The sequence below is a fragment of the Entelurus aequoreus genome, linkage group LG18, assembly GCF_033978785.1.
Source record: "Entelurus aequoreus isolate RoL-2023_Sb linkage group LG18, RoL_Eaeq_v1.1, whole genome shotgun sequence".
Classification (NCBI taxonomy): Eukaryota; Metazoa; Chordata; class Actinopteri; order Syngnathiformes; family Syngnathidae; genus Entelurus; species Entelurus aequoreus.
The window spans coordinates 18,400,501-18,472,589 of NC_084748.1; the positions used below are offsets into that span (position 1 = coordinate 18,400,501).

Genomic DNA, 72,089 nt, shown 5'->3' on the forward strand with positions numbered 1-72,089 from the left:
CTGAAGGAAACACAACTCTACTTTTTATTTTTATTTTTAATTTTTTAATTTTTTTATTGAACAACAAACATACATTTATAATTCACACAAAAGTCAAGGCACTTTCAACATCAAGGAAATAAAACAAAAGAAAATACATATATAGTAATAATACTAAAAAATATGAAGAAAAAAAAGACAAAAAGGGCTACCTAAATCACTTTAAATGTTTTTAACAAAGATATAAATTTAAGGGCTTTTGTACTCTTAATCTTTCTCCAAGATCCATCCATCCATCCATCTTCTTCCGCTTATCCGTGGTCGGGTCGCGGGGGCAGCAGCCTAAGCAGGGAAGCCCAGACTTTCCTCTCCCCAGCCACTTCGTCCAGCTCTTCCCGGGGGATCCCGAGGCGTTCCCAGGCAAGCGGGGAGACATAGTCCTCCCAACGTGTCCTGGGTCTTCCCCGTGGCCTCTTACCGGTCGGACGTGCTCTAAACACCTCCCTAGGGAGGCGTTCGGGTGGTATCCTGTCTAGATGCCCGAACCACCTCATCTGGCTCCAAGATTTGATTGATAATTGTAACCCATTAAGCCAATTAGAAAATGTAGGCCTTACTTTCATAAATCGACATTTATGTAGAAAAATGTTTTGCCTGAAGCATAATAATGTTGACAAACATTTCCTCTTTTTTTGATGTTGTCCTGTCCAGCTCCTCAGGCAAATCATATTGTTGATGTAGATGCCCATATCGGCTGTACAAATTTACTTTACAAAAAGAGAAGTGTTGGATACTTCTCTTGTTGCCTTATTTGTATTTGACTTTATTAAAAGATTTATATTATCATTTTGGTGCAGCCGTAGCAGGAGGGGATAGAAAGAGATAAAAAAGGAAAAAGAGGGCGAAATTGTAGGGACAAGATGGGGATTAGACAGAGAGACAAAAACAACAACATCAAACACAACAATAGCAACAACACAACAATAAACCGACATCAGCAAATACGATATGTACAAGTATGATAGTAAATGTGATAGCAAAGAAGCAGTTAGTGAAATAAATAATAATACAGAAATGACTATGAACATTATTACACTACAAATGGAGCAATACAAATATCAATAGAAATAGCACTAATGATAATGAATAATAACAATAATTTACCTCTATTATCAACAATACAATTGTTCAAATGCGGCAACACATATATGGGACGGCGTGGCGAAGTTGGTAGAGTGGCCGTGCCAGCAATCGGAGGGTTGCTGTTTACTGGGGTTCAATCCCCACCTTCCACCATCCTAGTCACGTCCGTTGTGTCCTTGGGCAAGACACTTCACCCTTGCTCCTGATGGCTGCTGGTTAGCGCCTTGCATGGCAGCTCCCGCCATCAGTGTGTGAATGGGTGAATGTGGAAATACTGTCAAAGCGCTTTGAGTACCTTGAAGGTAGAAAAGCACTATACAAGTATAACCCATTTATTTATTATATGTAATGATAACTTGAAATACAAAAGAAAGCAGATCAATGGAGGGGAAGAAAGAGAAGCCAGCTATATTAACCTTATAGATTGTTATAGCAACAATAGGTTAAGCTTTGTCAGTGTGCCATGTGTTACCCAGTTTCCCCTGGGGTAACAACATTAATATATGTTTGATGAAATGTGATTATATGCATGAGTGTATGTATGTATATGTACTTGTATATGTACAGTATGTGTATATGTATGTTAGTACAGTGAATGTATATGTACTGTATGTGTATATGTACGTTTGTACAGTGACTGTATATGTACATGTATGTGTATATGTATGTTTGTACAGTGAATGTGTGTGTGGATGTACGAACAGTATGTCTCTATATACAGTACATATTTTATTTTTATTTTTTATTAATTTTGGCCAAAGGGGGTGCCTTTCAATTTCTTACACACACTTGTTATTACATATGTTGGCCAGAGGGGGAGCACTTTTAAAACCGACACACAGTCAATTTGAAAAATCCCTCCTTTTTGGGACCACCCTAATTTTGAAAGATTTCACCACCAGGGGTGCAAATGAGACATTTTTCGTATTGGGACCATGATTTCGGTCCTAACTTGTTCACCGGTCCTCAAGAAGGGTATTAATACAAGAACACACGCACACACACACACGCACACACACACACACACACACACAATACAAAGTGTTTATTTGGTTCCTAATAGGGTTCCTAATCATTTCTGAAGGAAAACATCATTAAAGTACCAATGATTGTCACACACACACTAGGTGTGGTGAAATGTGTCCTCTGCATTCGACCCATCCCCTTGATCACCCCCTGGGAGGTGAGGGGAGCAGTGGGCATACAGCTTCTGAAGAAGAACCCGCGTTTTCACAACAAAGGGCCACATAGCGATAGCATAGACTAGAGCAGGGGTGTCCAAACTTTTTCCACTGAGGGCCGCACACGGAAAAATTAAAGCATGTGGGGGCCATTTTGATATTTTTCATTTTCAAACCATAACAAAATATATGGATTTTTCATTTACTTTACCTTTAGGGGTCCCGGGGACCATAAAAGGTCTCAGTCATTAAAATGTTAAAAATAAGTCAGATTATTATTTTTTTTAAATTATTTAACGCTTACAGTAAATCTCTATATCAACTTCAAGTTGATACAAAGTAATACAAATTAAAAAAAAAATGTTTTATGGCTTTTCTGTCAAAAACAACTTAGTTTTTTTTATAGTAAAACTGAAATATGCAGTTTTTAGTAATTAGAGCCCTAAAATATCAATAATGCAGGACACCATTGATTTTAATTTTTTCATATTTTTGGGTAATCACAGTGAAAAGATAAATCAATCAATCAATCAATCAATGTTTATTTATATAGCCCTAAATCACAAAAGTCTCAAAGGGCTGCACAAGCCACAACGACATCCTCGGCACAAAGCCCACACTAGGGACGTCAATGTGAATGACTATGAGAAACCTTGGGGAGGATCACATATGTGGGTAACCCCCCCTCTAAATAAAAATCACTAAATATATTTGGGATCCAAAAGGTGCCCCGCTCATAAAGTGATACATTTTTATTAGGTTTTTCTTTTACTTTCAACACTTAAGTTACGAGATCAACTTCAGATATATCTGTCGATTTTATGCTGTAACTATTATTTTGTTTGTTTTATGCGCTTTTGTCAAAGAAAACTTTGATGTTTTTATATGGCTACTACACAGTATATGCAATATTTACCACATAAAACATTTTAAAGTGAAATATTTGAAGTAATTGGGGCCCTGAAAATAATTCATTATAACATGGATTTTTTGTCATTATTATTATTTTTTGAGCAATGGCAAAAAAAGAAAAATAAAGAAAGACAAAAGAAAAAAAAACAGCCTGCATGGCAGCTTTTGTGTCAACATTGCAACTTTTTCTCGTTAGATTTCACCTCATTCCACTTTTTTTAATGTTATTTTTTATTTTTACCACAGTATTTCCAGAATGTGTGGCGGGCCGGTAAACAATTAGCTGCGGGCCGCAAATGGCCCCCGGGCCGCATTCTGGACACCCCTGGACTAGAGCATGCAGTAGGCAATCACAAATTAATCGTATTTAACAGTATTAGTATCATGGAAAACCAGTTTAACCTATACCCTTAAAAGCGGATGTTCAGCGTCGCTGCTTCCCGGCTGTTGGCAGTGTGTACAATTTGCATTTGGCATGATGACGACTGGCGAGTGCAATGTTGTCAACTTTTCATCACATTTTTTTATTTATTTTTATTTTTATTGAATAACAAACATACATTTATATTTCACACAAAAGTCGAGGCACTTTCAACATCAAGGAAAGAAAACAAAAGCAAATACAGATAGAGTATTAAATATTAATAAATAATAATAATAAAAAATATGAGAAAATGGGCTACCTAAATCACTTTAAATGTTTTTAACAGAGATATCAATTTAAGGGATTTTGTACTCTTGATCATTCTCCAAGATTTGATTGATAATTGTAAACCATTAAGCCAATTAGAAAATGTAGGACTTACTTTCATAAATTGACATTAATGTAGAAAAAAATTTGCCTGGAGCATAATAATGTTGACAAACTTTTCATCACATCTTTACCTTGAGTATGCTTGCTTAAATTCAGCAGATGTCATCATGAACAAGACAGCGATTCATTTTCCCTCAGCAACCAATGGGGGCAAAAGCGGCGCACTGCATGAGAAATCAGCGAGAGCAGACAGAAGAAGAAGAAAGGACTTTGCAGCGACCAATCAAATGAGCTCCGGGGAGCGCGGGGCGTGGTCATCCCTGCTCTACGCGAGGGTTTCAAAACTCGCCACCGGAAATAAAAATAAATCAATAATAGCACACATATTAACGTTGACTGTAACGTAAACCGAATGATAATCGGTTGACAAATTAGCAAATTGTGGTTTATTTTTTAATATAAATGCATTGCCTTTAACAGGGTCGTCGCTCTGCTTGGGTGCTACAAGCAGAGCTCTCTCTCTCCCTCTCTCTCCCGTAGTGACCTGCACTACTGCGCAGTCGCCGTTTGAATCGTGTCGAGTACATCATCCGGGTTCTTTTGTTATTGTACTCGCTCTCAGTATGAACGCACTGGCGCACTCAATAAAGTGAGTGCGGGTTATTTACATTTTACAATCATATTGACATTATCGCCATTGAATAGTTTTCAAGTTAAACCGCAACATCTCTCACGAAGAACATGAACACAATCAGTTTCATGGTGTCGTCGGGAAGACGATGTATGCAGACATTCAGACGACCGCCACTCCTTTTACCTGCAGCTTCGTCGAAGGTGAGATGTGTTTTACTCTTTATGACTTCGTGAAAGTTTTCTGCTGCGTCCGAATCACTCTTTACTTTTCCCAAAACATGATGTAAGTGTACAAAAACCCGTGCACCTATTTGACATTGCCTCTTTTCGCCTGCATCTTATCCAAACACGCAATATCCCTCATTGGAACAGTTTGAATTGTATCGTTAAGGGTTCTTGAATAATGTAATCAATAGAAATGTCCGATAATGGCCTTTTTTTTGCGCCGATATCCGATATTCCGATATTGTCCAACTCTTTGATTGAAACTTGTATTAGTAGATTGCACAGTACTGTACACATTCCGTACAATTGACCACTAAATGGTAACACCCGAATACGTTTTTCATCTTGTTTAAGTCGGGGTCCACGTAAATCAATTAATTAATTACCGATTCCGATATCAACCGATACCGATATATACAGTCGTGGAATTAACACATTATTAGGCCTAATTTTGTTGTGATACCCCGCTGGATGCATTAAACAATGTAACAAGGTTTTCCAAAATAAATCAACTCAAGTTATGGAAAAAAGTGCCAACTTGGCACTGCCATATTTATTATTGAAGTCACAAAGTGCATAATTTTTTTTTAACATGCCTCAAAACAGCAGCTTGGAATTTGGGACATGCTCTCCCTGAGAGAGAATGAGGAGGTTGAAGTTGGTGGTGTTTTGGCTTCGGGGGGGAGGGGGTGTATAATGTAGCGTCCCGGAAGAGTTAGTGCTGCAAGGGGTTCTGGGTATTTGTTCTGTTGTGTTACGGTGCGGATGTTCTCCCGAAATGTGTTTGTCATTCTTGTTTGGTGTGGGTTCACAGTGTGGCGCATATTTGTAACAGTGGTAAAGTTGTTTATACGGCTACCCTAGGTGTGACCTGTATGGCTTTTGACCAAGTATGACTTGCATTCACTTGTGTGTGTGAAAAGCCGCAGATATTATGTGACTGGGCCGGCACGCAAAGGCAGTGCCTTTAAGGTTTATTGGCACCCTGCACTTCTCTCTACGTCCGTTTACACAGCAGCGTTTTAAAAAGTCATAAATGTTGCTTTTACATTTTAAAGCATTTATCGACCGATAATATCAGCGTTCCGATATTATCGGACATCTATAGTAATCAACATGCTAAATCAGGGGTCATCAACCCAAAACGTTCAAAGAGCCATATTGGACCAAAAATGCAAAAAAATAATCCGTCTGGAGCCACAAAAAATTAAAATGTGTATAAGTTTAATAATGAAGGCTACACATGACGTAAGTGTCTATATTAGCTATATTAGCCTACTATCAAAATGACAATGTGTCGCAGGCTGAAGCAAATCTTTGTTGACAGAAATGTTGAAATGTAATATTTATTCTACACATTTTTACAACATTATAAACCATTAGTAAATCAGAGGCTACTCAGAAGGTGAGATAACTCCTGGAAATTACTGGCTTTTAATGGCCATATGTATAGATGTGTCTGTCCAAGTCTAAAGGCCTACTGAAACCCACTACTACCGACCACGCAGTCTGATAGTTTATACATCAATGATGAAATCTTAACATTATAACACATGCCAATACGGCCGGGTTAACTTATAAAGTGACATTTTAAATTTGCCGCTAAACTTCCGGTTCGAAACGCCTCTGAGGATGACGTATGCGCGTGACGTAGACCGGGGAACACGGGTATGCCTTCCACATTGAAGCCAATACGAAAAAGCTCTGTTTTCATTTCATAATTCCACAGTATTCTGGACATCTGTGTTCGTGAATCTGTTGCAATCATGTTCATTGCATTATGGAGAAGGAAGCTGAGCAAGCAAAGAAGAAAGTTGTCGGTGCGAAATGGACGTATTTTTCGAACATAGTCAGCAACAACAGCTTCTTTGTTTACATTCCCGAAAGATGCAGTCAAGATGGAAGAACTCGGATAACAGAGACTCTAACCAGGAGGACTTTTGACTTCGATACACAGACGCCTGTAGAGAACTGGGACAACACAGACTCTTACCAGGATTACTTTGATTTGGATGACAAAGACGCAGACGTGCTACTGTGAGTATGCAGCTTTGGCTTCTAAACATTTGATCGCTTGACCGTATGTGCGCAACTTTTTTTTGCGTATGTACGTAACTTTTTTAAAATATATAAGCTTTATGAACCTTGGGTTAGGTGAACGGTCTTTTGGGCTGAGTGATTGTGTGTGTTGATCAGGTGTTTGAATTGTATTGGCGTGTTCTATGGAGCTAGGAGCTAGCATAGGAGCTAGGAGCTAGCATAACAAACACGCAGGTGTTTTTATGCAGGATTAATTTGTGGCATATTAAATATAAGCCTGTTTGTGTTGTGGCTAATAGAGTATATATATGTCTTGTGTTTATTTACTGTTGTAGTCATTCCCAGCTGAATATCAGGTACCGTGAGTATGCAGCCTTGGCTGCTAAACATTTGAGAGCTTGACTGTATGTGCGCGTCACGTACGTAACTTTTTAAAAATATATAAGCTTTATGAACCTTGGGTTAGGTGAACGGTCTTTTGGGCTGAGTGATTGTGTGTGTTGATCAGGTGTTTGAATTGTATTGGCGTGTTCTATGGAGCTAGGAGCTAGCAGAGGAGCTAGGAGCTAGCATAACAAACACGCAGGTGTTTTTATGCAGGATTAATTTGTGGCATATTAAATATAAGCCTGGTTGTGTTGTGGCTAATAGAGTATATATATGTCTTGTGTTTATTTACTGTTGTAGTCATTCCCAGCTGAATATCAGGTCACCCTCGGCTCTCACAGCATCTTCCCTATCTGAATAGCTTCAACTCCCCACTAGTCCTTCACTTGCACTTTACTCATCCACAAATCTTTCATCCTCGCTCAAATTAATGGGGAAATTGTGGCTTTCTCGGTCCGAATCTCTCTCACTTCATGCGGCCATCATTGTAAACAATAGGGAACTTTGCGTATATGTTCAACTGACTACGTCACGCTACTTCCGGTAGGTGCAATCCTTTTTTTTATCAGATACCAAAAGTTGCAATCTTTATCGTCGTTGTTCTATACTAAATCCTTTCAGCAAAAATATGGCAATATCGCGAAATGATCAAGTATGACACATAGAATAGATCTGCTATCCCCGTTTAAATAAAAAAAAATCATTTCAGTAGGCCTTTAAGGAAACGACAGGCTGTCTTCTTTGAATAGATTTATTACAATCTTTGGCAAGCTAGGTAATGTTTGCTGTGGTCTGGAACAACATGGCACATAAACAACTATCTGAAATGCAGCCAATATTACATACAGATAATGTGTCATTTATTTACATATTTAATCCAAAATAAAATGCCTGCACAGCATAGGAGGTAGGAAATGCTGACTCCCACCCCCTCAGCACACTGGGAACCAGCATTACTCCTCTCTAGTCAGTTCACTAGTCACTTTATACTTTTTACTGTCTCGTTTTTTCTACATTGCCTCTTAGGCCATATTGCATATTGTGTATATTGTGTTGTTTTTGTATATTGTGTGGTTTCTTCTTTTTTTTAAAATGCAAAGCACCTTAGGGAAGCAACCTAAATTTCGTTGGACCTGTACCTGTACATGCACAATGACAATAAAGATCATTCATTCATTCATTCATTCATTCATAAGATATGCAAATATACATTATATACAAAGAGGATACAAGTAAAGGATGTTAAATGAGCTCAAGTATACCTACAAATGAGGCATAATGATGCAATATGTACATACAGCTAGCCTAAATAGCACATTAGCATTGATTAGCCTGCAGTCATGCACTGACCAAATATGCCTGATTAGCACTCCAACAAGTCAATAACATCAACAAAGCGCACCTTTGTGCATTCATGCACAGCATAAAATGTTTAGTGGACAAAATGAGACGAAGGAGTGGAAGATTTTACATTAAACAAACTGTTGCGTCCACACTATGGTGAGTTCAAGAACCGCCAAAATTAGTAGGACAAAACGATGTTCACCAAATACTCTCATCAGTGAAGCATACACACAAATATATTAAACAGTGGGCTTTCTAACAATTGGGAAGGTTTGTGTCATGTTTGTCCTCAAACAAAAAACATACTAAAACAAAAAAATTATTTTCCCCCCATCTTTTTCCATTTTCAATCCTTTTTTAAAAATGCTCCTAGGAGCCTCGAGAGCGGCACTAAAAAGACGCATGCGGGGGTTGCTGACCCCCGTGCTAAATGTATTGATCCAGACTGCTGGCTAAGTTCAAATTGAAGCTCAATTTGTGAGGTATTTACATTATTAAAAGTTAAAATGTGAGTAAATTTATTTGAGAAACTGCATTTTTCAAACGGATATAAAAAAAATTCCACTGTAGAGGACATTGCTTCTCAGAAAGTAAAAATTGAGAGACACAGTGGATGTTCCTGCACAATTCTTTGTACTTAGAAATAGTTTTTTGTCGTAATACTTAGTGGCCTAGTGGTTAGAGTGCCTGCCCTGAGATCGGTAGGTCGTGAGTTCAAACCCCGGCCGAGTCATACCAAAGACTATAAAAATGGGACCCATTACCTCCCTGCTTGACACTCAGCATCAAGAGTTGGAATTGGGGGTTAAATAACCAAAAATGATTCCCGGGCGCTGCCACCGCTGCTGCTCACTGCTCCCCTCACCCCCCAGGGGGTAATCAAGGGTGATGGGTCAAATGCAGGCGAATAATTTCGCCATACCTAGTGTGTGTGTGACAATCATTGGTACTTTTAACTTGAACTCTAATAGATATGATTAGAATATTATATATGGCATTATGTTTATGTTTGCGTTCAATTACATTATTAATTACTTCAATAATAGTGTTCAATTACAGTATTAATTGAACACAAACAATAGTAATTACAGTGTACTAAACATTCTTGCCACTTAATTTTACACACCTTGGCATTTTTGTTGTTGTTTTTTTGTTATTGTACCGTGGCCTTAATACAGTGATAATATTGTTGGCATGTAGCAGTATTCCATGTTTTCTTAGTTGTTGTGGCATCCTCATTCTCATCAATTCAAAGTAGTAAACATGGAAACTTTTATATAAATTTGCCAGACGATAAAGCTTTTAATACTATAGTTATATTGTGATAATGCATATTGATGACACATTCTAGCTGTGTCGCACAAATTTGAAGCGACAAGCAAACGAACGTGTCCTCAACTCAATGTAGCGTCCTCACAAACCTGCTTCTAAGTCAGTAACCCCTGCCTCCATGGCGGAAACTTAAGTTATTTTCTAATAAGCATTACTATCACTCGAGGACGAGAAAAAGCTAAACACGCAGGAGACTGCTATATATATGGCGGTATAGGTCATATTGCCCATCCCTAATTGTGTGAATGCCTGAAGGTTGCAAAATTCATCTATTTATTATTTTTTCGTATTCAAAAGTTTCAGGACATGCAGGCTCTTTCAACAAACGTTCCCCGGTACTTCCGATTTTACAGTAAATTCAAATTTTGATATTTTTTCCCCCTTTTTTTCAACCCCCTAAATTCACAGTTTTTACAGTATTCATGATTTTCCAAAATATTGGACAATTCTAGAGATGTCCGATAATATCGGACTGCCGATATTATCAGCCCATAAATGGTTTAAAATGTAATATCGGAAATTATCGGTATCGGTTTCAAAAAGTAAAATGTATGACTTTTTCAAACGTCGCTGTACGGAGTGGTACACGGACATAGGGAGAAGTACAGCGCGCCAACAAACCTTAAAGGCACTGCCTTTGCGTGCCGGCCCAATCACATAATATCTACGGCTTTTCACACACACAAGTGAATGCAAGGCAAACTTGGTCAACACTGAGGTTGGCCGTATAAACAACTTGAACACTGTTACAAATATGCGCCACTCTGTGAACCCACACCAAACAAAAATGACAAACACATTTCGGGAGAACATCCGCACCGTAACACAACATAAACACAACAGAACAAATACAGTGTTTCCCACACATTCATTTATTTGTGGCGGCCCGCCACGAAAGAATTACGTCCGCCACAAATAAAATAAAAATAAAAAATATTTTATTTTTTTTCCTGTCCAGCTTCTCAGGCAAATCATATAGTTGATGTAGATGCCCATATAGGCTGTTCAGATTTACTTTACAAAAGAGAAGTGCAGGATACTTCTCTTGTTGCCTTATTTGTATTTGACCACTACTGTTTTCTGTTTATTTGTTACTGACTGTGGCAGGACACCTCTGCCTCTGTTTCACTTTATGTTGCTGGTAAATAATATGGTTAGAGTAGTAGGCTAAAGTTAAATTATTTAGTATGCACTAATTAAAGGGGCAGAGCTTTAAGAGACATTTTAGCTTTTATATTTTACAAGATACATTTTTTGTAAGAACCACAATTAATAAATATATTTCAGTGAATAACTTATTGTTCAAATCTGTATATAAATATGTACATAAAGTGTTGTAATTATATTGTAAAATGGATGGATGGATGGATGGACGTTTAAAACAAAACTGTTATTAATAATTAGTAAGTATACATTTTTTTAGCCTTTTTAGAGAAAATCATATCATTGTAGTAAATTATGCAAATTACTCGATGATGGCATGCTCTCTCAGGGAGAGCATGCCCCAAATTCCAGGCTGCTGTTTTGAGGCATGTTAAAAAAAAAAAAGCACTTTGTGACTTCAATAATAAATATGGTAGTGCCATTTTGGCATGTTTTTTCCATAACTTGAGTTGATTTATTTTGGAAAACCTTTGTTACAATGTCTAATGCATCCAGCGGGGCATCACAACAAAATTAGGCATAATAATGTGTTAATTCCACGACTGTATATATCGGTATCGGTGGATATCGGAATCGGTAATTAAGAGTTGGACAATATCGGAATATCGGATATCGGCAAAAAAGCCATTGTCGGACATCTCTAGACAATACAATTGGTACTCAGCCTACCATTCTCACTTATGGTTGCCTTTTTTTTCCTCCTTGAAAATAACCTTGAACGCAAGTAAATGTTTAACACTATCTGAAAAAAAGCAATATTTCTGCAGAGATGCAGTCTGGGTAATGATGTCATTTTGACCTTTTGCATTAAGATTGGCAGCCACCTTTGTGTTTCAACAAATAGTCTCCTTATGGGCTCATTTGCAATAGGTTAATGTTAGTTTATTTGAGCGTCATAACTTTTATTTACCAGTGCTTTTGATAATTACTTCACATTAATGTAAGATTGTAAAACTCCAGCAGCGACAAGTGTACTGTTACACCATGTCATGTTGGGTGACTAATGGGTCAACTAAGCTCTTTATTCCCCCTATAAATTTAAGTAATGGTTTCAACTTGTTTTTTCTCTAAATGTTAGCTTGTTGCAAGTAAATGTTTCATACAATCAGCTAACATATTTTATTGTAAAAAAAAAAAAAAGATGTTGATTTGTAACGAAAATTAGTTGAAGAAATTGTACTGTTGCAGCAAAGAATTCTGGGTAATTAGATGTCATGTCATGTCAACCGCTGAATCGCTCACTTTAACATCCAAATTTGGAAATTACTTTAACAGTTTGGCTGAGTGGATAACATGTGTGCCTTTTATCCCACTGATGTGGGTTCGAATCCCGAAAGGTACAAAACAAACAAATCTTTCTTAAAAGGTTGTACATCTATTTATAGAACGCTTGACTGTCACGCAGGAGATCCAGGCTCAAATCCGAGGATTAAATTAGTTTGTGAACTCTATCATGCTTGCTTCTTCTGCTGATTTTGAAGAAAGTTATTAAATTTATTATTACAACTTATATTATCAATTTTGCTACGTTTCAGTACAGTTTTTACATTCAAACCATTTCACAGTCAAACCGTTTTCACCCTTCCCTCTATATTCCACAAGCATTTCTACTAGCATTCTTTAACATCCAAACCATTCCGACTGTACATTCATAATGTACAAGTTGAAAGCGTTGTACTGTTGCAGCATAGAGTTGTGGGTAATTAGATGTCATTTTCAACAGCTGAATCGCTCCCTTTACATCCTAATTTGGACATCAACTTGACAGCTGTGCAGTTTGACTGAAAGGATAACACACATGCCTTTCATCCCAGTGACGTGGGTTCAAATCCCGCAAGGCACCAACAGCATATACTGTATGTTTCTTAGTTTAATTTCAGACATCAATCATTTCTATATTCATAGTACATTTCAGTACAGTTTCCGACCATCAATTTTCAAACAACATCAACAGTTGTCATTTCTACTATCAAAGTACTTCTATGTTCCAACCATTAGACCAGGGGTCAGCAACCCGTGGCTCTAGAGCAGGGGTGGGCAATTAATTTTTACCGGGGCCGCATGAGCAACCCGAGCACTGCTGGAGGGCCACACCGACAATATTTCAATTAAATTTTGCTTAAATTATTTTTCATATACCGTAAGATAAAAAATAATAATATTTTCATTTAACCTAACTTATCTTTATACAAAAGCAGATGGCTTTTGATGGTTTTATTTTCAACACTTTCTTACACAACACTTCCTGATGTATAATACCATGCAAAAATTTCAATTTCTGTCACTTTATCCTGCATCCTCTTTGTTGTGAACGTAGCACGCCTGTAAGGTGATTGGCGAAGAAGGAGGAAGTGTTGCTGTTGCGGAAATGAAGAGTGAGGATAGATGTGCGTGTGGAAAGAACGAGATAAGTTGAGCTGTGTTAGTATAGGTTGCTCAATAAAAGTTTAAAAAGAGCGTCAGACTTGGTGTGCACTTCTTCTGGACTCTACAATTGATGTCAGAAGTGGGATGAAATGCCTCCCAGTTCGCCTTGCCATCAAACCTGGGAGTCTTCATTGAGGGCGGAATTCCCCCATGGCAAGCAGCGTGAGCTGCACCTGTAGACACTGCCTCTCTCCTTCCTTTCTCTCTCTCTCTCTCTCTCTCTCTCTCTCTCTCTTTCTCTGCGGCGAGCTCCTCACGTGGCACGTACCTCTCGATGGCGTAGCAGGCTGCGCACACAATTAAGCAGCGCAGTATGCGCAAAGTTTTACTTCTGCCACCAATTGTAGCGTCCAGAAGAAGTGCACACCAAGTCTGACGCTCTTTTTAAACTTTTATTGAGCAAGCGTTACTAACACAGCTCAACTTATCTCGTTCCTTCCACACGCACTTATCCTCACTCCTCATTTACGCAACTCAAGAAGACAACATTAACTTCAGCAGGTCGTTACACTATATTCTTTAAACACAGCAACGTGTACTACAAATTAAGCACACGGCTTTACCTTTACTTGGCAGTCCATGTCTTGTTGAAAACACGCCATTCGTCATCACCTTTTCTTTTTTTAGCGTCTCGGGGATAACCGGGCGGACCGGGCATCACTTGTCGCTGTGCGCCTTAACTAACAGGACACACGCCCATAAATAACACTTTTCAAAATAAAAGCAGCACAGTTGTATTGCACGCACGACATAGATGTTTTTTAAAATTTATTTTGTAATTTGTGATTGCCGCTGCGCGCATGAGCATACGTCCACACAGAAGTCATACAAATAACACTTTTCAAAACAAAAGCAGCACCGTTGTATTGCACACTCGAGATAGATTCTTTTTTAAATTTATTTTGTAATTTCTGATTGCCCTCACGCGGGCCGGACAGGGACGTACAAAGGGCCGGATGCGGCCCGCGGGCCGCAGAATGCCCAGGTCTGCTCTAGAGCTACATGTGGCTCTTTAGCAGCGCCCTGGTGGCTCAATGGAGCTTTTTCAAAAATGCATGGAAATCCACCCCAGGGCAGCTGTGGCTACGAAAGTAGCTTTCCACCACCAGGTGTGAAGGAATGATGGGTTTTTAACATGTAAAGCGACTTTGGGTACTTAGAAAAGCGCTATATAAATCCCAGGTATTATTAAATGGAAAACAAATAGGGTGAAAAATAAGTTTTTTGTTGTAATATGGTTTCTGTAAGAGGACAAACATGACACAAACTTCCTAATTGTTAGAAAGTCCACTGTTTAATGGGTTTGTGTTTATGCTTCACTGATGAGAGTGTTTGGCGAGCGTCGTTTTGTTCTACTAATTTCAGCGGCCCTTGAACTCACCGTTGTGTGGACTGTGACTCAACACTTTGTTTACATGTATAGCTTTCTCCGACGCTGCCACAGAAAGAAGTGTTTTATGCTACTCCTTTGTCTCATTTTGTCCACCAAACCTTTTATGCTGTGTGTGAATGCACAAACGTGAGCTTTGTTGATGTTATTGACTCTTGTGGAGTGCTAATCAGGCATATTTGGTCAGTGCATGACTGCAAGCTAACATGCTATTTAGGCTAGCTGTATGTACATATTGCATCATTATGCCTCGTTTGTAGGTCAATTTAAGCTAATTTAATTCCCTTTACTTGCATCCTCCATGTATGTAGTTTATTTGTCCATGTTTCATGACACATTATCTGTATGTAATATTAGCTGCATTTCTGATAGTTGTTTGTGTGCCATGTTGTTCCAGACCACAGCAAACGTTACCCAGCTTGCAAAGATTGTAATAAATCCATTAGAAGAAGACAGCCTGTCATTTCCTTTAACTTGGACATACACATCTATACCTTTGGCCATTCTAAGACGCTCATTTTCAGGAGTTATCTCACCCTCTGAGAAGTTTTACTAACGTTTTCCAATGTTTTAAAAATGTGTAGAATAGATATTACATTTCACCATGTCTGTCAACAAAGATTTGCGTCAGACTGCTACACATAGTCATTTCGATAGTAGGCTAATATTGCTAATTAGCCACTTACATCATGTGTTGTCTTCATTATAACACTTATATAAGACCTTTGATGTAATTTTGATAGTAGGCTAATATAACTAATATAGACACTTACATCACGTGTTGCCATCATTATAACATTTATATAAGTCTTTTAATTTTATGCGGCTCTAGACCGATTACTTTTTTGTATTTGTGGTCTCTTTCAACATTTTGGGTTCCCGACCCCTGCATTAGACAGTTAAACTGCTTCTATCCTTCCTTCTATATCCCACTGGTATTTCAGCTAACATTCTTCAATATTCAAACATATTACAATACTCTACATTCCTTCTGCATTTCAGTTCAGCTCCAGCTTTGGGCATTCACACACAATTACTATTGGAATTGCATTTTCTAGTTCCAACGAGCAGTTCTACTGCTAATCCCAGCTGTCATCCATTGCAGGTACAGCGTCGTCTTCAGTCGACGCAACCCGTCTGTGCAGCCCGGCTGCCTTACAGGGTCAAGGTGCGTGCTGGGAAACGCTATGCCTGGTGTGCATGTGGACACAGCAAGAAACAGGTTTGTCTGAACGACAATGTGCAGGACATATCTCATGGAAAACCGTCAGCTAGTTGCCTGTTTGTTTTGAATCTTACGTCACTCTAGGTTTTAACAGTCTTGTTTTAAACGCCTGAATTCACGGCAGCAGTTTCCAAAAGTTGCAAATCAGTTCGTGGAAAGCCACACAATTAGGTGCATATTTAAAGAAATGATAATGCAGAGAAAAAGCAGAGATCCAATCCTGCAGCCACCAAACCGGATCACCTCAATGCCCTGACTGCGCCTAGCAATTCTGTCCATAAAAGTTATGAACAGAATCGGCGACAAAGGGCAGCCCTGGCGGAGTCCAACCCTCACTGAAAACGTGTCCGACTTACTGCCGGCAATGCGGACCAAGCTCTGACACTGATCGAAAATCTTATGAACTTCTTTGTGAACAAAGAAGTATAAGTCCTTCCTTGGATAGTTTGTGCACTTAATCAGCCCCTGTGTGCTCATGAGCTTCCTTCATTCCTGTCAGCCTACAGAATTTCAGGTTTTAGTGGGCAAGATGAAACCCACATCGAGCCCTGTGGACATTGGGCCCCATTCAGCAATAAGTTCCTAACTTTTCCTCTTATCTTTCTTCCTAAGTGATTTCCTAAGAGGAGTCCATTCAAATTCAAGACGTGTTTTTAAATGGCCAAATTGTTCCCACCTGCTGTTCTTAAGTTGCTGAATGCCAAATGGTTAGCGCGTGCGTGTCTATCATAAATTGCATATAAACACGCCCTTATTTCCTCAATATGTATATGTAAACACCCTTAATTCTGAAATTTGCATAGGTAAACGCCCTTAATTCCGTTATATGCATAGGTAAACGCCCTTAATTCCGTAATTTGCATAGGTAAACGCCCTTAATTCCCCAGAAAAGGGCACAATTGCGTGCGTGCGTGCGTGCACACGGTATCTTGAAATGTCTGTATATTGCTCATTTTGCTATATGTCTGTCTGTCTGTCTTATCTATATCTATCTATGTATCTATCTATCTATCGATCTATCTATATATGATATTAATTTAACATTAGACAATAGAAGTAAGGGAACTTGTCACACTTAAGAACAAGGTCACCCTAAGAGTGCTCTGGAGCACTCGTAGATTTTGTTCTTACCTAGGAACAAATCCCAGCTAAGAAAACATTGGTGAATACAAACCCCGTTTCCATATGAGTTGGGAAATTGTGTTAGATATAAATATAAACGGAATACAATGATTTGCAAATCCTTTTCAACCCATATTCAATTGAATGCACTACAAAGACAACATATTTGATGTTCAAACTGATAAACTTTATTTTTTTTTGCAAATAATAATTAACTTAGAATTTCATGGCTGCAACACGTGCCAAAGTAGTTGGGAAAGGGCATGTTCACCACTGTGTTACATGGCCTTTCCTTTTAACAACACTCAGTAAACGTTTGGGAACTGAGGAGACACATTTTTTAAGCTTCTCAGGTGGAATTCTTTCCCAGTCTTGCTTGATGTACAGCTTAAGTTGTTCAACAGTCCAGGGGTCTCCGTTGTGGTATTTTAGGATTCATAATGTGCCACACATTTTCAATGGGAGACAGGTCTGGACTACAGGCAGGCCAGTCTAGTACCCGCACTCTTTTACTGTGAAGCAACGTTGATGTAACACATGGCTTGGCATTGTCTTGCTGAAATAAGCAGGGGCGTCCATGGTAACGTTGCTTGGATGGCAACATATGTTGCTCCAAAACCTGTATGTACCTTTCAGCATTAATGGCGCCTTCACAGATGTGTAAGTTACCCATGTCTTAGGCACTAATACACCCCCATACCATCACAGATGCTGGCTTTTCAACTTTGCGCCTATAACAATCCGGATGGTTCTTTTCCTCTTTGGTCCGGAGGACACGACGTCCACAGTTTCCAAAAACAATTTGAAATGTGGACTCGTCAGACCACAGAACACTTTTCCACTTTGTATCAGTCCATCATAGATGAGCTCAGGCCCAGGGAAGCCGTCGGCATTTCTGGGTGTTGTTGATAAACGGTTTTCGCCTTGCATAGGAGAGTTTTAACTTGCACTTACAGATGTAGCTACCAACTGTAGATACTGACAGTGGGTTTCTGAAGTGTTCCTGAGCCCATGAGGCGATATCCTTTACACACTGATGTCGCTTGTTGATGCAGTACAGCCTGAGGGATCGAAGGTCACGGGCTTAGCTGCTTACGTGCAGTGATTTCTCCAGATTCTCTGAACCCTTTGATGGTATTACGGACCGTAGATGGTGAAATCCCTAAATTCCTTGCGATACCTGGTTGAGAAAGGTTTTTCTGAAACTGTTCAACAATTTGCTCACGCATTTGTTGACAAAGTGGTGACCCTCGCCCCATCCTTGTTTGTGAATGACTGAGCATTTAATGGAATCTACTTTTATACCCAATCATGGCACCCACATGTTCCCAATGTGCTTTTATACCCAATCATGGCACCCACCTGTTCCCAATTTGCCTGCACACCTGTGGGATGTTCCAAATAAGTGTTTGATGAGCATTCCTCAACTTTATCAGTATTTATTGACACCTTTCCCAACTTCTTTGTCACGTGTTGCTGGCATCAAATTCTAAAGTTAATGATTATTTGCAAAAAAAAAAAAGTTTATCTGTTTGAACATCAAATATGTTGTCTTTGTAGCATATTCAACTGAATATGGGTTGAAAAAGATTTACAAATCATTGTATTCCGTTTATATTTACATCTAACACAATTTCCCAACTCATATGGAAACGGGGTTTGTACAAAAATCTCCTTAAAAACTTCGTAAATGGGCCTTAGAACAGAATTTGTTCTTAAGAACGGTTGCTGAATGGGGCCCATTGTTCCTACTCCACTGTCCTTAAATATTTGTATGTTGTTGGGCCTTGGGTGGTTAAAGTGATAAACCTTTCACTTCAGTCTGGCTCGATCCCCAGCTTTTTTAAACATGCTGTGGTGAATCCCATTTTAAAAAAGCCTAATCTTGAGCCTATAATTTACCGGCCCATATCAAAACTTCTCTTCAAAAACTTCAGACTGTACATAATGCGGCTGTCAGACTTTTGACCGGTGCACCCACAACAGTCCCTATTGCCCCCATTTTATCCAGTCTGCATTGACTTCCAGTCAAATTTCGCAAAGAGTTTAGGATTTTAGTTCTAACTTTCCGTGCGTTGCATGGTGGGGCCCCTCAATACATGGCTGACTTGTTGTACCCCTACACTTCAGGGCGAAGCTTCCGGTCTTCAGGCCAAGATCTCTTAAATATTCCAAAATCCCATTTTAAAACCCGTGGAGACCTGGCATTCCAGGCTGTAGCCCCGAGACCCTGGAATAACTTGCGCCAGTCCCTCCGTGAGTTTGACTGTGTTGACACTTTTAAAAAAACATTTGAAGACTTCTCTTTTTAGTAAAGCTTTTAGTTAATGAACCTTTTAACTCTCTTTTTTAATCCACCTTCTACCCTTTTTATGACGTTGCCCTTGTTCTTTTAATTTAATTGTCGTTTTAATTCACCTACGTTTTGTGCAGCGCTTTGTTATTTTATCTGTGAGAAGCGTTTTATAAATAAAATATACTTACTTACATTACAGGACCACATATCATCTGTGTTTTTTAATGCTGTTGTGGTTTTGCGCTGCTTAGTCATGAAGTTTACAATATGACAACATAGTCTACTTAAACACTCATATTTTTTTAATAGAATTGACCTCTTTGCCCATTACATTTAATAACGACAAAACAGGTCAACTACTCACTGACGACGTCTTTAGCAATAGGAAGAACACAGAGGACCAGAACTTGATAAGTCGGCATAAACAAGACTGCCCTAAACACCTATAATCAACACACACATTTAAAATCTTTCTCATTGAGGTAAAGCACAATGGGCTCCACTGACACTGGAAAGCTTAGGTTATATTTTTGGATGAAGACAAACACATTTAGGTAAGACTTGCGTGTGTCTTTAAACGTGCCTTGTGATTGACGACCAAAACCATAGTGAAGAAGGTTCAACTTTCGAAAGGTATGGTTGTCTTGAAGAGCAAAACACTTTTACATTTGATAAAATAAATTATAATTAAAGAAAATGATCTAACAAAAGACGAAATAATATACAGTGTCAAAAACCAAAAGAAGCAAAAACAAAATAATTACTGAGTACATATTTGTATGTGCTCACAGTAACTACTGTTCATAGGCTGTCACATATATGAACACATTTGCAGTAAACAACCCCGTCACTATCATTTTAGATTGCTTCTCAGTAGCAAGTTGACATGGGCAATTCATATTTTCTACTGTATTAAATTATTACTTTTAAGAGCACACATATATTTTTAGAAATGTCCTTTAAACCCATGAAGGTATATAGTTCATGACCTCCATGTAGTGGTAACGACGAAAGCACTTGGCATCAATAGGTTTGAATACACCCATTATAAACTAGCGTCCCTCCTTTTATGTGTAACTAATTGTTAGAGTCTAACCGCGTTCTTTTATTGAACAGTCGGAAGCCAGGTTTACTTGTTCAACAAAGGTCACAGGTGAAAATTACAGGTTCAGTCTCAATAAGCAATTAGCTAACGCATGCTGCCAAAAGGAAAGCCTCGATCAAAAATTCTTCTTTGTTTTTATAGTCCATGAAACAAAAAAGTCCATTGGTACGTGCGAGACTATTTATGGCCAAACAAATCTTTCCAAAGGTGGGGGTGAATCCAGGAAAAAGCAATAACAGTCCATGAGGAGAACACAGTTTAGAACAGTCAGCATTATTGCAGTCCTGTACAGTGATTAAGAATAGCCATCCATCCATCCATTTTCTACTGCTTGTCCCTTTCGGGGTCGCGGGGGGTGCTGGAGCCTATAGCATTTACAAAACCCAAAACCAGTGAAGTTGGCATGTTGTGTAAATCGTAAATAAAAACAGAATACAATGATTTGCAAATCCTTTTCAACTTAATTTCAATTGAATAGACTGCAAAGACAAGATACTTAATGTTCCAACTGAGAAACGTAATTTTTTTGCAAATAATCATTAGCTTAGACTTTAATGGCTGTGTTGCTGCAAAAAAGTTGGCACAGGGGCATTTTTACCACTGTGTTACATGGCCTTTCCTTTTAACAACACTCAGTAAACGTTTGGGAACTGAGGAGACTAATTTTTTAAGCTTTTGAGCTGGAATTATTTCCCATTCTTGCTTGATGTACAGCTTAAGTCGTTCAACAGTCCGGGGTCTGCGTTGTTGTATTTTAGGCTTCATAATGCGCCACACATTTTCAATGGGAGACAGGTCTGGACTACAGGCAGGCCAGTCTAGTACCCGCACTCTTTTACTACGAAGTGACGCTGTTCTAACACGTGCAGAATGTGGCTTGGCATTGTCTTGCTGAAATAAGCAGGGGCGTCCATGAAAAAGACTTTGCTTGGATGGCAACATATGTTTCAACTTTGCACCTATAACAGTCCGGATGGTTCTTTTCCTCTTTGTTCCGGAGGAAACGACGTCTACAGTTTGCAAAAACAATTTGAAATGTGGACTCGTCAGACCACAGAACACTTTTCCACTTTGCATCAGTCCATCTTAGATGAGCTCGGGCCCAGCGAAGCCGGCGGCGTTTCTGGGTGTTGTTGATAAATGGCTTTCGCTTTGCATAGTCGAGTTTTAACTTGCCCTTACAGATGTAGCGACAAACTGTAGTTACTGACAGTGGTTTTCTGAAGTGTTCCTGAGTCCATGTGGTGATATCCTTTACACACTGATGTCGTTTTTTTGATGCAGTATCGCCTGAGGAATCGTTTTTTGTCCTCTCTGCTTACATACAGTGATTTTTCCAGATTCTCTCAACCTTTTGATGATTTTTCATACCATAGATGGTGAAATGTCTAAATTCCTTGCCATAACTCGTTGAGAAATGTTGTTCTTAAACTGTTCGACAATTTTCTCACGCATTTGTTCACAAAGTGGTGACCCTCACCCCATCCTTGTTTGTGAATGACTGAGCATTTCATGGAAGCTGCTTTTATACCCAATCATGGCACCCACCTGTTCACAATTGGCCTGTTTGCCTGTGGGATGTTCCAAATAAGTGTTTGATGAGCATTCCTCAACTTTCTCAGTCTTTTTTGCCACCTGTGCCAGCTTTTTTGAAACATGTTGCAGGCATCAAATTCCAAATGAGCTAATATTTGCAAAAAATAACAAAGTTTATCAGTTCGAACATTAAAGGCCTACTGAAACCCACTACTACCGACCACGCAGTCTGATAGTTTATATATCAATGATGAAATCTTAACATTATAACACATGCCAATACGGCCGGGTTAACTTATAAAGTGACATTTTAAATTTGCCGCTAAACTTCCGGTTCGAAACGCCTCTGAGGATGACGTATGCGCGTGACGTAGCCCGACGAACACGGGTATGCCTTCCACATTGAAGCCGATACGAAAAAGCTCTATTTTCATTTCATAATTCCACAGTATTCTGGACATCTGTGTTCGTGAATCTGTTTCAATCATGTTCATTGCATTATGGAGAAGGAAGCCAAGCAAGCAAAGAAGAAAGTTGTCGGTGCGAAATGGACGTATTTTTCGAACGTAGTCAGCCACAACAGTACACAGCCGGCGCTTCTTTGTTTACATTCCCGAAAGATGCAGTCAAGATGGAAGAACTCGGATAACAGAGACTCTAACCAGGAGGACTTTTGATTTGGATACACAGACGCCTGTAGAGAACTGGGACAACACAGACTCTTACCAGGATTACTTTGATTTGGATGACAAAGACGCAGACGTGCTACTGTGAGTATGCAGCTTTGGCTTTTTTTTGCGTATGTACGTAACTTTTTTAAAATATATAAGCTTTATGAACCTTGGGTTAGGTGAACGGTCTGTTGGGCTGAGTGATTGTGTGTGTTGATCATGTGTTTGAATTGTATTGGCGTGTTCTATGGAGCTAGGAGCTAGCAGAGGAGCTAGGAGCTAGCATAACACGTACCGTACCGTAAGTGCGCGTCACGTACGTAACTTTTTAAAAATATATAAGCTTTATGAACCTTGGGTTAGGTGAACGGTCTTTTGGGCTGAGTGATTGTGTGTGTTGATCGGGTGTTTGAATTGTATTGGCGTGTTCTATGGAGCTAGGAGCTAGCAGAGGAGCTAGGAGCTAGCATAACAAACACGCAGGTGTTATTATGCAGGATTAATTTGTGGCATATTAAATATAAGCCTGGTTGTGTTGTGGCTAATAGAGTATATATATGTCTTGTGTTTATTTACTGTTGTAGTCATTCCCAGCTGAATATCAGGTACCGTGAGTATGCAGCCTTGGCTGCTAAACATTCGATAACTTGACCGTATGTGCGCGTCACGTACGTAACTTTTTAAAAATATATAAGCTTTATGAACCTTGGGTTAGGTGAACGGTCTTTTGGGCTGAGTGATTGTGTGTGTTGATCGGGTGTTTGAATTGTATTGGCGTGTTCTATGGAGCTAGGAGCTAGCAGAGGAGCTAGGAGCTAGCATAACAAACACGCAGGTGTTATTATGCAGGATTAATTTGTGGCATATTAAATATAAGCCTGGTTGTGTTGTGGCTAATAGAGTATATATATGTCTTGTGTTTATTTACTGTTGTAGTCATTCCCAGCTGAATATCAGGTACCGTGAGTATGCAGCCTTGGCTGCTAAACATTCGATAACTTGACCGTATGTGCGCGTCACGTACGTAACTTTTTAAAAATATATAAGCTTTATGAACCTTGGGTTAGGTAAACGGTCTTTTGGGCTGAGTGATTGTGTGTGTTGATCAGGTGTTTGAATTGTATTGGCGTGTTCTATGGAGCTAGGAGCTAGCAGAGGAGCTAGGAGCTAGCATAACAAACACGCAGGTGTTTTTATGCAGGATTAATTTGTGGCATATTAAATATAAGCCTGGTTGTGTTGTGGCTAATAGAGTATATATATGTCTTGTGTTTATTTACTGTTGTAGTCATTCCCAGCTGAATATCAGGTCACCCCCGGCTCTCACAGCATCTTCCCTATCTGAATAGCTTCAACTCCCCACTAGTCCTTCACTTGCACTTTACTCATCCACAAATCTTTCATCCTCGCTCAAATTAATGGGGAAATTGTCGCTTTCTCGGTCCGAATCTCTCTCACTTCATGCGGCCATCATTGTAAACAATAGGGAACTTTGCGTATATGTTCAACTGACTACGTCACGCTACTTCCGGTAGGTGCAAGCCTTTTTTTTATCAGATACCAAAAGTTGCAATCTTTATCGTCGTTGTTCTATACTAAATCCTTTCAGCAAAAATATGGCAATATCGCGAAATGATCAAGTATGACACATAGAATAGATCTGCTATCCCCGTTTAAATAAAAAAAATTCATTTCAGTAGGCCTTTAAATGTCTTGTCTTTGCAGTGCATTCAATTAAATATAGGTTGAAAAAGATTTGCAAATCATTGTATTCTGTTTTTGTTTACGATTTTCACAACGTGCCAACTTCACTGGTTTTGGGTTTTGTACAATATGCAGTGTTTCCCATAAACTGCCAAGATACCTGTGGCGGTGGGGGCGTGGCTATTGGCGTGGCTATTGGCGTGGCTATGGGCGTGGTCACCATGACATCATCGATTAATTTGCATAATTTACTACAATCATATGATTTTCTCTAAAAAGGCTAAAACTAATGTATACTTACTAATTAATAATAACAGTTTTGTTTTAAACGCCCATCCATCCATCCATTTTACAGTATAATTACAACACTTTATGTACATATTTCTATACCGATTTGAACAATAAGTTATTCACTGAAATATATTTATTAATTGTGGTTCTTACAAAAAATATATCTTATAAAATATAAAAGCTAAAACGTCTCTTAAAGCTCTGCCCCTTTAATTTGTGCATACTAAATAATTTAACTTTAGCCTACTACTACAACCATATTATTTACCAGCAACATAAAGTGAAACAGAGGCAGAGGTGTCCTGCCACAGTCAGTAACAAATAAACAGAAAACAGTAGTGGTCAAATACAAATAAGGCAAGAAGAGAAGTATCCTACACTTCTCTTTTGTAAAGTAAATCTGAACAGCCTATATGGGCATCTACATCAACTATATGATTTGCCTGAGAAGCTGGACAGGACAAAAAAAAAAAAATCTATTTGTGGCGGACGTATTTCTTTAGTGTGGGAAACACTGATATGTTCTCACAATTTGTTCTCTTGTCGCCAGCTTAATCAAACAGTTTGAGTTTTATTTAAATGTATAATTGCTGCAATATTGTAACGCTAATTCATCTTATTATCGCGCAGTAGGCCAGATGTTGTAATCTTGGCAGTTTATTTATTGTGTTTAATATTGAATAATTTGGCACTAGTTGGAACATTTAAGTGAAGCCGAATGAGGAAATAAGGACGCTCTGGACATGGACAAAATGATTGGTTGACTTAGCTGTCAATCTGTGTTTTGGTACATTCCCTTTCCTGTTTCTATAAATGTACGTTGTTTCGTCCTCTGTTAGTGTGGTTCCTGTGATTGCACGTTTTTTTTTGTCTTTGTTCATTTGGTTTGTGTAATTGTAATGTAAATCATGAAATGTCAAAGTGCTTTGCACCTCCAGTCTGCACATATGTGACTCCCACCTGCTGGTAACACTTGCAATTTTACAATCTCACTCTTGTTTTTCCGCAGCCTTACTGCGATGGAGCTCACAAGACTGAAGCGCGGAGTATTTCTCCACTTCGATTCACTCCTGACAAAGACAAGACTGTCATGCTGTGTGCCTGCAAGCAGACTAAAAACGCTCCTTTTTGTGATGGCTCGCACTTTAAAGTCATCTTCAGGGATGTACTCAAGTCGGTAAAAAGGGTTTTCAAATGAATATCATTCACCTTTTGCTTTGATTTGCTGTTTTTACCAATAGTAAACTGTGGGTGAAACGGTAGAAATAATCATATATATTTTATATCCATTTACTGTATTCAAAATGGTGTTACCAGGAACTGTTCGGTCACCTTTCGTCCAAAGACTGGGATATACTCTCACGTCACGTAGCTTCCGTCCCCTCTGACCGCGCCTTGATGCATTTATAGATCATCCGCGGGTGGCTGGCACGTGACTTAAAAAAGTTAAAAGTTAAAGTACCAATGATTGTCACACACACACTAGGTGTGGTGAAATTTGTCCTCTGCATTTGACCCATCCCCTTGATCACCCCCTGGGAGGTGAGGGGAGCAGTGGGCAGCAGCGTAGCCGCGCCCGGGAATCATTTTTGGTGATTTAACCCCCAATTCCAACCCTTGATGCTGAGTGCCAAGCAGGGAGGTAACGGGTCCCATTTTTATAGTCTTTGGTATGACCCGGCCGGGGTTTGAACTCACAACCTACCGATCTCAGGGCGGACACTCTAACCACTAGGCCACTGAGTAGGTTGCAATTCTCTCCCAAAATCCTTAGGGGCACTGGCTCCTGAACGAGCAACCGCAGCTGTCGTTGACTAGATATTTAGCTTCTTGTGAAGAGTGAGAAGGCTGAAATGTACTCTCGCATCACCTAGTTTGCGGAAGCGACACTCCCCCTGCATACGCAGACCCTGACATGCACCTCCCAAAAATTTTAGCTTCGCAGCGACACGGAGCGCACAGCTGATTGGTCAACTTTTGCAGACGTGCTTGAAATGCACAATTTATTGTATGAGATAATGCAGCAGTGATTGAATATTTGCATGTAAACTGATATTGTGTACGCGCTCTAAAAATGATAACTGAATACTAGAGATGTCCGATAATGGCTTTTTTGCTGATATCCGATATTCCGATATTGTCCAACTCTTAATTACCGATTCCGATATCAACCGATACCGATATATACAGTCGTGGAATTAACACATTATTATGCCTAATTTTGTTGTGATGCCCCGCTGGATGCATTACACAATGTAACAAGGTTTTCCAAAATAAATCAACTCAAGTTATGGAAAAAAATGCCAACATGGCACTGCCATATTTATTATTGAAGTCACAAAGTGCATTATTTTTTTTAACATGCCTCAAAACAGCAGCTTGGAATTTGGGATATGCTCTCCCTGAGAGAGCATGAGGAGGTTGAGGTGAGCAGGGGTGTATATTGTAGTGTCCTGGAAGAGTTAGTGTTGCAAGGGGTTCTGGGTAATTGTTCTGTTGTGTTTATGTTGTGTTACGGTGCGGATGTTCTCCCGAAATGTGTTTGTCATTCTTGTTTGGTGGGGGTTCACAGTGTGGCGCATATTTGTAACAGTGTTAAAGTTGTTTATATGGCCACCCTCAGTGTGACCTGTATGGCTGTTGACCAAGTATGCCTTGCATTCACTTATGTGTGTGAAAAGCTGTAGATATTATGTGATTGGGCCGGCACGCAAAGGCAGTGCCTTTAAGGTTTATTGGCGCTCTGTACTTCTCCCTACGTCCGTGTACCACTCCGTACAGCGGCGTTTTAAAAAGTAATACATTTTACTTTTTGAAACCGATACCAATAATTTCCGATATTACATTTTAAAGCATTTATCGGCCGATAATATCGGCAGTCCGATATTATCGGACATCTCTACTGAATATGTTGTTTTTCAACTTGTGTCCAGCAGAAGTCATCCCAAGAATGGCACTCTTTTTAACTTTTATTGCCAATATAGTGCTAACGACAGAGTCAGATCTGTCTTCGCCTTTTTCTCTTACACACACCACTTCTTCATTACCTTTCAGGAACGGTGTGTCCTAGGGTTGTACGGTATACCTGTACTAGTATAGTATCGCGGTACTAATGAATCAAAAACGGTACTATACTCTTTTTGAAAAGTACTGGTTCGCCATATTATTTTTTTTTTACAGGCATGATGACGCATTGTTGTCACGTCGTGATATTGCTGGTTTTACGAGCAGAGGAGCATGTTCGGCATCGCACAATCACGGAGTACTTACAAGTAGACACGGTGTGTAGACAGAAAAGGGAGATTGGACGCATTTTGGCTTAAAAACGAAATAAAAGGTGAAGATATAACACTTAAACGCCCACAGGAAGAGGTGCTTCAAAACATGGCTAGCTAGTTAGCGGCTAATGTCCATCCGCAATCGGCAGTGTTTTAGCTACTTCTAAATCACTAATCCTCGCCTCCTTGGCGACGAATAAAGTGAGTTTTTTGCAAGTATCATCCCTGCAGGGCGAGGAACAGCTAAACATGCTTCACTACACAGGAGGACACAATAGCTCACCGGCGTCACAATATAAACAAATGTCATGGGTGGATCTACAGCTGACATCCACTGTAATGATACCAAGTACAAGAGCGTATCTAGTCGATACTACTATGGTTACATCAATAATGTTATCGTCATATCGTAATTCATATTATATTCATAAACTCAGGAAATACGTCCCTGGATACATGAAAACTTAAATTATGACCAATGTATGTTCCTGTAACTACTTGGTATCGTATCGATACCTAAATTTGTGGTGTCATCCAAAATTAATGTAAAGTATCCAAACAACAGAAGAATAAGTGATTATTACATTTTAACAGAAGTGTAGATAGAACATGTTGAAACAGAAAATAAGCAGATATTAACAGTATATGAACAAGTAGATTAATAATAAATGTTTACAGCTTGTCCTTTATAATCTTGACAAAGTAATAGAATAGAAAAGACACATTATGTTACTGCATACGTCAGCAGACAAATTAGGAGCCTTTGTTTGCTTACTTACTACTAAGAGACAAGTTGTCTAGTATGTTCACTATTTTATTCAAGGACAAAATTGTTCTTTGATTGCAATAATAAACATATATTTAATGTAGCGTAAGAGTTTTTGTTAAAATAAAGCCAATAATGCCATTTTTTGTGGTGCCCTTTATTTAGAAAAGTGTCGAAATACACTTTGGTACTAGTACCAAAATATTGGTATTGAGACAACCCTCATGTGTTCACAAACATAGGAGCTCCAAACATCAATAACACATAAACATTATCATAAGCAAGTCATTACAATAGTTATTTAACAGTTGTGTTTATTTTCAGTTACTGGCGGAGAACAATGTCCGGAACGGGCAAATTTGCAACGCTATTAGGCCGCTATAGTTCAGGGGTTGCACAGTCTTCATGAATGTATCTTCCTACGGTTTATGAGTAAAACATCCATTAAAAGTACACAGATGATTAGTTCCAGTGCCAACAAAGATGTCAATGTTGTGTTTGTTTGTAATTGCTAATTACACCAGTTGTTAGCACAAGTTTGGCAATAAAAGTTAAAAAGAGTGTCATACTAATTCTTGACGCAACGACAACAACACAAGCTGAAAAACGACACATACTGTAATTATTTTTATAGCACACCGAGATGTTTAGGTACACTATCAGTTTGCATGCAAATATTGAATTTGTTTTGCTTTATTTCATGCAATAAATTGTGCATAATGTCTGATCTCCTATGCTCAGGGACCCTCCTCGGTAAAGCTGACCAAGCACAACTCTGCGGTCCGAGAAACTAGGATTTTTGGAAGGTGCACGTCACAGTCTGCGTCAGGGTACTGTACGTATACTCTCACACAGCTTTGCTTATGTGAGAGTATATCCCATGCTCTACTCTCTACCTCAGAGTTCCAATCCAACTGTGGTTTATGTCACTTCCAGAAGTTTGCCGATAACTCTATTGTTGGATGAATTAAAGTGTATCTTGTTTGTTTGATACATGTGGCACAATAAATTGAAGACTGTATGTGCATTAATTTGCTTGTAATCTGGACAGTAAAGATAGTCACTCAGAACGGTATTTAGACATGATCAATGTTGACTATCCCTGCTTTGTACTCATATTAGTTTGAATGTTTTAAAGAATGCAGTATACTTTGTATGAAAATCATCCTATATTTTTTATTGTATTACCTTAAAAGTGCCTTTTTTCTACATTGTTGTGATTCAATAAAAGAGTGGAAAACTTAATTGTCATAGTGTCCATAACTTCCCCTGCCGAAAAATGTTATTTTTGATAACAGATTTTCAAACAAATTTATGAGGATGGTGTTATAAAAAGTTTTTTCCAGACACTGTTAATATATCCTAAGATAGTTAACCGTGTAGAAATAAGAAAAATAAAGACAAGATTATATTACATGTCCAATTCTTCCTACAGATAAATAAATATTATTACCGTATTTTCCCCACTATAAGGCGCACCTAAAAAACCTCCAATTTTCTCAAAAGATGACAGTGCGCCTTATAGTCCGGTGCGCCTTATATATAGACCAATATTGAGCCACAACGGGTCTCGCAACTACAGGATGCATTACGTAACCCCAGCGTAGCGTCTATTCCAGGGGTCACCAACCTTTTTGAAACCAAGAGCTACTTCTTGGGTACTGATTAATGCGAAGGGCTACCAGTTTGATACACACTTAAATAAATTGCCAGAAAAAGCCAATTTGCTAAATTTACCTTTAACTCTATGTTATTATTAATAATTAATGATATTTATCTTTGTGGAAACACTGATCATCTTAATGATTTCTCACAATAAATATATATAGAAACAGATAAATATCAATATGCAACACTTTATTTTTATATTTTCTCTAAGTGCACATTTTTCAAATTGAACATTTTCAAATGATCACTTCTAAGACAGTCTTGTGAAATCACAATATCCCATTTTAACTAGCTAGCCACTAACATTTTTTAACAAATCATGAATTACTTTGCACCATGTTTGTACAAATAATAACTCATGTAAAATACAAAAGTCAACTCTCAAATTTTTAAATAAATCATGTCACACTTTGAACTGGACACCAAATCTGTTATCTGTTTCTTTGTCAGTTAGTGAAGACCAAGTCTTTAAAATATTTTCTTGGATTTTCAAATTCTATTTGAGTTTTGTCTCTCTTAGAATTAAAAATGTCGAGCAAAGCGAGACCAGCTTGCTAGTAAATAAATAAAATTTAAAAAATAGAGGCAGCTCACTGGTAAGTGCTGCTATTTGAGCTATTTTTAGAACAGGCCAGCGGGCTACTCATCTGGTCCTTACGGGCCACCTGGTGCCCGCGGGCACCGCGTTGGTGACCCCTGGTCTATTCTATGCGCCTTATAATGCGGTGCATCTTATAATGCGGTGCGCCTTATATATGAACAACGTTTTAACATAGGCCATTCATTGAAGGTGCGCCTTATAATCCGGTACGCCTTATAGTGCGGAAAATACGGTAAATCATTTTTTAAATTAAAACATTTTACATTATTTTAGACGACTGTTCTTTTTCTAATGTTGAAATATAAAATGTGAATCATTTACTTTGGGAAGAGCTAAGAGGTTGGCTGCGAGCCAAAGGTACTGTATAGCAATGTCCCCATTTACTATAACCGGTATTACATTTTGCATATGTATAAAAGACAACAACCTAGAAATAGTTATTAATATTATTCAGTTGCCAGATGTCAGGGAACATGCATTATCTGTAAAGTGCTTTAAACCCTGTTTGGAAACAAGCCGGACATGTTTCCAGTGAGGGTTGGACTCCGCCAAGGCTGCGCTTGGTCACCGATTCTGTTCATAACTTTTATGGACAGAATTTGTAGGAGCAGTAAAGGCGTTTAGGGGATCTAGTTTGGTGGCTGCAGGATTAGGTCTCTGCTTTTTGCAAAGGACAAGATCACGGGTGCAAGCGGCCGAAATGAAAGGACACTCAGGAAACTTCTCACCCTTAGAGATAGGGTGAGAAGCTCTGTCATCCGGGAGGAACTCAGAATAAAGCTGCTGCTCCTCCACATCGAGAAGAGCCAGATGAGGTGGTTCGGGCATCTGGTCAGGATGCCACCCGAACGCCTCCCTACGGAGGTGTTTAGGGCACATCCGACCGGTAGGAGGCCACGGGGAAGACCCAGGACACGTTGGGTAGACTATGTCTCCTCGCTGGCCTGGGAATGCCGCGGGATCCCCCGGGAAGAGCTGGACCAAGTGGCTGGGGAGAGGAAAGTCTGGGCTTCCCTGCTTAGGCTGTTGCCCCCGTGACCTGACCTCGGATAAGCGGAAGAAAATGGATGGATGGATTGATGGAAAAAAGCTGCAAAAGGTGCACATTACAGCTATTTAAAAAAAAGAATCATCATAAATTTTTGCAGTCATTTTTATTTTATAGGGTAAAGTGTTTTATATTGTGCTCCTGAGTTAATGTTGCTGATCAATTTGAATGTATTATCAAAATTTTGAATTTGATTTATGATTATTTTATTTTACGATTTTAATTTGAATTCTGATTGTTATTTAAATTTTCCGTAAAACACTTTGAATTGCCTTGTGTAGGAATTTTGCCGTGTAAATAAATGTCACTTGCCTTACCTACTGTTGCAAAATATGCAAAACAAGGACATCATTTAACCAAGAAAGTAAACTGCATGAAAACCGATTGAGTCGGCAGGTGATGATTTATTTGTATTATTACAACACATTGCGTTGCATTGCCAAGATGGGGAAGACGCTATGGCGTCACATTAGTACCAAAAATCCAAGCGCGTAAAAACTCTTATCGCGCGCTGATTCTCCACTTCGTGCGCGCGCGCGACACCCTTTTGCGGGCGCGTGGTGCCTTTGTGCGCGCCCGCGGCGCCTTCTTGCGTGCGCGCGGTGCCTTTCTGCGCGCGCGCTGTCTCGGTCTGTGCGCTGTCATGTTTCATTTTGGTACTTTGGGGGCGGGCATGCTAAGACCGCCCCTTCTTTCTGATTGGCTTTGAAAAAAAAAAAAAAAAAAAAATAAAAAAAAAAAAATAAATAAATAAAAAAATACAACTTCAAGTAGGTTGTAAAAAAAGGCAGATGAAGTGCTTTTCTTTACACTCTCTCATGCACACAGATACTCATGTTATGAGAAGTATATTGTTTCAAAAATATTAACATTAATTGTTGATATTTTAAACATCTTTCAGATTACATTGCTTGAATTCAAAAACCACTTTACTACACAAATATTAGGCCCAATGTGCAGGATTATTCTATTAGTATTAGTTATTTTTATGTTTTATCATATCTTAGCTTATTTTTATGTTTGATCATATCTTAGCCTATTTTTATATGGTCTTATTATATTTATATTTCAGTTTTTATTGTATTTTATTTTATTTGATAGTTTTTCATATTGTAGTTTATTTTTATATTTGATTATATCTTATCTTATTTCATATTATTTTTGGACTTTTACCTGATGTGTATTTTAATTATTTTTAATCCATTTATTTACTCATCTAGTGTTTCCTCAAAGAGCCTTCTGGATCTCCACGTCCAGAGGGTTCCTGTGATTGGCTATTGTCATTGTGTTGTTATTATTATTCAATCAATCAATCAATGTTTATTTATATAGCCCTAAATCACAAGTGTCTCAAAGGGCTGTACAAGCCACAACGACATCCTCGGTACAGAGCCCACATACGGGCAAGGAAAACTCACCCCAGTGGGACGTCAATGTGAATGACTATGAGAAACCTTGGAGAGGACCATATGTGGGTAACCCCCCCCCCCCCCCCCCTGTTTGTTTATTTTTATGTACATGTTTGACTGTCTTCATGGGGTGTGGGTGTTATTTCTCATTTTGTTTTTAACTATGTAAAGCACTTTGAGCTGCATTTTAAATGTATGAAAAGTGTTTTATAAATAAAAACTTATTATTATTTGTTTTAGTAATAGTACCCTTACAATCACTCCAAAGCAGTTCAATAATGTAAATAAGTGTGTCCCTCAACTTACCTCTTTTTCAGCCGACATTTTTTGATCCACTTCTTCCTCCGTAAATCTTGATACATATTGACAATGACCCGCCCTGCTATACTTCTGATTGGCTCATAGGAAAAATGCTCAGAGCCAATCAGAAAGAAGGGGCCGTCTAAGCATGCCCGCCCCCAAAGTACCAAAATGAAACATGACCGCGCACAGACCGAGACGGCGCGCGCGCAGAAAGGCACCGCGCGCGCGCAGAAAGGCACCACGCGCGCGCAAAAGGGTGTCGCGCGCGCGCACGAAGTGAAAAATCAGCGCGCGATAACAGTTTTTATGCGCTTGGATTTTTGGTACTAATGTGACGCCATAAGACGCCCCTGCTCAGATGACCGCCACGTACACACATTGATTCGCATAGCTGCTCCAGCGCGCTGTGGTCGTCTCCGCAGGCTCCAGACTTGTAATTCTCTTCCAAAACACTAACCGGCGGTGTCTCCAAAAGGAGGAACTGCAGCTTCTTTTGACTCGACACTGTATTCCCTTCCTGGGAAGTGACGACATAGACATCTGTGTCTGCACCGGAAGTAATCATTCACAATCATTATATTACTTTAATGGACGTTTTACTTATAAAACCAGAGGAAAATACATTTGTCAAGATGGACCGTGCTACTTTTGAACGACGCTATTATTATTTGTAGCGCTATTCGACCGTTTGGGACATGGGAAAAGAGAGAGATATCATGTAAATACAACTTTTAAATATATAATATATATATAGATATTGATATCGATACACACATGGACATCTTATAGACGCAGCATCGACCGCTACGGCCAACTGGCGCTGACGAGACGCGGGGCCGCCATCTTGGAGTGGTGATCCGCTCCACTCAGTGCAATTCATTTGGCAGGAGCAATGAACTGTCAGCGCATTTAATTAACCCTACCTCACTGAATACCACTGATTTTCACGCGGGTTTTCGTCATACGTGTAGCTATGACAAAGGACACATGTTTTGGCCTGTTTTATTATTCATAGTTTGCTTAACAGTAATAGAATATCCTTATATGCTAAAAGTGACCAGATGTCCGAGAACAAAACTAGGAATATAATCCCAGAGTAGGGGGGGGGAAACGGTCAGCTATTTTTAAGTTCAAGAAACAATATGATTAGGTTATATAAACATGCGTATATCCTACATAAACAATGTATGAATACATTAGATATCTATATATCTTAGGGACCCCCGCCCCTCCATATCCCACACCCCGGATTGTAAATAATGTGAATAATTCAATGTATATACTCTGATGATTATCGTGATGACTGTATTATGATGTTAGTATATATTTGATAGTATATATCTGTATCATGAATCAATTTAAGGGGTCCCTGATTTAAACAAGTTGAAAAACCTATTCGGGTGTTACCATTTAGTGGTCAAATTTACGGAATATGTACTTCACTGTGCAATCTACTAATAAAAGTTTCAATCAATCAATCACCTATAGACTGTATCTCTGTTGCTGCAGCAGCATAACGTTTATTCTGTCTTGACACTTTGTATTGATATTTTGTATTACATTATTCCCTTAAATGATCATGTTTACAGTGATTGTTTTATATGTATTTTTTTATGTATGTCGCTTTGGATAAAAGCGTCTGCCAAATACTTAAACATAAACATATATAAACACCTGAAAGTCTTTATATCAGCTAAAACCACCAACCTGTTTCACTGGATTCAGAATCAAACCAAATTCTGACCCATTACTGGCTCCTCATCACCACTTCAAGATGGCGGCCGAATTTCTCGCGTCACAGCAACCAATGCTGCTTCTACTTATAAGATGTCTATGGATACACACACTGTCAGCTTTGTGATTGGTTAGCTTGTATCACGTGACTCCAGTAGGCGACCCTCCAATCACCTTGGTCACTTCACAGCTCAGTCCATATACAAAGTATAGAAGTCTTCTTGCGCTTCACTAAATATTTCTCATATTTCCCTCTCATTGTCTCTGTATTGTGTGTTTTTTTGTTGACAGACACTGACGTTGTGCGCATTAGAACTTTTGGTTGTGTCGCGTACGCCGAACGAGAAGACCAGATTTCGCTCGCATTGGCGAACTGTGATTGATAAAATGAACACCTTGCTCGCCAAAGTGGAGTACAAATGGATTATTTTAACGTTGAAACAATCTCGGGCAACAACTACGACAGCTTGCAAGGTAACCGAGGCCCATTAAAGCATTTATGTATTGTTTTGTTGTTTGTTAACACGCTGACGTTTGTAAACACGTCGTGTTGTTTTGACTGCGGGACGAGCGTATCGGACCGATAGTATCGATACGAAAAAGGAATGTCCGTATCAGACCAGTAGTTAAAGTTAAAGTACCACTGATAGTCACACACACACTAGGTGTGGTGAAATTACCCTCTGCATTTGACCCATCCCCTTGTTCCACCCCCTGGGAGGTGAGGGGAGCAGTGAGCAGCATTTTGGTGATTTAACCCCCAATTCCAACCCTTGATGCTGAGTGCCAAGCAGGGAGGTAATGGGTCCCATTTTTATAGTCTTTGGTATGACTCGGCCGGGGTTTGAACTCACGACCTACCGATATCAGGTCGGACAAGCTCAACATTTAAGACTTTGTTGTAGTTTTTTTTTTTAAATGTGTTTTTTGTTAATAAAGTATTCATATATATGATATGTACTCATGTCCTCAGGCCCAAGTGTCCACACTTCCCCCTGAACCTGTCATCCCCTCAAAGAAACCTTTCAAAGTGGATCTACTTGGTGGGAAACGTTACTCTTGGTGCAGCTGTGGACACAGCAAGAATCAGGTACAGTACATGTCAAATATATTCACCTACATGTTCGTGTAAAATACTGTATATCCATAGTTCCACACATATAGTACCGGTCTATGTACTATATGTACATAGACCAGTATGTAACTTGATACATTTTCTACATGCTAAAACACAGGTGTCAAACTCAAGGCCCGGGGGCCGGTTCTGACCCGCCACATCATTCTATGTGGCCCGCGAAAGCCTGAAAAAAAATGGGTTTCAATAAAATCCTTTTTTTCATTTTTTACTAAATGCATTCGTTCTTTCAATTTTGACATAAAAAATATGCATATTTTAAACTTTAATATTATCTGATCATGCCAATTATATTATTATATATATATCCATCCATCCATCCATCTTCTTCCACTTATCCGAGGTCGGGTCGCGGGGGCAGCAGCCTAAGCAGGGAAGCCCAGACTTCCCTCTCCCCAGCCACTTCCTCCAGCTCTTCCCGGGGGATCCCGAGGCGATCCCAGGCCAACCGGGAGACATAGTCTTCCCAACGTGTCCTGGGTCTTCCCCGTGGCCTCCTACCGGTCGGACGTGCTCTAAAGAGAGGCGTTCGGGTGGTATCCTGTCTAGATGCCTGAACCACCTCATCTGGCTTCTCTCGATGTGGAGGAGCAGCGGCTTTACCTTGAGCATATGTGGGTGACCCCCCCCCCCTCTAGGGGAGACCGGATGCGATGGACGTCGAGTGGGTCTGACATAATATTGTGAAAGTCCAGTCCATAGTGGATCTAACATAATAGTGAGAGTCCAGTCCATAGTGGGGCCAGCAGGAGACCATCTCGAGCAGAGACGGGTCAGCAGCGCAGAGATGTCCCCAACCGATGCAAACCCCACATTCCTTTTTTTCATGTACATTCTGGGTGTGTCATTCAGTAAAATAACATAAAATTCCATTCCGTTTTTTAAGGCGGTCTGTCATAACGTTTTTCGCATTCAATCAGACATTATTGTGAGGTTTTGTATTAGTGTTCCTAAAAATCAGATATACCGGCCCCCAGACACATTTATTTCTCTAAATTTAGCCCCCCGAATCAAAATAATTGCCATGCCTGTGCTAGCTCCTAGTAGCTTATAGCCTGCCATGTGTACAGCCTGTAAATGACTCGATGAAAATACAAATATTTCATGTAAACTGATATAATCCCAGACTTGTTTTTACTGATATCAGACCGATATCTGAAATCAGTTTTAGATCTGGACACCACACCTATCTGAACAAAACTTACACATCTTAGTTTTGTGTTACAGGTTTCAAAGCAAATCATATCTTACATTTGTCAATTTAACCAATTATCCGATAATTATAGTTATATATTACTTACACCTACAAAGTATAAGTCAGGAGTGTACTAGAAAGTATCCAGTAACAAACATATTCAATTTACTGTCATAGACTAACTTAATGAATTGTTGTGGCCGCTTGGTGTCGCCAAAAACCCAATTACCACTGCATTTCAATTTAAAGATAGCATAAATTCATAATAAACAAGTTAATAGTTTTCATACCTACATTGTTTTCTGTTTCACTAATTTAATTTAATTTATCTAAGAGTTTCTAACATTTTACGCTGCAAAATACAAAACGTACAGTGCAGGCCCAAAGTTTGGACACACCTTCTCATTTCAATGCGTTTTTCTTTATTTTCATGACTAATTTACATTGTAGATTGTCACTGAAGGCATCAAAACTATGACTCCTGTGAAGTGAAAACCATTTCTGGTGACTACCTCTTGAAGCTCATCGAGAGAATGCCAAGAGTGTCCAAAGCAGTAATCAGAGCAAAAAGGTGGCCATTTTCAAGAAACTACAATATAAAACATGTTTTTAGTTATTTCACCTTTTTTTGTTAAGTACATAACTCCACATGTGTCATACTTGCCAACCTTGAGACCTCCAATATCGGGAGGTGGGGGGGGCGTGGTTGGGGGCGTGGTTATTTACAGCTAGAATTCACCAACTCGAGTACCGGTATTTCATATATATATATATATATATATGAAATACTTGACTTTCAGTGAATTCTAGCTATATATATATTTTTTTTAAAAATTTTTATTTACATAGAAAAAAACCCAAAAAACTTGAATTTCAGTGTTCCAGTGGCTATCCATTAGATGGCAGTATTGTCCTGTTTAACTTCTCCGTTCATGATGAGTATATCATTTCGGCCGCCATGTCTGTAATTTCCTCGTTCTTCTGCTTCGTCTCCTTGTTGTGTGCGCAGTTGTGCACTCTATAAAAGCCCTAGATGTTATGACGTCTTTGGGCAGGCAAGCTGTTTATTTTGTGGGAAAGCGGACGTGAGAACAGGCTGTCCCCACTCAGTCTCAGGTCCGCATTGAGCTGGAGGGGGCGTGGCCTCCAGCTCCGGCTGAATACCGGGAGTTTGTCGGGAGAAAATCTCTGCCGGGAGGTTGTCGGGAGAGGCGCTGAATATCGGGATTCTCCCGCTAAAAACGGGAGGGTTGGCAAGTATGACATGTGTTCATTCATAGTTTTGATGCCTACAGTGAAAATCTACAATGTCATGAAAATAAAGATTAGTCAGAAGGTGTGGCCAAACTTTTGGCCTGTACTGTATATGTTATTCCTGCTGATGTATCGATTATTGGTATCGGTCAATGCTCAAGGTTCCTTTATCGTCAAGAGATTAAATATATTCAGTTAGTTATGAATTCATTATATTTTTATAATATGCCCATGGCCAATTAAAAAAAATGACCCAAGAGCCCCCTTTGTCACACTTAGGACACCCCTGACGATCCCCATAGGCAGACTGCAACATCCATTAAAAGAGCAGTATCAATTATTATTATTGAGTCAGATTTATTGATATCATCCAAGAATATGATGTAGACTGCTTCTGATCTTATTAGGTTGTAATGTAGCCCAATGATAAACAGTCAATTCAGTTTTTCCTGTTTTTTTTTACGTTAGCCTTTCTGCGACGGATCGCACAAGTCCAAAGCCCAGGGCCTGTCTCCACTGCGCTTCATCCCGGAGAAAGATGGCCCAGTTTGGTTGTGCGGCTGCAAACACACCAACACGCCTCCGTACTGCGACGGCACACATAAGCAGGACTTCATCGCGTCTGCTTCTCTGCATCAAGACATTGATTAGTTCAACAACACGCCTTCAAAATCAGAACTTTGGACTTCACGGAGAAGAAAAGGACAATGGAGGTTTGGAAGCATGACGTGTGAATGTTAAGTGGGGTGTCTTAATCCCATATTGATATTGGATATTGGTCTAATAAAAGCAAAAACAAACTATTATATCGGCTTGCACCTAAAATCTCTGGCATTTAATAAGTGTTACGATACAGGAAGTCTTGTCATTTACAAAAGGTAAACATTAGGGGTACTAAAAAACAAAACAATTAGAGATGTCCAATAATATCGGACTGCCGATATTATTGGCCGATAAATGCTTTAAAATGTAATATCGGAAATTATCGGTATCGGTTTCAAAAAGTCAAATGTATGACTTTTTAAAACGCAGCTGTACGGAGTGGTACACGGACGTAGGGAGAAGTACAGAGCGCCAATAAACCTTAAAGGCACTGCCTTTGCGTGCCGGCCCAATCACATAATATCTACGGCTTTTCACACACACTAGTGAATGCCACGCATACTTGGTCAACAGCCATACAGGTCACACTGAGGGTAGCCGTATAAACAACTTTAACACTGTTACAAATATGCGCCACACTGTGAACCCACACCAAACAAGAATGACAAACACATTTTGGGAGAACATCCGCACCGAAACACAACATAAACACAACAGAACAAATACCCAGACCCCCTTGCAGCACTAACTCTTCCGGGACGCTACAATATAGACCCCCCGCTACTCCCTACCTCTCCCCCGACCTCAAACTCGCCCCCCCCCCCCCAACCCCGCCCACCTCAAACTCCTCATGCTCTCTCAGGGAGAGCATGTCCCAAATTCCAAGCTGCTGTTTTGAGGCATGTTAAAAAAATAATGCACTTTGACTTCAATAATAAATATGGCAGTGCCATGTTGGCATTTTTTTCCATAACTTGAGTTGATTTATTTTGGAAAACCTTGTTACATTGTTTAATGCATCCAGCGAGGCATCACAACAAAATTAGGCATAATAATGTGTTAATTCCACGACTGTATATATCTGTATCGGTTGATATCAGAAATGTTAATTAAGAGTTGGACAATATCGGAATATCGGATATCGGCAAAAAAGCCATTATCAGACATCTTTAAAAACAATTCATTTTCATTCAAATTCTAAATCGATTCATAATTTTCAAGAATCATTTTTTTTCTTTTTTTAAGAATCAATTTTCGAAAATATGTTTTTTAGGCCATGCTCGCTGTGCATATACATCATACATTAGCAGCCGAAAAGGCTTTTATAACCGGTTTAGAAAAGGTTTAATCATAATTTGTATTCCAAAAACATACTGCAAGAGTTGGTTTGACTCGACAGTTGTGTCGAATCACCCCAAGTATCTGAATCGAATCACGAGTTGTCGGATTCACGTTCCTAGGAAACATTCTAGGCTACAGGCTGCTAAGCAGGTACACGACAGCAAAGCACACAATAGCGAATAAGCTAGAAATGCATAATGAGTGTCCTTAATTGAACAACATTGCAGTCTAAAACAGCACATTTGTCAATATAAACAAAAATAAAATGCAAAACCCAAAACCAGTGAAGTTGGCACGTTGTGTAAATCGTAAATAAAAACAGAATACAATGATTTGCAAATCCTTTTCAACTTATATTCAATTGAATAGACTGCAAAGACAAGATACTGGAAAACTGTATTTTTGCAAATATTAGCTTATTTGGAATTTGATGCCTGCAACAGGTTTAAAAAAAGTTGGCACAAGTGGCAAAAAAGACTGAGAAAGTTGAGAAATGCTCATCAAACACTTATTTGGAACATCCCACAGGTGAACAGGCTAATTGGGAACAGGTGGGTGCCATGATTGGGTATAAAAGCAGCTTTCATGAAATGCTCAGTCATTCACAAATAAGGATGGGGCGAGGGTCCCCACTTTGTGAACAAATGCGTGAGCAAATTGTCCAACAGTTTAACAACAATATTTCTCAACGAAAGGAATTTAGGGATTTCACCATCTACGGTCTGTAATATCATCAAAAGGTTCAGAGAATCTGGAGAAATCACTGCACGTAAGCAGCTAAGGCCGTGACTTACAATCCCTCAGATGGTACTGCATCAAAAACCGACATCAGTGTGTAAAGGATATCACCACATGGGCTCAGGAACACTTCAGAAAACCACTGTCAGTAACTACAGTTTGTTGCTACATCTGTAAGTGCAAGTTAAAACTCTGGTATGCAAAGCAGAATCCATTTATCAACAACACCCAGAAACGCCGCCAGCTTCGCTGGGCCCGAGCTCATCTAAGATGGACTGATGCAAAGTGGAAAAGTGTTCTGTGGTCTGACGAGTCCACATTTCAATCAATCAATCAATGTTTATTTATATAGCCCTAAATCACAAAAGTCTCAAATGGTTGCACAAGCCACAACGACATCCTCGGCACAGAGCCCACACAAGGGACATCGATGTGAATGACAATGAGAAACCTTGGGGAGGATCGCATATGTGGATAACCCTCCCTCTAAGTACAGTCCCTAGTGGATCCAACATAACAGTGAGAGTCCAATCCATAGTGGGGCCAGCAGGAGACCATCCCGAGCGGAGACAGGTCAGTAGCGCAGAGACGTCCCCAACCGATGCACAGGCGAGCGGTCCACCCCGGGTCTCAGCTCTGGACAGCCAGCACCTCATCCATGGTCACCGGAACCGGAATAACCCAGCGAGGGGGCAGAGGAGAAAAGAAAACGGCAGATCAACTGGTCTAAAAAGGGGGTCTATTTAAAGGCTAGAGTATACAAATGAGTTTTAAGATGGGACTTAAATGTTTCTACTGAGGTAGCATCTCTAACTTTTACCGGGAGGGCATTCCAGAGTACTGGAGCCCGAACAGAAAACGCTCTGTAGCCCACAGACTTTTTTTGGGCTCTTTGAATCACTAATAAGCCGGAGTTCTTTGAACGCAGATTTCTTGCCGGGACATATGGTACAATACAATCAGCAAGATAGGATGGAGCTAGACCGTGTAGTATTTTATACGTAAGTAGTAAAACCTTAAAGGCCTACTGAAAGCCACTACTACCGACCACGCAGTCTGATAGTTTATATATCAATGATGAAATCTTAACATAGCAACACATGCCAATACGGCTGGGTTAACTTATAAAGTGACATTTTAAAATTCCCGGGAAATATCCGGCTGAAACATCGCGGTATGATGACGTATGCGCGTGACGAAGTCCAAGTAACGGAAGTTATGGTACCCCGTAGAATCCTATACAAAAAGCTCTGTTTTCATTTCATAATTCCACAGTATTCTGGACATCTTTTGCAATTTTTTTAATGAACAATGAAGGCTGCAAAGAAGACAGTTGTAGGTGGGATCAGTGTATTAGCAGCGGACTACAGCAACACAACCAGGAGGACTTTGTTGGAGCGCTAGCCGCGCTAGCCGCGCTAGCCGCCGACTTCACCTTGACTTCCTACGTCTCCGGGCCGCCAAACGCTTCGGGTGAAGTCCTTCGTCCTTCTGCCGATCGCTGGAACGCAGGTGAGCACGGGTGTTGATGAGCAAATGAGGGCTGGCTGGCGTAGGTGGAGAGCTAATGTTTTTAGCATAGCTCTGTGCAGTCCGGTTGCTAAGTTAGCTTCAATGGCGTCGTTAGCACAGCATTGTTAACCTTCGCCAGCCTGGAAAGCATTAACCGTGTATTTACATGTCCATGGTTTAATAGTATTGTTGATTTTCTATCTATACTTCCAGTCAGGGGTTTATTTCTTTTGTTTCTATATACAGTTAAAGCAAGATGCTATCACGTTAGCTCGTAGCTAAAGCATTTCGCCGATGTATTGTCGTGGAGATAAAAGGCACTAAATGTCCATTTCGCGTTCTCGACTCTCATTTTCAAGAGGATATAGTATCCGAGGTGGTTTAAAATACAAATCTGTGATCTACAATAGAAAAAGGAGAGTGTGGAATCCAATGAGCCAGCTTGTACCTAAGTTACGGTCAGAGCGAAAAAAGATACGTCCATCGCTGCCTCTCAAGTCATTCACTGTAACGTTCCTCATCTACGAATCTTTCTTCCTCGCTCAAATTAATGGGGTAATCATCACTTTCTCGGTCCGAATCTCTCTCGCTCCATTGTAAACAACGGGGAATTGTGAGGAATCCTAGCTCCTGTGACGTCACGCTACTTCCGGTACAGGCAAGGCTTTTTTTTATCAGCGAGCAAAAGTTGCGAACTTTATCGTCGATTTTCTCTACTAAATCCTTTCAGCAAAAATATGGCTATATCGCGAAATGATCAAGTATGACACATAGAATGGATCTGCTATTCCCGTTTAAATAAAAAAAAATAATTTCAGTAGGCCTTTAAAGTCACATCTTAAGTGCACAGGAAGCCAGTGCAGGTGAGCCAGTATAGGCGTAATATGATCAAACTTTCTTGTTCTTGTCAAAAGTCTAGCAGCCGCATTTTGTACCAACCGTAATCTTTTAATGCTAGACATAGGGAGACCCGAAAATAATACGTTACAGTAATCGAGACGAGACGTAACGAACGCATAAATAATGATCTCAGCGTCGCGAGTGGACAAAATGGAACGAATTTTGGCGATATTACGGAGATGAAAGAAGGCCGTTTTAGTAACACTCTTAATGTGTGACTCAAACGAGAGAGTTGGGTGGAAGATAATACCCAGATTCTTTACCGAGTCGGCTTGTGTAATTGTTTGGTTGTCAAATGTTAAGGTGGTATTATTAAATAGATGTCGGTGTTGAGCAGGACCGATAATCAGCATTTCCGTTTTCTTAGCGTTGAGTTGCAAAAAGTTAGCGGACATCCATTGTTTAATTTCATTAAGACACGCATCCAGCTGACTACAATCCGGCGTGTTGGTCAGCTTTAGGGGCATGTAGAGTTGGGTGTCATCAGCATAACAGTGAAAGCTAACACCGTGTTTGCGTATGATGTCACCTAGCGGCAGCATGTAAATACTAAAGAGTGCAGGGCCAAGAACCGAACCCTGGGGGACTCCGTACGTTACCTTAACATAGTCTGATGTCACATTGTTATGGGAGACGCACTGCATCCTGTCAGTAAGATAAGAGTTAAACCAAGACAAGGCCAAGTCTGACATCCCAATACGCGTTTTGATACGCTCTAATAAAATATTATGATCAACAGTATCGAAAGCGGCACTAAGATCAAGAAGCAGCAACATAGATGACGCATCAGAATCCATCGTTAGCAATCGATCATTAGTCATTTTTGCGAGGGCTGTCTCCGTAGAGCAGGGGTCGGCAACCTTTACCACTCAAAGAGCCATTTTGGCAAGTTTCACAAATTAAAGAAAATAATGGGAGCCACAAAGAAAAAATTTAATTTAAAATGAAAAACACCGCATACAAAGCTTTAATTGCTTTGTGCTATGTCGACCAGGGGTCTCAGACACACGCACCGGAACGCACTCTAATATGGAAATTTGATGTCAGTGCGGCCCGCGAGATTTGAATCAATGGCGCTTGATAGCGTCATACTTGCCAACCCTCTCATTATTTCCGGGAGACTCCCGAATATCAGGGAGTGATGGCACTGCCTTTGGTGCCCTCTACAGCCTACCCAAACAATGTATCTACTCGGCCACATGTAGAGTGCAGCTTCAGCTTGCTCACGTAAGTGACAGCAAGGCGTACTAGCTCAGCAGCCACACAGCTTACACTGACGGTAGCCGTACCGTATAAAACAACTTTAACACTGTTACGTTACAAATATGCGCCACACTTTGAACCCACACCAAAAAAGAATGACAAACACATTTCTGGAGAACATCTGCACTGTAACACAACACAATAAATACCCAGAATCCCATGCAGCACTAACTCTTCCGCTCAACCGACGCACGGAGGGGGTTGGGGGGGGGGTTGATGTGTGTGGGGGGTTTTGTGGTAGCGGGGGTGTATAATCTAGACCGGAAGAGTTAGGGCTGCATGGGATTCTGGGTATTGGTTGTGTTGTGTTTATGTTGTGTTACAGTGGGATGTCCTCCAGAAATGTGTTTTTCATTCTTTTTTGGTGTGGGTTCACAGTGTGGCGCATATTTGTAACGTAACAGTGTTAAAGTTGTTTTATACGGTACGGCTACCGTCAGTGTAAGCTGTGTGGCTGATGACTAAGTATGCTTTGCTGTCTCCTACGTGTGCAAATAAAAGCTACATACAACATGTGGCCGGGCTGGCACGCTGTTTGTAAATGCTATAGGGGACAATTATTGCAGTGCAATTAGGGCACGCCCTTAATTTAGTAATTAGATTGAAAATAGGATTATATTTGCCCTGGGAGTTATCTAGGAGAGGCACTGAGATCCATAAGTCTCCTGGTAAAATCGGGGGGGTCGGCAAGTATGCAGCTGAGCCGCATCAGAGTGGTCAAAGAGCTGCATGCGGCTCCGGAGCCGCGGGTTGCCGACCCCTGCCGTAGAGTGATCTGCCCTGAAACCGGATTGAAAAGGTTCACAGAGATTGTTAGACGCTAAGTGTTCATTTAGCTGCTGTGCAACAATTTTTTCGAGGATTTTCGAGATAAACGGAAGGTGGGACACCGGCCGGTAGTTTACCATGAGGTCAGGATCGAGGTTAGGTCTTTTGAGTAAAGGATGAATAACCGCTTTTTTTTAATTTTAGGGGAACAGTGCCAGAGGAAAGTAATAAGTTTATAATATTTAGCACTGATGGACCTAATAATACAAAAAGCTCCTTGATAAGTTTCCCAGGAAATGGGTCAAGTAAACATGTTTGCTTTGTCCCATTTACACATTTAACAATTCCTCTAATGTTATTTCATCAAAGAGAGAGAAACTATTTTGGAGGGCTGTATCCGTCGTATATACAGTCGTATCTGTGTTAATAGAACCCAGTTGTAGCTGGGATGCATTGTCTTTAATCTCCTTTCTAATGACTTCAATTTTCTTATTAAAGAAATTCATAAAGTCATCTGCCGAGTGGGTGGAGTTACTGGGAGGAGTCTCTTGTTGGGTTAGCGATGCTACTGTACTAAACAAAAATTTAGGATCATTTTTGTTGAGGTGGATGATATTTGAGTAATATTTAGCTTTAGCTAAGGTTAGGCTGATCATACGTCCTCTTTTCTCCGGACATGTCCTCTTTTGCGGGGGTGTCCGGGGTGTCTGGGCGGGGTTTCTTAAATGCTTCAAATGTCCGGCATTTTGAATTAGGGTTGCGTGTATTTTTAATGTATGTTCAGGGTTAAGTTAAGAAGGGGTTAAAAAAAAAAACTGAAGGTGCGCGCACGTAGCAACATTCGTGAGAGAGGGGCAGAGACACAGAACGAGAGAGATAGTGAGTGGAGAGAGACATGAAAACAAGAAATGCGCAACATAAATGCAACTTCACGGATGATTTGCGGGAAAAGTATTCGTGTTTTCGTCTTGGCCGTGACACATGGGAAGCAGAATGCACTGTGTGCAAAGCAGGAATGTATGTATCTGTGGCAAATAAAGATCTACAAGCCCATATCGACACTACAAAGCACAAAACAGCTGTGCAGGACGAGAGCTCGTCTGTTGTTTTTTGTTTAAATTTAATTAACTTGTTTTGAGGCATTATTTATGTTTAGATTATATACAAGAGGTTATTTTGAATATTTCTACTTCTGCACTTTTTTTCCAAAACTGTGAATGTTACAGAATATAAGTGTGACTTATTTTGTTATACTGTCAAGCAGTGTTGTCGTTAACGCACTTTTTGTGTCTTTTTAACATATTGAAATGAGAAAGTATGCAAATTATTAATTTAAAAAACAATTTTTTTACCATTTGTGGCCCACAGCTAATGTTTTAAAGGCCCACGGCACATTCTAAAAATACTATTAAAATTAACAAAAACATAACAAAAGTGAAATAAAAAAGCTTAAAGGTGAAATGTAATTTAGAAAAAGTTGCAATGTTGACTAATAAAACAAAGCTGTTTTTATTCTTTCAAACGGTCATTGCTCAAAACATAATATTGAATCAAAATCAATGTTATTATGAATTATTGACCTATCAAAGGTTCCAATTACTTCACATCAAATACTCCACTTTGAAAAATTATTTTTGGTGGAAGATTTTGCATATTTTGTGTGTTTGCCATAAAAAAACATAGTTTTGTTTGACAAAAAAGGGCGGAAAAAAACAAACAAAAAAAACAACATAAAAAAAACTAAAACATTTTGAAATGAGGAATAGATCCGAAGTTGATGTAGACTCCAGAGATTTAAGTGTTAAATATAAAATGTATGTATGCCCTGGCACACCATTATCATCATTTCATGACCCAAGCAAAACACTTTTTACACTTTTATACTGAAATAAATACACCTACAACGTATTAAATAAAAACATAGAAAAACCTAGCAGCAGTGGTAAAGTTTAGATCCATGAAGGAAAGAAGAAAGTGAATGAATGTTTATAACTGAATACATTTACATATGTATACACATTTGTTTTCTTTTGTATTATCTTTTTTAATGAATTAAGTAACGTTTATGACAACCTTATTCCAAAACACAATATAGAATGTGAGATACAACAGGATAATGCATACATTTGTCATTTGTTTTCAGAACGCTTACAAAAAAGTGGGACCCAAAAAATTTACTGTGGGACCCCATTTTTATGACTTGATGGGGTCCCTGGGACCCCATTTTGAAAATTCCTAGTGCCAACACTGCTGTCAACAGAGAAGAAAAAATGCTTTATTTAAAACAAAAAATAATTTATAAAGCAAGTTCGAGTATCATTGGTAAATTTTCACCTAGTCCCGGCCTTGGCGTGCTGCCCGCATTGGCACGCATATATGTGTCCTCTTTTTGGCATTTCAGAATATGGTCAGCCTAGCTAAGGAAAGCATGCGTTTATAAGTTATTAAACTATCACTCCATGCTTGATGGAAAACCTCAAGTTTAGTCGCGCGCCATTTACGTTCCAGCTTTCTACATGATAATTTATGGGCTTAAGTTTCTTCTGTAAACCATGGGGTACGCCTTTTAGGGGCCCTTTTTAGCTTTAGCGGTGCTACACTATCAAAGGTATCGCACAGGGCGTCGTTAAAGTTGTTAGTGAGGTTATCAATAGATCCGACATAATTTGGGAATGGTGCCATTACCGAAGGCAGTAGGCCAGCAAGAGTCGTCGTTGTGGCAGCATTGATGTTGCGGCTGCTATAGTAGTTATTATTATTATTAGTTTGTTGACAATGAGTCAGAACTTCGAATTTTATAAGGTAATGATCGGACATTACTTTAGTATACGGGAGTATCGTAACTTTGGAGGTGGTGACACCCCTGACAAGCACTAGATCTATCGTATTGCCGTTGCGATGCGTGGGTTCATGTATTATTTGTGTAAGACCACAGCCATCAATTATAGTCTGGAACGCCACGCACGGAGGGTCCGATGGGGTATTCATATGGATATTAAAGTCTCTCATTATGATTATATTGTCGGCGTGCGTCACTAGATCAGCAACAAACTCTGAGAATTCACTGATAAAGTCCGAATAGGGCGGTAGATAACAGCCAGGCCGAGAGGTAGCGGTGTGACAAACCTCATAGTAAGCACCCCAAACGAGTTATATTTATTATTTAGGTTAGTGGTAAGGTTAACGTTTTTGTTGTATATTAGTGCGACACCCCCACCCCTTTTAAGAGGTCGGGCAACATGTGCATTCGTATAGTTATTAGGAGATGCCTCATTTAGCGCAAAAAAATCGTCTGGTTTGAGCCAGGTCTCGGCGAGACCAACAACGTCAAGATTGTTGTCTCTAATGACCTCATTAACTAATAACGTTTTGGAAGATAATGATCTTATGTTTAAAAAGCCCATATTATAGGTAGTGGGCTGTTTTGACGAGTTTTTATTGAAATTATCCGTAGTAGCAATATTAATAATGTTGCGTTTATTATGCGTAGTGCACTTTAAATAGTTTCGACCATATCTAGGAATTGATATGACGGGAATTTTCAGATTGTTTGCTTGGTGCTGCGATAAACTGAACGCATCATAATTTGCCACCTCAGTAGAATGCATGTCTACCTCTGACACAGTCACAACAGAATTTTTTTTATGTGAGTTGTATAATATTCTAAGAGAATTGTTATGTGTGCAGGGATTATCCAGCCTGGCGCTGGCTATTTCTAGCTTAAATGACTCCTTACCCGGACTAGCGCTTCTTTGAGGATTAGCCTTTCGCTTTGTTGTCAGCCCCGCTCGGCATCCCCGCTTCTGCTTCCGCTCACACCGCTTACGTCTCCTCCATTGACGGTCCCCGCAGGTACTTGACTCCGCTGCTACCAAGGCCCCGCTGGGTGTAGCCCGCGAAGTATTCCCATGCTAGCGAGGAGGTCCACCATACATGCATCTTTCAGTCTATAACGGCCCGATCTATCCACATCCAGAATTGTCTGTCGGTCGTATGTGATCACAGAGTGTCCACGCTGTGAGCCAGCCATGAAATTGACAGAATTGACAGGTATTTTTGCCAAATCGCTCTACACTTCCAAGAGCGTCTGCAAGCCGCTGCCATCAGGGCGCCGCCATCTTGTCATCTCTCAAATTGTTTTTGGAAACTGTGGACATCGTGTCCTCCGGAACAAAGAGGAAAAGAACCATGTTGATTGTTATAGGCGCAAAGTTGAAAAGCCAGCATGTGTGATGGTATGGGGGTGTATTAGTGCCCAAGACATGGGTAACTTACACATCTGTGAAGGCACCATTAATGCTGAAAGGTACATACAGGTTTTGGAGCAACATATGTTGCCATCCAAGAAATGTTATCATGGACACCCCTGCTTTTTTCAGCGAGACAATGCCAAGCCACGTGTTACAACAGCGTGGCTTCATAGTAAAAGAGTGCGGGTACTAGACTGACCTGCTTGTACTCCAGACCTGTCTCCCATTGAAAATGTGTGGCCCATTATGAAGCCTAAAATACCACAACGGAGACCCCCGGACTGTTGAACAACTTAAGCTGTACATCAAGCAAGAATGGGAAATAATTCCACATGAAAAGCTTAAAAAATGTGTCTCCTCAGTTCCCAAACGTTTACTGAGTGTTGTTAAAAGGAAAGGGTTAAGTAAAAATGCCACTGTGCCAACTTTTTTGTGTGCCTATGTGTTGCTGCCATTAAATTCAAAGGTAATGATTATTGGCAAAAAAAAAATTAAGTTTCTCAGTTCCAACAATAAATATCTTGTCTTTGCAGTCTATTCAATTGAATATAAGTTGAAAAGGATTTATCACCCCCAAATGTAATCACCTGTTCCTTATCCCATCCATCCATCCATCCATTTTCTACCGCTTGTCCCCTTCAGGGTTGCGGGGGGTGCCGGAGCCTATCTCGGCTGCATTCGGGCGGAAGGCGGCGTACACCCTGGACAAGTCGGTTCCTTATCCCATTTATGATTTTTTTTATTTTTTATAAATGGGGTGAACACTTGTCATTCATGTGGATGCAAGCATTAATAAACAGGCTTGTTCCTTATATCATTCCTGACATTTCCATAAAGGTTCATCAAAATAATTGAGTTATGTTCCTATCAGATCACATAACTTTACAAAAAGTCAGTCGATGCCTCGCCAGTCATGAACCTAACACGCATGTTCTTGAGGACACTGAAGTACCTGGAGAAAACCCAGATTTGAACCCGCAACATTTATGCCATGAGGCAGACATTAGTGAAATATGTGTGCTAATATATTGAGTGATAAAGCAGACAATAAAAGTTGCAGGGCTATTCAACTACAACACATACGTCAAATTCAAGGTCCTCGAGAGCCTGGAAATATGTATCAATAAAGTACTGTAATTTTTCTTACTAAATGTGTTCTTTCTTTCTATTTTGGGAGAAACATATATATGTACTCCATGTAATTGCAAATTATGTTAACTTAAATATTGTCTAATTATGTAAAAATATATGATCAAACATTCAAACCATTTTTTAAATAGAAATAAATACAAACCCCGTTTCCATGTGAGTTGGGAAATTGTGTTAGATGTAAATATAAACGGAATACAATGATTTGCAAATCCTTTTCAACCCATATTCAATTGAATGCACTACAAAGACAACTATTTGATGTTCAAACTCATAAACTTTCCTTTTTTTTTGCAAATAATAATTAACTTAGAATTTCATGGCTCCAACACGTGCCAAAGTAGTTGGGAAAGGGCATGTTCACCACTGTGTTACATGGCCTTTCCTTTTAACAACACTCAGTAAACGTTTGGGAACTGAGGAGACACATTTTTTAAGCTTCTCAGGTGGAATTCTTTCCCAGTCTTGCTTGATGTACAGCTTAAGTTGTTCAACAGTCCGGGGGTCTCCTTTGTGGTATTTTAGGCTTCATAATGCGCCACACATTTTCAATGGGAGACAGGTCTGGACTACAGGCAGGCCAGTCTAGTACCCGCACTCTTTTACTATGAAGCCACGTTGATGTAACACGTGGCTTGGCATTGTCTTGCTGAAATAAGCAGGGGCGTCCATGGTAACGTTGCTTGGATGGCAACATATTTTGCTCCAAAACCTGTATGTACCTTTCAGCATTAATGGCACCTTCACAGATGTGTAAGTTACCCATGTCTTGGGCACTAATACACCCCCATACCATCACAGATGCTGGCTTTTCAACTTTGCGCCTATAACAATCCGGATGGTTCTTTTCCTCTTTGGTCCGGAGGACACGACGTCCACAGTTTCCAAAAACAATTTGAAATGTGGACTCGTCAGACCACAGAACACTTTTCCACTTTGTATCAGTCCACCTTAGATGAGCTTGGGCCCAGCGAAGCCAACTGCGTTTCTGGGTGTTGTTGATAAACGGTTTTCGCCATGCATAGGAAAGTTTTAACTTGCACTTACAGATGTAGCGACCAACTGTAGTTACTGACAGTGGGTTTCTGAAGTGTTCCTGAGCCCATGTGGTGATATCCTTTACACACTGATGTCGCTTGTTGATGCAGTACAGCCTGAGGGATCGAAGGTCACGGGCTTAGCTGCTTACGTGCAGTGATTTCTCCAGATTCTCTGAACCTTTTGATATTACGGGCCGTAGATGGTGAAATCCCTAAATTCCTTGCAATAGCTGGTTGAGAAAGGTTTTTCTTAAACTGTTCAATATTTTGCTCACGCATTTGTTGACAAAGTGGTGACCCTCGCCCCATCCTTGTTTGTGAATGACTGAGCATTTCATGGAATCTATTTTCATACCCAATCATGGCACCCACCTGTTCCCAATTTGCCTGTTCACCTGTGGGATGTTCCAAATAAGTGTTTGATGAGCATTCCTCAATTTTATCAGTATTTATTGCCACCTTTCCCAACTTCTTTGTCACGTGTTGCTGGCATCAAATTCTAAAGTTAATCATTATTTGAAAAAAAAAAAGAAGTTTATCTGTTTGAACATCAAATATGTTGTCTTTGTAGCATATTCAACTGAATATGGGTTGAAAATGATTTGCAAATCATTGTATTCCGTTTATATTTACATCTAACACAATTTCCCAACTCATATGGAAACGGGTTTGTATATTATCAAACATTCAAACCATTTTTTAAATAGAAATAAATACTAATAATGATTTCAAAGCAAGTTATCCATCAAATTGTGCAATGTAAAAGTAGCAATATAGTTCATGGTAAAATTGTGAAATTTACTGTGGTTTTTACAGCATTTTTCTCTAAATGAAAACTACTTTTTTTACTGTAATAAATTTACAGTAATACACCGAAAAACCTACAGTTGATTTGCGGTTAAAAAAACAAACAAACTTGCAGCTCAGGTGCCAATTTTACTGTAAAATTGCATTTTTCTTTATTTAGAGTAAAAAAACAAATGTAAATTTTACAGTAAAATTCTGGCAACCGAGCTGCCTTTTTTTTTAAACCATAAAACAGCAGTACTGTTTTTTCATTTACAGTAATATACACTACATTTTGAGGTGATTTTTTTTACATTTTAGTCTTAAAAAACCTTTCAAAATGAATAAAAAAATGGTGTAATATTTACTGTTAGACGCGGCCCTCTGGGGCCAAACATAATGTGTGGCTCTCAGTGAAAATGACTGACACCTCTGCACTAAAGTGTTCAGGAAGCCTTCTGGTGTTGAATAATGAATTTGACACTTGGATCAGAATACTATTAGGTAAACATTTTATTGACCTAAAACATGCACGTATGGCTGATCAAAGTATTGTTTTTTTTCTTGTTGGAACATAACAGAAGGAATGTTGGATTTTAGAAAAAGAACAAACATGGCCAAGTATTGGAAAATCCCTTTTGGAGTTCTTCGGACTCGGGACATGAAAGAACGCGCCGGTGAGCCCGGCAGCGTGGTAGTGCTTAGAAAAGAGACGACAAAATACTGGTTGGTTCGGAGCGTGTGAAAGTGCATCAACAGTTGTGTCATGAAGTTGTGTCACCTGATGATTTATACAGCAGTGATAAAATGACCGAATACGCTCAGTTTTTTCTTCTTCTCCATATCCATTGCAGGGATTCGCACTGCAATGCTTGGCGGCATTTTGTCCAATTTTACAGAAGCCAAATAAGGTAGAAATGCAACAGAACCACTTCATGTACGATACAAAATGATTACAATGCCTTGTATAAAAGATAAGTTTATATGCACACATGGTCACATTAGATACATACTGTACAGTCTATGTGTGCACTGGTCTAGTCTAACACACGCTCACACACACACGCTCACACGCACGCACACACATACACATTTGGCTGCACTTCAGTCCATCACGGCGATGTCTGCCTCTCATAAAGTCCAAAAGTCAGAAGGCTCCAGTGTTTTTTTCTCTGCAGAAAGAAGGGAGCCATCCAAACAACGTCCTCCCTGCTGTCGTGCAGACATTAGGTCGTCGGAGGCGCGCCGCTTTTGTCCCCGCCCCTCGCCGCATCTTTGCTGGCGGCCGAGCTCGTGCCGTTGACAGTCACCTTCCGGGCGGCGGAGGCCCCCTGCTTGGAGGAGAGGGCGTGTCGCTGAGTGTTGTTAGGCACGGTGGTACCGTTGGAGTTCTGGATGGCGGGGGAGAGGCTGTTGGCCGCGGGGCTGGACTGCGAGGAGGCTCGAGGCGGTGCCGCCATCGTCGACACCGGACTGTGGACTTTGTCGCTCTGGGAGTCGCTCTCTGAGGTCGGGCTGGTGTTGACGCCGTCTGAGTGACCCTGGACCGCGGACTGGGACGGCTTCCTGCGCTTCCTTGTGGGCTTCACCAGGTACTGCAGGGGGATGGGTCCGGTCTGCACACAGTTCAACAACAGTTCTTACATGTAGCGATACAATTTTTCACTTCCGATACGATATCAATATTGGAGCAATGGATATTGGCCAATACGGGTATTAAAAGGGGTCGGCAACCCAAAAAGTTGAAAGAGCCACTATGGACCAAATATAAAAAATAAAAATCTATTTGGAGCCGCAAAAAATTAAAAGCCGTATATAAGTGTTATAATGAAGACAACACAAGATGTGTCTATATTAGCCTACTATCAAAATGACTAAAAGTCTTATATAAGTGTCTATATTAGCCTACAATCAAAATGACTAAAAGTCTTATCCATCCGTCCATCCATCCATTTTCTACCGCTTGTCCCTATTATACAAGTGTTATAATGAAGACAACACATGATGTAAGTGTCTATATTAGCCTACTATCAAAATGACTAAAAGTCTTGTATAAGTGTTATAATGAAGACAACACATGATGTGAGTGTCTATATTAGCTATACTGACTACTACCAAAATGACATTAAGTCTTATCCATCCGTCCATCCATTTTCTACCGCTTGTCCCTATTATATAAGTGTTATAATGAAGACAACACATGACGTAAGTGTCTATATTAGCTATATTAGCCTACTATCAAAATGACTTTAAAAGTGTTGTATAAGTCTTATAATGAAGGCAACACATGATGTGTCTATATTAACAATATTAGTCTACTATCAAAATAACTTTAAAAGTCTTATATAAGTGTTATAATGAAGAAAACATGTAAATGTCTATTAGCTATATTAGCCTACTATCAAAATGACTTTAAGTCTTATCCATCCATCCATTTTCTACCGCTTGTCCCTTTTATATAAGTGTTATAATGAAGGCAACACATGATGCAAGTGTCTATATTAATTATATTAGCCTACTATCAAAATGACTTCAAAAGTCTTATACAAGTGGTATAATGAAGGCAACGCATGATGTGTCTATATTAGCCTACTATCAAAATGGCTAAGTCTTATATAAGTGTTATAATGAAGGCAACACATCATGTAAGTGTCTATATTAGTTATATTAGCCTACTATCAAAATGACTTAGTCTTATACAAGTGTTATAATGAAGGCAATGCATGATGTACCGGTAAGTGTCTATATTAGTTATATTAGCCTACTATCAAAATTACTAAAAGTCTTATATAAGTGTTATAATGAAGGCAACACATGATGCAAGTGTCTATTAGTTATATTAGCCTACTATCAAAATGACTTTAAAAGTCTTATATAAGTGTTATAATGAAGGCAACACATGATGCACATGTCTATATTAGCCTCCTATATAAGACTTTGTCATTTTGATAAGTGTTATAATGAAGGCAACACATCATGTGTCTGTATTAGTTATATTAGCCTACAATCAAAATGACTTAAAGTCTTATATAAGTGTTATAAGTGTTTTATGTCGCACGTTTGCACCAAGAAAAATTCCTAGTTTGTGAACCCGTTCTCAAACAATGGCAAAACTATTCTGATTCTGATAATGAAGACAACACATGATGCACATGTCTATATTAGTTATATTAGCCTACTATCAAAATGACTTTAAAAGTCTTATAAGTGTTATAATGAAGGCAACACATGATGTAAGTGTCAATATTAGCTATATTAGCCTACTATCAAAATGACTAAAAGTCTTAAGTGTTATAATGAAGGCAACGCATGATGTAAGTGTCTATATTAGCTGTATTAGCCTACTATCAAAATGACTAAAAGTCTTATATAAATGTTATAACGAAGACAACACATGATGTAAGTGTCTATATTAGTTATATTAGCCTACTATCAAAATGATTTTAAAAGTCTTATATAAGTTTTATAACGAAGACAACACATGATGTAAGTGTCTATATTAGCTATATTAGCCTACTATCAAAGGCTGACGCAAATCTTCATTGACAGAAATGCTGTATATTAATATTTATTCTACACATTTTTGCAACATTCGAAATCATTGGTAAAATGGGGGCTTCTCAGAATTGGCTGAGAATGGCCAAAGGTATAGATGTGTGTGTCCAAGTTAAAGGGAACGGCAGGCTGTCTTCTTCTAGTGGATTTATTACAATCTTTGCAAGCTGGGTAACGTTTGCTGTGGTCTGGAACGACATGGCACACAAACAACTATGAGAAATGCAGCCAATATTACATACAGATAATGTGTCATGAGACATGCAAATATAAATTGAATTAAGAGGACATTAAGGATATTAAATGAGCTCAAATATACCTACAAACGAGGCATAATGATGCAATATGTACATACAGCTAGCCTAAATAGTATGTTAGCATTGATTAGCTTGCAGTCATGCAGTGACCAAATATGTCTGATTAGCACTCCAACAAGTCAATAACATCAACAAAGCTCACCTTTGTGCATTCACGCACAGAATAAAACGTTTGGTGGACAAAATGAGACAAAGAAGGAGTGGCATAAAACACTTATTTCTGTAGCAGCGTCGGAGAAAGTTGTACATGTATACAAACTACGATGAGTTCAAGGACTGCTGAATTTAGTAGGACAAAACGGCGCTCTCCAAATACTCATTAGTGAAGCATGTTTAATATAAACAGTGTGATTTATAACAACTAGGAAGTTTTGTGTCATGTTTGTTCTCCTACACAAAATATATTAAAACAAACAAAAAAATAATTTTCTTCATCTTTTTCCATTTTCACACATCTCTGAAAGAGGTCCAGGGAGCCACTAGGGCGGCGCTAAAGAGCCTCATGCAGGTTGCTGACCCCCACTCTATACAATATCATCACAAATCATTGTGCATACTTTTAATATTCTGTAGTGTGGATTGTTAGACAAGGTTTGATCAAGGGAAATTGCTCAGAGAACAATGATGTGTATGAAAAACACTAAACTTATGACATATTTGGAATGTTAAATCTTTTTTGCGACACCTTGTGATGATAACAAATCATCAAATGAAGCTCATGACGCGGACACGTTTGTTACTGGACACTTTCTAATACGCTCCTGCCTTGGAGACTTTGCATGTGTAAGTATAATTATTTGATACTTGTTTATTGACAAATGTGCCATCTTAGACTGCAGTATTGTTCAATTAAAGACCCCTTTGTCTAGCTTGTGTGCTTAGCTGTTAGATCCTAGTCGCGTGTAGACTACCAAGTTTCCTTTTGTAAATGGTTTCACTAAAATACAAATATTCAATGCAAACCGTTATAATCCCAGACTTGTTTTTATTTGTGTCAGTATCAGATCTGGACACCCCTATTATCTGGGCAAAACTTACACATCCTAGTTTTGTGTTATAGGTGACAAAGCACTTTGTGTCCATCTTATGTTTTTTCGGATACTTATATCAGTCGATATCAGCACAAACAACAAAAAAATTGGATTATATCGGCTTGCATTTAAAATGTAGACATCTGAAATCTAATTTAAGCGCTCTGATACAAGCAGTCCTGCAGCGTGTTTACTTGTGCAAAAATGGACAGCCAGTTAACATCTAGATGTCCTCCAATAAGCACACAAGGTTGGTCTTTTTGTATTTTAGTCAAGGCATTTACAAAAAGGTAAATATGGTAGGCTATAGGTGACTAGGAGCTAGCAGCTACACAAGAGCAAAGCATGCAAACTAGACATACAGTATATATTGTCCCTAATTGAACAATATTGCAGTGTAAAACAGTACATTTGTCAATATAAACAACTAATAATTATAGTTGCATATTACCTACACATACAAAGTCTCCAAGGCGTACTAGAAAGTATCCAGTAACAAACATTTTCGCATCAAGTTTGACCTAATTATTGTGGCCACTAGGTGTTACCAAAAACACAATTACCACTCCACTTCAACTTACAGACAGCATACGTTCATAGTAAACAGGTTAGTATTTTTCATACCTACCATTGATCTTTTAAGTAATTTCACTTAAACATTTTTCCAACATTCAACCCTACAAAATAAAAAAACAGTATGTATAATTTGTGCTGATATCTTATCAAATCAATATTAGTATCGGCCAAAACTTAAGGCTTGTATAGCCTATAACCTACCATGTTTACCTTTTGCAAATGACTTCACTCAAATGCATGAAAATACCAACCTTGTGTGCTTATTGGAGGAGATTTAGACTAAGTTTACACTGCAGGCCAAAGTGGCCCAAATCAGATTTTTTTTAGATCTTATTTTTACTAGTTTACTGATTACACTGCAAATATTTTGTGATTTTTATCAAACTCCAGTGTAAACGCGCACAGGCCCCAATGTGGCCGCAACATCACTTGCACGCGCAGTTCGATAAAGTGAAAACAAAGGAAGTTGACCGGGAGGAAGTTGCTTCTACAACAAAATAAAAGTCGCAACACCTTAAAAACTAGGTTTTTTTTTACATGTAAGTAAATAATATATAAATGGATGTACAGTACAGGCCCAAAGTTTGGACACACCTTCTCATTTCAATGGGTTTTCTTTATTTTCATGACTATTTACATTGTAGATTGTCACTTAAGGCATCAAAACTATGCTATTTCAGGTGACTACCTCTTGAAGCTCATCGAGAGAATGCCAAGAGAGTGCAAAGCAGTAATCAGAGCAAAGGGTGGCTATTTTGAAGAAACTAGAATATAAAACATATTTTTAGTTATTTCACCTTTTTTTGTTAAGTACATAGCTCCACATGTGTTCATTCATAGTTTTGATGCCTTCAGTGACAATCTACAATGTAAATAGTCATGAAAATAAAGGAAATGCATTGAATGAGGAGAAGGAGTGTCCAAACTTTTGGCCTGTACTGTATATTGTGTAATATATTTGGGAGGGTTGTAATCTTTTTATGGCTGTTAAGTAGAGGAGACAGACATCCACGTGGATCTACGGGAGCTTTATTTTGCAACTCGCATGTAAGCAAATGCCATACCGTACTTGACAAACCTCCCGGATTTCAGTGCCCCTCCCGAAAATCTTTCGGGGCCACCATTCTCCCGAATTTCTCCCGATTTCCACCTGGACAACAATATTGGGGGCGTGCCTTGAAGACACTGTCTTTAGCATCCTCTACAACCTGTCATCACGTTCGCTTTTCCTCCATTCATACAGCGTGTCACATAATATATGCGGTTTTTACGCACACATGAGTGACTGTAAGGCATACTTGATAAACAGCCATACAGGTCACACTGAGGGTGACCCTATAAACAACTTTAACACTGTTACAAATATGCGCCACACTGTGAACCCACACCAAACAAGAATGACAAACACATTTCGGGAGAACATCCGCACCGTAACACAACATAAACACAACAGAACAAATACCCAGAATCCCTTGCAGCACTAACTCTTCCGGGACGCTACAATATACACCCCCGCTACCACCAAACCCCGCCTCTTAACCCCGCCCACCTCAACCCCGAAACACCTCCCTAGGGAGGCGTTCGGGTGGCATCCTGACCAGATGCCCGAACCACCTCATCTGGCTCCTCTCGATGTGGAGGAGCAGCGGCTTTAGTTTGAGTTCCTCCCGGATGGCAGAGCTTCTCACCCTATCTCTAAGGGAGAGCCCCGCCACCTGACGGAGGGAACTCATTTCGGACGCTTGTACCCGTGATCTTGTCCTTCGGTCATAACCCAAAGCTCATGGCCATAGGTGAGGATGGGAACGTAGATCGACCGGTAAATTGAGAGCTTTGCCTTCTGGCTCAGCTCCTTCTTCACCACAACGGATCGATACAGCGTCCGCATTACTGAGGACGCCGCACCGACCCGGCTGTCGATCTCACGATCCACTCTTCCCTCACTCGTGAACAAGACTTCGAGGTACTTGAACTCCTCCACTTGGGGCAAGATCTCCTCCCCCAACCCGGAGATGGCACGGTCTTTCAACAATCACTATTCCTTCGGAATCAAAATATATATTCATATATTACATATAGCCTGTTATTTGCGCACTATTGACAAGTGATGCAGCGATTATTCGGTCGTCCTAAAAAAAACAAACGAAACCAGATGATGAAATAGCCACTTACGCTGGCGACTGCGGCACACGAGTAACATAGCTCACTGAAAAGTTGACGAAAAAAATGCATTCACGTCGCATTGCACTTAAACTGGCAAAAAAAAAATCAGATCTGTGTCACTTGAGGGCAAAAAAAATCAGATTTGGTGTGGAGTGTAAACGGGGCCTTAGACGTTAACTTGCTATCCAGCTTTGCACAAGTAAACACACTGCAGGACTGCTTGTATCAGCAACCCTGCAATTACCCACCGCCACAAATAGATTACCGTCCTGTGGGAAACACTGTAATTGTACTGTACCAGAGAGATTTCTTTAAATTTACAAACCATCGAGCAAACGGGAACATTTAAGAAGTTTGAATGACCAGGTTTGTTTTTATTCATGCTAGCTGGTGTACATAACCAACAAAATAAGTAGCAGGAAGAACACTCACCCGTCTCCACTCATAGAAATAGGCAATGTCCATTAGTGTGTAGTAGTCTTTGAGAGGTTCATCGCCATACAACACCTCTACCTGTAATACACACACAAGTGACATCAGTTACACAACATTTCAGAGGAATATACAAAGTACAAACCCCGTTTCCATATGAGTTGGGAAATTGTGTTAGATGTAAATATAAACGGAATACAATGATTTGCAAATCCTTTTCAACCCATATTCAATTGAATGCACTACAAAGACAAGATATTTGATGTTCAAACTCAAACTTTTTTTTTTTTTTGCAAATAATAATTAACTTAGAATTTCATGGCTGCAACACATGCCAAAGTAGTTGGGAAAGGGCATGTTAACCACTGTGTTACATGGCCTTTCCTTTTAACAACACTCAGTAAACGTTTGGGAACTGAGGAGACACATTTTTTAAGCTTCTCAGGTGGAATTCTTTCCCAGTCTTGCTTGATGTACAGCTTAAGTTGTTCAACAGTCCGGGGGTCTCCGTTGTGGTATTCTAAGCTTCATAATGCGCCACACATTTCAATGGGAGACAGGTCTGGACTACAGGCAGGCCAGTCTAGTACCCGCACTCTTTTACTATGAAGCCACGTTGATGTAACACGTGGCTTGGCATTGTCTTGCTGAAATAAGCAGGGGCGTCCATGGTAACGTTGCTTGGATGGCAATATATGTTGCTCCAAAACCTGTATGTACCTTTCAGCATTAATGGCGCCTTCACAGATGTGTAAGTTACCCATGCCTTGGGCACTAATACACCCCCATACCACCACAGATGCTGGCTTTTCAACTTTGCGCCTATAACAATCCGAATGGTTCTTTTCCTCTTTGGTCCGGAGGACACGACGTCCACAGTTTCCAAAAACAATTTGAAATGTGGACTCGTCAGACCACAGAACACTTTTCCACTTTGTATCAGTCCATCTTAGATGAGCTCAGGCCCAGCGAAGCCGACGGTGTTTCTGGGTGTTGTTGGTAAACGGTTTTCGCCTTGCATAGGAGAGTTTTAACTTGCACTTACAGATGTAGCGACCAACTGTAGTTACTGACAGTGGGTTTCTGAAGTGTTCCTGAGCCCATGTGGTGATATCCTTTACACACTGATGTCGCTTGTTGATGCAGTACAGCCTGAGGGATCGAAGGTCATGAGCTTAGCTGCTTACGTGCAATGATTTCTCCAGATTCTATGAACCCTTTGATGACATTACGGACCGTAGATGGTGATATCCCTAAATTCCTTGCAATAGCTGGTTAAGAAAGGTTTTTCTTAAACTGTTCAACAATTTGCTCACGCATTTGTTGACATAGTGGTGATTCTCGCCCCATCCTTGTTTGTGAATGACTGAGCATTTCATGGAATCTACTTTTATACCCAATCATGGCAGCCTGAGAAAAATGTGCTAATAAAATACTTCACTTATCATTATTTTTAAAAAAATAAAATAAAATAAAAAGTGAAATTCCCTTTGAAGTCGACATGCATGTTCGACCGCTTTGTTTTTAACCTGCTAGTTTTAGAGCATCTGTACTTGGGATGTGCAGATCGATCCGACGCCGCCTCGAAGCTGAAAGTAAATTACGTCCTCTGCTGTTAATACTAGTTAAGATGTTTATCTGCGAGCTGTTCTCCACAGCGGAGATACCCATCCATCCATCTTCTTCCGCTTATCCGAGGTCGGGTCGCGGGGGCAGCAGCCTAAGCAGGGAAGCCCAGACTTCCCTCTCCCCAGCCACTTTGTCCAGCTCTTCCTGGGGGATCCCGAGGCGTTCCCAGGCCAGGCGGGAGACATAGTCTTCCCAACGTGTCCTGGGTCTTCCCCGTGGCCTCCTACCAGTCGGACGTGCCCTAAACACCTCCCTAGGGAGGCGTTCGGGTGGCATCCTGACCAGATGCCCGAACCACCTCATCTGGCTCCTCTTGATGTGGAGGAGCAGTGGCTTTACTTTGAGCTCCCCCCAGATGACAGAGCTTCTCACCCTATCTCTAAGGGAGAGCCCCGCCACCCGGCGGAGGAAACTCATTTCGGCCGCTTGTACCCGCGATCTTGTCCTTTCGGTCATAACCCAAAGCTCATGACCATAGGTGAGGATGGGAACGTAGATCGACCGGTAAATTGAGAGCTTTGCCTTACGGCTCAGCTCCTTCTTCACCACAACGGATCGATACAGCGTCCGCATTACTGAAGACGCCGCACCGATCCGCCTGTCGATCTCACGATCCACTCTTCCCTCACTCGTGAACAAGACTCCGAGGTACTTGAACTCCTCCACTTGGGGCAAGATCTCCTCCCCAACCCGGAGATGGCACTCCACCCTTTTCCGGGCGAGAACCATTGACTCGGACTTGGAGGTGCTGATTCTCATCCCAGTCGCTTCACACTCGGCTGTGAACCGATCCAGCGAGAGCTGAAGATCTTGGTCAGATGAAGCCATCAGGACCACATCATCTGCAAAAAGCAGAGACCTAATCCTGCAGCCACCAAACCGGATCCCCTCAACGCCCTGACTGCACCTAGAAATTCTGTCCATAAAAGTTATGAACAGAATCGGTGACAAAGGGCAGCCTTGGCGGAGTCCAACCCTCACTGGAAACGTGTCCGACTTACTGCCGGCAATGCGGACCAAGCTCTGACACTGATCATACAGGGAGCGGACCGCCACAATCAGATAGTCCGATACCCCATGCTCTCTGAGCACTCCCCACAGGACTTCCCGAGGGACACGGTCGAATGCCTTCTCCAAGTCCACAAAGCGCATGTAGACTGGTTGGGCAAACTCCCATGCACCCTCAAGGACCCTGCCGAGAGTATAGAGCGGAGATACCGTAATTAGTCCAAAAATATAAAAAAAATCGCTCATTGTTCCTAAAAAAAAAAACCCAGTTATGCTTCTTTTTCTGCAAAATAATGTTGTTAGTTTTGGTTACAAAATTGCACAATGCACAGTTCTATGTGACTTGACTTGCTTGTTATTTATAGTTGTTTTCAAAACAAAATGTTTTTTCATGAGGACCCCCAGGACCTGGCACCCTATCAAGGCTGTGGTCCTCTAAGACAAACGTTGATATTAATATATGATCGAAACTAGAGTGATCAGGTCACTATTTTTATTTTATCAAAATTAGTTAGTGATCATCTGCCAGTTTTTACAATATATGATGGAAACTACAAGAAGAACATGGAAGACAAAAGGACATTTTGAAGACTATGCACAGAGAAGAGGATGATTGCTTTCAAAATTGAGTTACAAAAGCAAGATTGGGACAATGTATACAATGAAAAAGAGGTTGATGAAGCATATGAACATTTCTTAAACAAGTTCATAATACTTTATGACAAACATTGTCCATGGATACAACTCAGTAATAAGCAGAGAAAGAATAATCAACCATGGATGACAAAAGGATTAAAAAATGCTTGTAAGAAGAAGAATACACTATATAGAAAATGTATAGCACAAAGAACTACAGAGGCAGAAATTAAGTACAAAAAGTATAAAAATAAGAAACATACTACGATCATGTAGAAAAGAATATTACAGTGAATTATTGGACAGGAACAAAAATAACATGAGAGCAACATGGGGCATCCTTAATAGCATTATTAAAAATGGCACTAAGAGGGATTACCCCCAATACTTCTTAAACGGAAATAAAAAAAATGACAACATAAAGGAAGTAGTTGAAAGCTTCAATAATTATTTTGTAAATATTGGACCAAAATTGGAAGAAAGGATTCCAGACCCAGTTTCAATCGAGGACTATAATGATACCATAGAGCGAAATCCCAACTCCATGTTCCTCAGTAATGTGACACAGGAGGAAATAGTTACAATCGTGAAAAAATGTAAATCTAAGACTTGAACTGATTGTAACGGAATTGATATGGAAACGATAAAAAAGGTTATAGAAGAGATCTCAGGACCATTAATGTATATGAGTAACCTATCATTTCAAACAGGTACATTTCCAAACAAAATGAAAATAGCTAAAGTTGCACCAATTTATAAGACTGGAGACAAACATCAATTTACAAATTATAGACCTGTTTCTTTACTTCCACAATTTTCTAAAATCATTGAAAAACTGTTCAATAACAGATTAGAGAGTTCCATAAATAAAAATAGAATACTCGAAGAGAACCAATATGGATACAGAGCTAATGTTTCAACTTCAATGGCTTTAATTGAAATTACAGAAGAAATTACCAATGCAATAGATAGTAAAAAATGTGCGGCAGAAGTGTTCATGGATCTAACTAAAGCATCTGACACAATTAATCACAATATTTTAATCAAAAAACTAGAACGATATGGCATCAGAGGGTTAGTCTTAAACTGGATAAGAAGTTATCTAACGAACAGGAAACAATACGTGAAGCTAAGCGAACACACGTCTACAACGCTAAATATATCCTGTGGTGTACCTCAGGGATCAATACTAGGACCTAAATTATTCAATCTCTATATAAATGAAATTTGTAAAGTTACAAAAGATTTAAAGTTAGTATTATTTGCGGATGATACAACAGCGTTTTGTTCAGGAGAGAACACAGAAGATAATACAAATAATAACAGAAGAAATGAACAAATTAAAAAGATGGTTTGACAAAAACAGACTATCGTTGAATCTCAGTAAAACTAAAATAATGCTATTTGGTAACAGTAGAAGAGAAAGTCAAACACAAATACAAATAGACGGAAAAGAAATTGAAAGAGTAAATGAAACCAAATTTCTAGGTATAATGATTGATGATAAATTGAACTGGAAATCTCACGTAAAAAATATACAACATAAAGTAGCAAGAAACACGTCAATAATGAATAAAGCAAAACATGTTCTAGACAAAAAATCACTTCATATTCTGTACTGCTCACTAGTGTTACCATATCTGAGTTACTGTGTAGAAATATGGGGAAATAATTACAAAAGTACACCTCATTCATTAACGGTGTTACAAAAAAAGATCAGTTAGAATAATACATAATGTTGGATATAGAGAACATACAAATCCTTTATTTATTGAATCAAAGATACTGAAATTCCACGACATAGTGAATTTGCAAACAGCTAAAATTATACACAAAGCAAACTATAACCTGCTACCCAAGAATATACAACAATTCTTCTCAAAAAAAGAGGAGAAATATAATCTTAGAGAAAAATGTAATTTAAAACATTTGTACGCACGTACAACACTTAGACCTTCAGTATATCAGTATGTGGAATTCAATTATGGAATGGATTAAGCAAAGCAATCAAACAATGTACTAATATGATCCACTTCAAGAAACTCTTCAAACTTAAAGTGTTTACAAAGTGCAAAGAAGAAGAACCATGATAAACATTCTGAATTTATTTAATTAATCCATTCTTTCACTCTCAAAATAATCTTACTTATCTCATCATATGAAATGTAACTTACTTCACCAATTATTATTTATCTATTTATTTTTATTGTGATTACTTATGGAGTACATTGTGAATAAATTGAGAACAGGAAGTGAACAAAAAAGTTTAGCAACTGTTATGTAAAAGAAAAGGGGTAGGATTAAATAAGCTCTGCTTCTTCCTACTCCTTTTCGAACATGTTGAAAAGAGAAACTGGAAATTGTGATGTATCATGTTGTATGCTTGCATGTTCCAAATAAACTCAAATTCAAACTCAAACTCAAAATATAATATAATATAATATAATATAATATAATATAATATAATATAATATAATATATATGGAAATCATTCCCTGGACACAGGAAGACTTTGAGGGCAAAAAAATAAAGTAGTAGATGATAGTTTTTACTTTGAAGTTATTGTGTACTATTGACTTTGTTTGGATCATACAATTGTATGTATTCAAAGAAAATAAGGAAGTAGTTTTTAAATGTTGCGTTGATATTGTTGAAATGTCAATAGCACTCATCATAAATACATTTTACAGGTAATACATGTGATCGGTATCGGCCGATCTCACCCATGGATGATCGGTTATCGAAACGGTAGCATAAATCCCTAATTGGAACATCTCTAATCTGTACTAAAAAAAGAAACTCGAGATTAGTTACAATTGTATTAACACACTAAATAAATTAGAAAACAAATTAAATAAGATGAACATAGAAAAAAAATATTTAAAATTTTTTACTCAACAGTAAAACAAATGTAAAAATAAATACATTACAGTGAATTAGTTCAAAGTCCTAAATGTTTGTGTGGGAATGCAATACATTTGTTTAAAATTACATCCATTTTATTTTTTGCCTTCCGGTTATCTTATTTTGAAAGAATCGTCACATTCTTGCACTTAATTTAGCCTCCTCCATTATTGCACACCGTTCCTCTAACCGGGCAAAATGAGTTGCTTAATCAGCTGATTCCACATTAAGATGAGGTTTTATTTTCTCAGTACACGTCGCCCGTTTACCTGACAGTGAAACCATTAGTATATGTACAGGCAACTAATAGTATCAGCTTTGCCATGTCAACAAACTTTTATGTCGACGTTCGTCTTGATAAAAACAAACTTCGCTTTGCAAAATGAGCAAGGTATACATGTATTTAACAGGAATAAGAGGAAATGTTCTCACATTTAACATGTTTACCGTATTTTCCGCACTATAAGGCGCACCTAAAAGCCTCCAATTTTCTCAAAAGCTGACAGTGCGCCTTATAATCCGGTGCGCCTTATATATGGACCAATATTGAGCCACAACAGGTCTCGCAACTACGGCATGCTGGGACATATGACTGCGCGAGGCGTGCCGTTTCATTTCCATTTGTGTGTTTATATAAAGACCCCAAAATGGCTCCTATTAAGAGATACGCTTACGACGCAGAGTTTAAATTCAAGGCGATCAGTCACGCAGTAGAACACGGGAATAGAGCAGCAGCGAGAGAATTTAACATTAACGAATCAATGGTGCGGAAGTGGAGGAAGCAACAAGATGACCTGCGCCAAGTAAAGAAGACTAAACAGAGTTCCAGAGGGAACAAAGCGAGATGGCTACAGTTGGAGGACAAACTCGAACAGTGGGTTGTTGAACAGAGAGCAACAAGTAGAAGTGTCAGTACAATCACTATTCGAATGAAGGCAACAGCGCTAGCAAGCGAACTTAACATTAATTAATATAAAGGCGGTGCTTCTTGGTGCTTTCGGTTTATGAAAAGACGTAATATCTCCATTCGCCCAACTGTTTAATTCGGACACTGAAGAAGAATTTGAGGGATTCGTGGATGAGGAATAACTTAATAAAGTGAGCTTTACATGTTTATTTTGTGTGTTGTGCTGTGTGACATTAACGTTTGAGCAACGTTGAGTTATTGATATATTGTTATTGCTTTGCACTATTTCGAGTGTTACTATATTGTGATTGCACTAACGTTTGATTTACCGTAACAGTATCACTGTTTTTTACGTGTTTATTGAATCGAGGAAAAGTTCCCCACCACTATGTGATATAAATGTTGCACTACATGTTATACCTTACTGTTGTTAAAAGAGAAACGAAATACCACGTCACTGACTTTACCTCGGGGAAAATAATAAAACAGCTGTTTATTCATTTTGGGAGTGAACGGAGTTGTCAGAACGCTGGTTTGTAATCTATTAATAAAGTTTGACTGACCTGACTGTTTTGTTGACATTCCCTTTAGCGCAGCTCCATCTAAAGGATGCATAACGTAACCCCAGCCTCTACTGTAGCGTCTATTCTATGCGCCTTATATATGAACAAAGTTTTAAAATACCGGTAGGCCATTCATTGAAGGTGCGCCTTATAATCCAGTGCGCCTTATAGCAGTGGTTCTCAAATGGGGGTACGCGTACCCCTGGGGGTACTTGAAGGTATGCCAAGGGGTACGTGAGATTTTTTAAAAATGTCTGTCAAAAAGAACTGTGAAAAGAAATGCAACAATGCAATATTCAGTGTTGACAGCTAGATTTTTTGTGGACATGTTCCATAAATATTGATGTTAAAGATTTCTTTTTTTGTGAAGAAATGTTTAGAATTAAGTTCATGAATCCAGATGGATCTCTATTACAATCCCCAAAGAGGGCACTTTAAGTTGATGATTACTTCTATGTGTAGAAATCTTAATTTATAATTGAATCACTTCTTTATTTTTCAACAAGTTTTTAGTTATTTTTGTATCTTTTTTTCCAAATAGTTCAAGAAAGACCACAACAAATGAGCAATATTTTGCACTGTTATACAATTTAATAAATCAGAAACTGATGACATAGTGCTGTATTTTACTTTATCTCTTTTTTTCAACCAAAAATGCTTTGCTCTGATTAGGGGGTACTTTAATCAAAAAAATGTTCACAGGGGGTACATCACTGAAAAAAGGTTGAGAACCACTGCCTTATAGTGCGGAAAATACGGTACATGAGAGTGGCGGTGCGGACCCACTTCCGCCCGTAAAAACACGAGTGATGAGGCGGTATAGCTCGGTTGGTAGAGCGGCCGTGCCAGCAACTTGAGGGTTGCAGGTTCGATCCCCACTTCCGCCATCCTAGTCACTGCCGTTGTGTCCTTGGGCAAGACACTTTACCCACCTGCTCTCAGTGCCACCCACACTGGTTTAAATGTAACTTAGATATTGGGTTTCACTATGTAAAGCGCTTTGAGTCACTAGAGAAAAGCTCTATATAAAATATAATTGATTGATAATTGATGACGTCAGGACTATTGCCGACAAATTTTATTGTCGGAGACAAATTTTTATTGTCGACTAACTGTTGCACCCCTCATACAAAGTAGCGTATACTTGTAACTTACTGTATATATGTCAGCAGGCTCCATATTGAGGCGCTAAAAACTACAACATGGCTGACGGGGAGAAGACATGGTCAAAGAGGGATTGGCCTGGAGGAGGGTTTCGGTCGGCAAGAAAATATTAAAAATCTATGCAACATTTTGACCAAAGAACCACCATTACATTTTATGTAGACCACAATGTGTTTTACACATAGAAAAAAATCAGAATGTCGTAAAAGGTGTGTGTATGTGTGTGCATGTTTACCCTGTAGTTGCTGGGTATATCCATCTTACTTCTGAGGAACTTTGCTAAGTGCATGACGGACATGGCTGCTGGGCACTGCAGGAAGCGTTTACCGTTGGACTGACAACAAAGCACAAATGCAGGGTGAGGGCCAGAAAACATGTGAAAACAATATGCAACTCCCACGCCACAAATCCTTATCTTGAAATTAAAACCAGTTTTTTACCTTGTCTCCATCCACCTCTGAATGATGCCTCTCATTGGTTCTGCAAGCAAACAGAGAAAAGTCAGACAGCCCTACTACATATATAATACATCCAGAATTGGAGGAATTCTTATTCATTGTGAAATATACGTTTTGTTACGTATTTTATAGTGCATAAGTCTTTTTTCATGTGAATATGAGCTTTATTTCATGTCGGCCCCATTGGGTGTCACTGATTCCTATTTCTTAAAAACTTTGTGCGCTCTTCAGCTGGTCTGAAGAGTGCGCAGTGTGAAATTCTCAATCTTTCCCGCATAAAATGTTCCTATAAATAAGTCTGTGGTAAAAGTAAGGTACGTATAGGGTTGTCCCGATACCAATATTTTGGTACCAGTACCAAAATGTATTTCCATACATTTCTAAATAAAGGGGACCACAAAAAATGGCATTATTGGCTTTATTTAAAAAAAAATCTTAGGGTACATTAAACATATGTTTCTTGTTGCAATAGAAGAACACTTTTGTCCTTAAATAAAATAGTGAACATACATGACAACTTGTCTTTTAGTAGTAAGTAAACAAACAAAGGCTCCTAATTAGTTTGCTGACATATGCAGTAACATATTGTGTCTGTTCTCATTCTATTATTTTGTCAGAATTATGAGGGACAAGCTGTAAAAATGAGTTCTTAATCTACTTGTTCATTTACTGTTAATATCTGCTTATTTTCCGTTTCAACACGTTCTACCTACACTTCTGTTAAAATGTAATAATCACTTATTCTTCTGTTTGATACTTTACATTAGTTTTGGATGATATCACAAATTTAGGTATCAATCCGATACCAAGTAGTTACAGGATCATACATTGGTCATATTCAAAGTCATCATGTGTCCAGGGACATATTGCCTGAGTTTATAAACATAATATGAATTTTTAAAAAAGGAAACAAGATTTTGTGACGATAAAAAATATCAAGGTAATGATTGTATCAACTAGATACGCTATTGTACTTGATATCATTACAGTGGATGTCAGGTGTAGATCCACCCATGGCGTTTGTTTACATTCAAGCGTGCTAGCTTTTGTTAGCAGTGACGCCGGTGAGCTATTGTATCCTCCTATGGTGTGTAGTGAAGCATGTTTAGCTATTCCTCATCCTGCAGGGATGATACTTGTAAGA

At 39.4% G+C, this 72,089-nt stretch overlaps 3 protein-coding genes across 5 annotated transcripts in view; 2 read left to right on the top strand and 1 right to left on the bottom strand.

Moving 5' to 3' along the window:
- Window positions 1-4,550: 4,550 nt before the first annotated feature.
- Window positions 4,551-30,124, top strand: LOC133633524 (uncharacterized). The gene is made up of 4 exons (XM_062026072.1): window positions 4,551-4,803; window positions 16,017-16,133; window positions 25,871-26,038; window positions 29,647-30,124. Exons 1-4 carry the CDS (start codon window positions 4,711-4,713, stop codon window positions 29,869-29,871), a joined length of 603 nt encoding a protein of 200 aa, XP_061882056.1. The 5' UTR covers window positions 4,551-4,710; the 3' UTR covers window positions 29,872-30,124.
- Window positions 30,125-34,526: 4,402 nt separating this feature from the next.
- On the top strand, window positions 34,527-40,394 carry LOC133633525 (CDGSH iron-sulfur domain-containing protein 3, mitochondrial-like). Of its 3 annotated transcripts, none has more exons than XM_062026075.1 (4): window positions 34,527-34,652; window positions 35,960-36,142; window positions 36,642-36,758; window positions 39,721-40,394. In XM_062026075.1, exons 2-4 carry the CDS (start codon window positions 36,056-36,058, stop codon window positions 39,901-39,903), a joined length of 387 nt encoding a protein of 128 aa, XP_061882059.1. In that variant the 5' UTR covers window positions 34,527-34,652; window positions 35,960-36,055; the 3' UTR covers window positions 39,904-40,394. The 3 variants fall into 3 exon arrangements, with proteins under 3 accessions (XP_061882059.1, XP_061882058.1, XP_061882057.1); XM_062026074.1 differs by lacking the exon at window positions 34,527-34,652 and adding an exon at window positions 35,793-35,875; XM_062026073.1 differs by lacking the exon at window positions 34,527-34,652 and having other exon boundaries at window positions 35,813-36,142.
- Window positions 40,395-54,097: 13,703 nt separating this feature from the next.
- Window positions 54,098-72,089, bottom strand: part of LOC133633899 (polycomb group RING finger protein 2-like) — a 36,591-nt gene continuing 18,599 nt past the window's right edge. The window contains exons 6-9 of the mRNA XM_062026696.1: window positions 70,928-70,967; window positions 70,723-70,821; window positions 61,677-61,757; window positions 54,098-55,218 (exon numbers count right to left, since the gene is read on the bottom strand). Coding sequence (XP_061882680.1) covers window positions 54,829-55,218; window positions 61,677-61,757; window positions 70,723-70,821; window positions 70,928-70,967 — 610 coding nt within the window. The 3' untranslated portion in view covers window positions 54,098-54,828. The remainder of the gene's footprint in view (window positions 55,219-61,676; window positions 61,758-70,722; window positions 70,822-70,927; window positions 70,968-72,089) is intronic.

Bases quoted from the DNA above. Each gene is read 5' to 3' on its own strand.
- LOC133633525 (XM_062026075.1), top strand. From the start codon at position 36,056: ATGAACACCTTGCTCGCCAAAGTGGAGTACAAATGGATTATTTTAACG. The intron at 36,143-36,641 runs GTAACCGAGGCC...TCATGTCCTCAG, and splicing joins CAACTACGACAGCTTGCAAG to GCCCAAGTGTCCACACTTCC. The intron at 36,759-39,720 runs GTACAGTACATG...TTTTTACGTTAG, and splicing joins GTGGACACAGCAAGAATCAG to CCTTTCTGCGACGGATCGCA.
- LOC133633524 (XM_062026072.1), top strand. From the start codon at position 4,711: ATGAACACAATCAGTTTCATGGTGTCGTCGGGAAGACGATGTATGCAG. The intron at 4,804-16,016 runs GTGAGATGTGTT...CATCCATTGCAG, and splicing joins TACCTGCAGCTTCGTCGAAG to GTACAGCGTCGTCTTCAGTC. The intron at 26,039-29,646 runs GTAAAAAGGGTT...TCCTATGCTCAG, and splicing joins TCAGGGATGTACTCAAGTCG to GGACCCTCCTCGGTAAAGCT.